The sequence below is a fragment of the Ovis canadensis genome, chromosome 13 (assembly GCF_042477335.2).
Source record: "Ovis canadensis isolate MfBH-ARS-UI-01 breed Bighorn chromosome 13, ARS-UI_OviCan_v2, whole genome shotgun sequence".
NCBI lineage: Eukaryota > Metazoa > Chordata > Mammalia > Artiodactyla > Bovidae > Ovis > Ovis canadensis.
The window spans coordinates 57053530-57123041 of record NC_091257.1 but is presented as its reverse complement, the minus strand read 5'-3'; the positions used below and the strand labels follow the sequence as shown (position 1 = coordinate 57123041).

Below are 69512 nucleotides of genomic sequence, written 5' to 3'. Positions count from 1 at the left end.
TTTAATTTTATAGGTGTGTGTTTATGTGTGGGTACGAATCATGCAAAAGCTCACAAGTGATACAGGTGTGTGCATTGGCAGGGCTCAGGCAGAGAAGCAGAGCCAGGAGATGGCCACAAGGTTTGAGGTGATACTCTGGCGGCTACAAGACCAGGGGAGAAAGGCCTATTGGGACGGCTGGGCTGGAGCTGTGGCCCCAGGACCCCCCACCCATCCCCAGGCAGTTCCTTTCGACTCAAGGAAGCTCAGTATTGCTCTCACGTCTTTGGACCTGTTGCAGGAAGCTCACCCAGGTCACCCAGAATACCTGCCCCTCCTTCAAGCAAACCTACCTGGACTGTTATCACATCCACAAGGAACCTTCACAACAGCTTCAAATTAGGACTTGATTAACTGGGGATGCACAGAAGGTCACACAGAAGACCCACCATCTATCTTTACAAACTTTCTCCTAATTCTGAAATCTTTCTAAATAAAAAGTCTCACGCACTGAGCTGTGAGTTCCTCACCCAGACCTAAGGGTCCAAGGGCCCAGCCTGCTGGCCTGGCTGCACAATTTCATTCCCACGTGTTCCCGAGTCCCTCGAGGACCCGACCTGCCAACCCCTGAGCAAATCAGTGTGCAGTCTCTCCGACGGGGCGCCAGGCCTCAGCCATGGAGCTTCTAACCACTGAAAAATGAATCACTCTTTCTTTGGGAAGAGGGAAAACAGTGCAGGCAGAAACTCAGGTCCACATAAAGAAGGGAAGCGAAGGAGTCATCGAGGGAAAAATTCTTTTCCCGTTTTTCTTTTTATTTTATTTCGCTCTCATCTTCCACACACTAGCCTAACCAGAGGAGCACGCTGGACAAATTATGATACAGTCTCCTCCCAAAGTAAAAGCCGGTGCTTTACTTTTAGACTGCTGTTTTGTCATGTTTGGGGCCTGTATCCCAAACTTCCCAAATAGCCCGGTTTTCTCTGCATTTCTTCTGCATCTTGCAAGCTGACCTGAGTCTTTCACACACAGGCACGAGGCCACAGTGGCCATTTTTCCGGTCTTTGTGGTCATGGTGAACGAGCTGGTGCCCCACTGTACTGGCCCAGGGTGCTTGGAACCCCTGCCTCCCCGCCTCCGCCCCATGACCCTCACAGGCAGGCAGAGTCTCGTCTGGCAGGCGGCTGGCTAACTCTTGTCCGTCTTTGCAAAGACTCCCTCTCCTTGGACAAGTTGGGTGTGCTCAATCAGCGCCCCTCACCTTGGAGGCCGTGTGGGGAGGCGGGGAGGGCACCCCCTGGCCCCGCTTCATGTCACTGTCTCTGCCAGCTTCCATCCGTTGGCAGCCTCCCAGCCTGCCTCTTGCACTGACCAAGAACAGCTCAGGGAGAAGCAGCTTTATTCTGTGAAGGTCCTCGGGTGCAGAAAGCGTGCTTCTGGAGGGCCAATAAGAAGCAGAGGGGGATGGGATTATGCTTTAACCAGCAGCTGTGTTCAGATGAGTGTGTCTAGACCTGACCTCCTTGGCAGCCTTCCTTATGCCTCAACCACAGAACCTGACCTCACTGTAGGTTTCATTTCCCCAAATTCCTGAGACATGAAAAACAAGTGATCCCAGGGACTGTTTTCAGTTTTACTTCTTTTTCCCAAGTCCCTGAAGGGTTTTCCTTTCACTGTCTTATTGAAAAGAATTAACTTCAATTCTATAAGACTTAAGCTATAGGGACTTCCCTGGTAGATCCAGTGATTAAGACTCCATGCTGATGGAGTTCACTCCTGGTCAGGGAACTAGATCTCACGTGCCACAGCTAAGAGTTGGCACGCCAAAGCAAAGACTGAAGATCCCGAATGGCACAACTAAGACCAGGCGCAGCCAAATAAATAAATAAAAATAAACACTGGAAAAAAAGACAAACTATAGTGGGAGGAAACGGTGACATCATTTTCACAAAAACAACAAAAATCAGGTTTTTTTTTTAAGACAACTAATGCAGTTCATTCATTATTTTAGGTAGCACTCATATTATTATGGTAATGGGCCAGGCAAGGGGAAAAGCAGTGAACAAAACAGGAAAACCAAGCTTGCCTTCTGTGGGTAGAGACAGAAAAGAAGGAGACTATATACCCACACATTCAGAAGGCACGATGGGAAAAATAAAGTAGGGAAGGAAGCTAGGAGGGTGGAGAAGGGGGAGGGGGCCACAATTTTAAACTGTGTGGTCGTGGAAGGTGCCCCCGAGGGGCTGATCCTGAAGTCACAGCCCTGCCACAGTGGGGAACTCTTTGAGGGCAGGAAGGAGAGAGGCAAAGCTGCTCACAGTCTGGTGATGGGCACTGTTGAGGGGCCTCGGGCCACCAAGAGGAAAGGCAATCAGATGGATTTGGAGGTAGGCTTCTGGTACCAGTGACTGATGCTGGTCACCAGCTCAGAGGTGCGAACCTTTCCCACAGTTATCAGCGTCCTGACACCAGCTGGGTGTCCTTTAATTCTACTCAGTCCTGACACTGTCTCCATGAAGTGTAAACTCCTACCAGCTGACTCCCCCACCCACTTCAGGAGCCAGTTCCAAGATTGATTCAGCCTCCAGCCCCTCTTCCTGCCCACCCCCAGGGTCGAGGGTGAGTGGTGGATCTGAAAGTTCCCACCCTCTAACCAGATGGTTGGATCCTCTGGAAAATAGCCCCCAGCCTTGGGTGGGGGGTCCAAACGTCCCCTCAGTTGCATAACAAAAGATACCTTTATGTTTCTTTCCTTAGGAAACTGTAAGAGTTTCAGAAGTTCTGTGCCAAGAACAGGATGGAGACCAAATATATGTTTCTTATTAGAGGTTCCCCCCAATATCCAAAAGTAGAGTGTCCTGGGAAAACTTTCATGGAAGAATCGGCCTAGGGGGAGGAAGCAGCTACCTGAAGACACATCTTGCTAACAGATGCACACAACACTTGGAGATCAGGCCCACATGCTCACAGACACAGCTCACGACTCTGATGGCTGAGGCTGAGACAATGATCGTAGTTCCAGGGAAGGAGCTGGTGGAGCCATTCCTGCTCCTGGGGTGCACTGACCCCATAAAGGCTTGATGGGAACAGAGGCTGAATGCAATTTTCACTTCTTGCCCCTTTATTTTGTAGAAATGAAAATCCTTTCAGATTCCCTTCCATTAGTGAAAGCAGGTCTTTCATAAAAGCGAGATGGCCTTAAGGAAACTTTGGAAGGTGGGGCTCGCCATGCAAATCACACCATCAGGGGGTGAGGTGGCAGGTCTGTGCAGGAGACACGGTGTGGGAGTCATGGGCATGGAGGATATTACAGCTGCGAACGACCAGGCCTCGAGGGAAGGTGCGCTCAAGGGGGCTGCAAGTGTAGGGCCCTGGCTGAGGCTGGCAAGGAGCCTGGACCAGGGAATTCTCCAGACTTAGACCAGGAAACATAGGCCACCCTCCAGCTTTCTTGGGGTTCACGAGCGAATCAAGACCACACTGCTCCTTCTGCAGACGTGGCCACGTGCCTGGCGAGAGGCCCAGGCAGAACCCAGAGCACAGCCTCTGGGCCTTCCCGAAACCGTGATGGTTCGCCTCATTCAGTGTTGAAACGCCTGTTTACAAGCCTTTCTCCTTAGGCCAGGACTTCTGCAGGGCCGGAGCCGAGCTTTTCCATCTTTAAGTCAGTCTCTGACATCTTGTGTTCTACAAAGTTTCTCTAAGTCGATGAAACAGCATAAATACGGAACTGGTCACATTTTTCTTGGAAGGTAACTTGTCCAAGATGGGACCACCACAATGTGATCCAGGTAGAATTGCCAGACAGGTGGCACCACCAAGAATCTCAACCCAGGGAAGTGGCATCAAGGCCACCTGGGCTTGTAAATAGCCCCAAACCAAGTAAAACACAGAATGCTGCTTCTGATCTGACTTGACTACCATTACTTTCTCTTTGCTCCTTAGACCCGACTGAGTCAGGCACAGCTTTCCGGAGAACTCCTTGGCAATCTGTAGCCACCCCTCCACCCCCACCCCGCCGCCGGAAAAAAAATCTTTGTAGCCTCTGACCTAATAATTCAAATTCCAGGAAGAAAACAATCCACACCAAGGAAGGGACTTCCCTGGCAGTCCAGTGGTTAAGACTTCGCCTTCCAATGCATCGGGTGCAGGTTCAATCCCTGATCAGGGAGCTAAGATTCCATGTGTCTCGTGGCCCCAAAAGCAAAACATGAAACAGAAGCAGTATTGTAAGAAAGTCATTAAAGACTTTAAACAAACAAGCAAAAAATCAAAATACACACTAAGACTTTTTCCTATCACAATCTGTATCACAGTATTTTTCATTACAGAAAAAAAAAGGGGGGAACCTAAACATCTCGCATTAGAGAAAAACAATTAAAGTATGGAATGGCAAGTTGAATACGGAGCATAGCAGAGCTTCTGAAGATGATTAACTTCAAGAAAAATAATCATGATGTAATGACAGGGAGAAACGTGCCAGGAATAAGTTATCACATGACCTCAGTGAGGCAAACAGCCACCACCTGTACACATGTCCACACAGGTACAACCACGGGTAACTTATCCCCTCTACACTTTTCTTTGTTTTTATAACAAACGTATTTTACTAATTTGATTTAAAAAAAAAAAAAGAACAAGAAATTTTATTTTCAGATACAGGGAAGCATTAGGAACATCAACTCTTGGTCTTTTAAAATCAGGTTTCCTCTAGTGATGGTGGCATCTTTTTTTTTTTTTTTCCAGAATTAAAGCCAGTTTTGGGGATAGGGCAAAGAAGGGAAGCAGGGAGTGAGCAGGGAGGAAAAGGGAAAGAGGTTGTCTCAGGTTGCAAAGAGAAGCTGTAGCAAACATTCTGGGTAACCAAAAGCTGGTGTCCTGGTCATTGTGGCTGTGCCTGCAATCGGGGGCCTGAGACCCTCCTGAGACTCTTCTGGAGGGTTCTGGTGGTAGTCAAGAGGTGACTTATAAATATACAACTTAAACAGCAAGTCATGATCTCAGAAACTGAGTGAAAAAAAGCCACATTGGTAAGTCCACATGTTGTAGAAGTCCAGTCAATAAACTGCCAGAATAGACAAAATTAATCTATAGTTAAGTGTTAGTTGCTCAGTCATGTCTGACTCTTTGCGATTTTATGGACTGTAGCCCACCAGGCTTCTCTGTCCATGGGATTCTCCAGTAGCAAGAATACTGGAGTGGGTAGCCATTCACTTCTCCAAGGGATCTTTCCGGCCCAGGGATTGAACCTGGACCTCTTGCATTGCAGGCAGATTCTTCACCATCTGAGCCACCAGGGAAGACTTAATTTTTATATACTTAGTTTCTATATAAAATTAATCTATATACTTAAAAAAAAATCAGTCAGTGAAGCATTGTCTCTGAGGGTGGGGGCCCAAAGTGCCTGGTAAGTGGGGTGAGGTGACTTTCTGGGGTGATGGTCATCTTTCTTAGCTGCTAGGGGTGAGGGTTACACACACCTTTCAAAATCAAGTGAATGTTCACTTTGGATTTGTACATTTCACAATCAGTAAATTTTACAACAAATGAAGAAGCTATGAGCAAACATCAAGGTCTAGTTAATGCTCTGCATGTGTAAGTATTTGGCTGTGGAATGCACTGATGTCGACAGCTCTTTCTGAAATACATTTAAAAGGATGGGCTGATGGGTGTAGAGAAAGAGGGACAGGTAGAGAGATGTGATAAAATAACTAAAGTACTGGACGAGCGGCACAGTCTAGGTGGTGAGAGTACAGGTGCTTCGATAAGATCCTTCTAACTTGGTTGCCTGTTTGAAAATTTCCACAATGAAATGTCAGGGGAAATGTATTCCCCTCCTCCTTCCTGCACCCACCCTTCTCTGCCTCTCTCTTTCATCATCTCCCTTCTCTGGTTCTCCCTCATCTCACAAGCCCCAACTTGGCAAGAGTATTTTCACCGTGTTCCAGGCAAAACCTGCGATTGGACCAAGCACCGGCCTGCCTGGCTTCTAGTGTGAAAGAAATTATTCTAACACTTGTCCTCTGGGGCAGGGAGTGCCAGGTCCAACATCCAGGGATCCAGCTTTAACAGGGCCACCCCACTGCAGATGGCTGAAGGAATGAGATTTCAAGGCAGCACAAACACCCAGAGGAAGTCAAGCAGTGATTACATTGTGGATCTGGAAAGGAAATGCTTACCCCCCAGAGGTGCCAAGGGGATTGCTCAATCAGGCTTGGAGCCATGCTGTTTTCCTCGGAGCTGGACTGAGGCCCAGAGAGATGAAAGAGTAGGAGGGAGGGGGGCAGACGATATGCACAAGCTGCCGCTCCCCCATCCTTGGACCTCCTCTCCCAGCCCCTAACACCCTAGCTGTGCTGCTTCACACACACACACACACACACACACACACACACACACATACACACACACACGCTCAGGAGCAGCCCTGGTAAATGTGCAGCTTGAAAGGATAAATGGTAACTGACAACACAAGGCAAGGAGGGCCATTTACACGTGGACCTGAGCACAAGTTTTGAAAGGACTCTCTTCTCCCACATTAAGGACAGGTCAGCCTCAGGCTGCTGGGCTTGCTCTGGCCTCTTCTATGGGGGCTGTTGGCAGCCTTCAACCTGAGCATCCTGGTGCCCTATTGCTGTGGCATCAATCCCTAGCAGAGCCCTAAATACTTTGCCCACGTTGGCACATGTTTAGAAGCATCCCTGAGTCTCCCAGAGCATGAGGGTGGAAGGGGGCACTGTGGGGAGGTGTGTAAGGGACGCCAGAGCTCCACCCCAGAGAACCCTGTGCCTCCCATAAGAGAGGTTCCCAATCTTTCCATGATAAGATGCCACAAAACCCAGGCCTTGCTCAGTCCAAGCTACCTCTGTGGTGGTGGTGGTGGTTTTAGTTGCTAAATCATGTCTGACTCTTTGTGACCCCATGAACTGTAGCCTGCCAGGCTTCTCTGTCCATGGAATTTTTCAGGCAATTTTTCAGGAGGTTGCCGTTTCCTCCTCCAGGGGATCTTACCAACCCAGGAATCTAACCCAGGTTTTCTACTTGGAAGGCAGATTCTTTACCACTGAGCCACCTGGCAAGCCCAGGCAAGCCCACTCTTTGGACACCAAGTTTTAATTATTCAAAGCCCCAGTACTGAGAATCTCAACTCTTAGCTACTTGATGTGGTCACTTCGCTTTGGGGGAAAGTTTTATGCACTTGGTCATTTATTTATTAAAGTATTACTTTGTATCCACTTATGATTTCTTACTGATTTCAGAGAATTTCTGCCACTCCCTTGCCTTAATTCCTCACTCTAACTCAGATCATGAGATCAGCTGTCACACACACAGCTTTGTGGAAACACGACTGGTTTGTTCTTCACCCAGCAGAAGGATACACACTCATCTCCTGTGCAGACGTGCGCCCCTCTACGCTGCACTTGATGGTTGGGTGCCAGAATTCCCTACCTCAACTTCAGTTTTCTCTTTCTCTCTGGGTTCCTGCTTTATCCTAGGAGCCACAGGTCACAGACCTCAAGCCATGGGTTGCTCATTTTTTAAAAATTTTTTTGGAGGATTATTGCTTTACAATGTTGTGTTAGTTTCTGCTGTACAACAAGATGAATCTTCTATATGCATACATATGTCCCCTCTCTCTTGGACTTCCCTCCACTCCTCCTATCCCACCCCTCTAGGTCATCCAGAGCACTGCTGTTTCCTCCTCCAGGGGATCTTACCAACCCAGGAATCTAACCCAGGTTTTCTACTTGGAAGGCAGATTCTTTACCACTGAGCCACCTGGCAAGCCCAGGTGGCTGCTATACAGCAGCTTCCCACTAGCTATCTAATCTACACTTGGTAGTGTATATATCTCAATGCTACTCTCTCAGTTCATCCCACCCTCCCCTTTGGCCTCTGTGCCCACAAGTCCGTTTTCTACATCTGGGTCTCTATTCCTGCCCTGGAACTAGGTTCATCTGTACCATTTTTCTAGATTCCGTAAGTATGTTGGTTGCTCAGTCATGTCTGACTCTTTGTGACCCTATGGACTGTAGCCTGCCAGGCTCTTCTGTCCATGGAATTCTCCAGGCAAGAATATTGGAGTAGGTAACCAGTCCCTTCTCGAGAGGATCTTCCTGACCCAGGGATCAAACCCAGGTCTCCTGCATTGCAGGCAGATTCTTTATCACTGAGCCACCAGGGAAGACCTAGGTTCTATATGCATGAGTTAGTATATTTGTTTTTCTCTTTCTGACTTACTTCATTCTATGTGACAGACCCTAGGTCCATCTAAGACTCTACAAATGACCCAATTTCCTTCCTTTTTATGGCTGAGTAGTATTCCACTGTATATATGTACCACATCTACTTTATCCACTGAGCTGTTGGATGCTTAGGTTGTTTCTGTGTCCCAGCTATGGTAAATAGTGCTGCAAGGAACACTGGGATTGGGATCCATGTGTCCTTTTAATTATAGTTTTCTCAGGATATATGCCCAGTAGTGGGATTGTTAGGTCATACTGCAGTTCTAATTTTAGTTTTTTATGGAAACTTCATCCTGTTTTCCACAGTCGTCATTTCAATTTACATTCCCACCAACACTGTAAGAGCGACGGGTGCTCTGTCATCTTTACCCATGCTTTCACATCCCACCCAAGCCTGCCCATGTCTGTGTTCCTGACCCCAGTCCCTACGGTTAACAAAGTGGCTGACAAAGTGGTTAACAAAGACTTCTGACATTTTCCAAGGTCACCCTTACAGGTAGAGGAGAAGCCCAGCCTTCTCTGCCTCATCAGACTGTCCTGCAGGCCACTCTGGCAGTTCTGTGGGCATCCATTCCTGGGATAAGAGATGTCTCTGTATCAAAATGCCTATCACCAGTGTAACTGACCTCCAGCCACACAGGTCAGCATTCATGCTGCCCCAACACATACACACCCACCACCGTGCTCCCATATTCTCTGCTGCCCTGTACCTCCTCCCTGACTACGACACAGATGGGAGGACCCTGCCCGTCTCTACCCAGCACACCTCCTGAGCTGCAGCCCCACTGCCTGCGAGGTGGGAAACCCTGGTGAGGACCAGTTCCTGCCCTTCAAAGACAGTCACGCCACTCAGAAGCGTGGGCCACAGCGGCCCACTCTTCCCTTGGTGGAGTTCCCCTCTCTTCTAGCTCACTGAGAAAGCACTTCCTCTGTCTTACTGTACTGCAGAGACAACCCTGCTTCACTTAGTGGGCGCCATAACTTTTCCAGAGCCTCCTGGGCTTCCCAGGTGGTGCAGGGATAAAGAATCTGCCTGCAATGCGGGAGACTGGGTTTGATCCCTGGGTCAGGAAGATCCCCTGGAGAAGGGAACGGCAAGCAGCTTTGGTATTCTTGCCTGGAAAATTCCATGGACAGAGGAGCCTGGCGGACTACAGTCCATGGAGTTGCAGAGTCAGACACAACTGAGCACACACACACACACACACCCCTGAGTCAGAGCAGGGAGAGATGGGGAGGGGGCAGAAGATGCCACCCCTAAACGTGCCACCATGTCAGGTGGGGGATTTTGAACTGAAGGAATCAAGATCCAGCAGCCTCAGGAAAAGCTTTTACCTCCTCTGAATTGCCAAAAGGAATTTAGATACCAGAGAGACACTACCAGAGAGACATATTTATCTGAAAGAGCAATCTGTGCCGTAGGGCTGTCATCTGATCCCCAAGCACCTGCTCATCTCATCTTCCCATGAGTCACCCCTGCTCTGCTTGAAGTCCCAGCCCCCTATTCCTTTCCTTAGGTCAGGGTGGCTTGTAAGCTTCAACTACCTGACTGCCTTTGTGTCTTTCCTTTATGGGGTTTCTAAATGTATACAGTTAAATACATTTTTCTCAGTTAAATATATTTTAATCTGTCTTTGGGCAATTTAATTATTAGACCAGCCAAAGAACCTAGAAAGGTATAAGGAAAAATTTCCCGCCCCCTACAGTTATAACTGGGCCTCAAGGCAACAGGGTCTCAAAAATACTGAACATTGTTAATATCATTCTAGATTTCATGCCAGACTCCTGCTGGTCCAGCCCTAAGGCCACAGTGGCTGTGGGCTGACGCTCACTGACCATTGCCTTGACCGCTCCCGGGAGAGTCCTCCTCTGGATGCGCACCACAGGCCCAGAGGCCACCTGGTATTTCTGCCAGCATCTCTTTGGGTCATTGGTCACTGGGTCACCTTTGGGCACATAGGGTAGAGGTTAGAGAACAGCCTTTCCCTCCACTCCCAGGGCCATTCTCCAGCCTGGATCTCCACAGTCCTGGACTAAAGGATCTGGCAGCTCAATCAATACCCAACTGACCACATCCTCTCAGTCTGGGAAGAAAAAGAACCAACAACCAGGTTAACACAGTAGAGGAGGCTCAAAAATTGCTTGTATATGTTGAGATAATATTTTAGACATATTGGGTTAAATAAAAAGTATTGTTTTATAAGTCTGTATGCTCAAAACCCAGAGGAACACACTGCATGAGGCCATTTGTGTAAAGTTCAAGAACAAGCAAGGCCTCAGTCTACAGAGACAGGGGTGTGCATCATCCAAGCCCAGGGATGAGCAAGAGATTGACCACAGAGAGGAAGGAGGAAACTTTCAGGCTAATGGAAGTGTTCTAGAGCTTGGAGGGGAGGTAATACCAATGTATGTATTTGCTAAAATTCCTGTCTGGACACATAAAATAAGGCATTTATTGTGTGTGCGTCATACCTCATTAAAGTTGATTTTTTAAGAATCAAGCAAGTTTTCTAAGCAGTGGACAGAGGACCAGAGCCAGTGATGTGCCTTTCTGAGGAGAGGAGCGAGATCAGTCCCAGGCTTCCATCCATTCCCTCAGGGACTATCCCTCCCACGCCCACAAGGTAGGGGTTCCCCCACCCACAGTTTAGGGTGCACCCAGCTGTCAGGGTGAAATTCCGGGTCATACCCCTTCCCTGCTTAAACACCAGCATTCTCTTGTCCCTAGAGCAGGGTGGCCCAGCCTCACCCCAGGGCCTTTGCACTGGCTCTTCCTTTGCCTGAAGTGCTCTTCCTCTGTGTCGGCAGGACTTCTTGCCCTTTAGGTAGGTTTCAGCCCAAATGTCTGTCCTCTCAGAGGCCTCCTGACCAGCATCCAGAGGCACCCATGTCTATTTCACCCTTCACTTCCAACACAAGCCCCCATCACCCCTTGATCTTAATCACTGATCACTGACCCCATCCCCACCCCACCCCTCTAAAGCTGGGCCCTACTGGCCTTGACATCTGCTCCAAGGGTAAAAGGTACACACACAGAAGAGTGTAAAAGTTGTCATTCACAATTGCTTGTATATGCTGAAATAACATTTTGGATATACTGACTTAAATAAAAAGCAATATTATACATTTTTTCTTTTTACATTTAAAAAATGTGTTCATTTATAATTGGAGGCTAATTACAATGTTGTAGTGATTTTTGCCATACATTGACATGAATCAGCCATGGAAGTACATGTGTCCCCCATCCTGAACCCCCCTCCCACCTCCCTCCCCATCCCATCCCTCACAGTTGTCCCAGTGCACCGGCTCTGAGCGCCCTGTTTCACGCATCAAACTTGGACTGGCGATCTATTTCACATATGGTAATATACCTGTTTCAATGCTATTCTCTCAAATCATCCCACCCTCTCCTTCTGCTACAGAGTCCAAAAGTCTGTTCTTCATATCTGTGTCTCTTTTGCTGTCTCGCATATAGGGTCGTCCGTTACCATCTTACACTTTTTAATGTGTCTCCTAGAAAATGTAGTTATGCACGGGTTCGCATTACCCCTCGGTCAAGCGGGGGCTCTACCGCCTCAAGAGTCCCCCGCCCCCAGCTACAGGCCCCAGACACCCTGGCCAGGGAGAAGCCCCAGAAAGGTGTGCGGTTGAATAAGTAAACGAGTTGTGAGAAAAAGAACCCGATGAGCTTCTATGGGGAAGAACTTCCCGGGACAGGGCGCAACCAAGGTCTTCCTCCCGCTGCCTCGGAAACCTCCGCCGTGCTCTCTGTGGACTCCCAGACGCGGAGCAGGCGCCCGGACGGCCAGGAGGCCGAGACGCCCTCTCAGGCCAGGAGACAGAGTTCGGGTGCATAAGCTTCGCCGGCCCGGAGCGGGGACACCCTCTGAAAGACCGCGGTGAGCCGGCTCGAGGAGCGCCGGGGAACAAGATCAGGACTCTGGGACAGACTAGGGGAGGACGGGGAGCCACGGGAGGAGGGCGGGGCTGGGGAGGAGCGGGCTCGGTCGGGCGGACCGAGAACCCGGGGCGGGGGTGGGGCGGGGGGGGGTAGGGCTAGGGTGGAGGCCGTGGGCGGGGCAACTGGGCGGAAGAGGTGGGCCAAGTGGGAGGGGGCAGCGCGGGTGGGGACCACGGGAGGAGGACGGGACTGGGGGAGTGGGCGGGGTCGGGCGGACCGAGCATCCCGGGGGGGGCAACGGGGCGGAAGAGGCGGGGCCAAGCGGGAGCTGGCGAGGCTGTCCCCCACAGCCCAGGCGTAAAGGCGCTGCGGCCGGCGGGGAGGCTGGGGACCAAGGGAGGAGAGTGGGACTGGGAGAGAGTGGGCGGGGTCAGGAGGACGGTGACTCCGGGAGGGGCGGGGCTAGGGCGAAGGACATGGGCCGGGCAACGGGGCGGAAGAGGCGAGGCCAAGTGGAAGGGGGCGGGGCGGTCCACCACGGCCGGGTCATAAAGGCGCCGGGGCCCGCCGGGCGATGCTAGCATCCACGGATCGCCCCTCGACTGCAGTCTGTTTGCATCTGAGAGACCATGGTGGGCTCCCCGCGCGCCCCGCTGCTCCTGCTGGCCGCCCTGATCGTCTCCCTGGCCCTGGCCTTGAGCCCTGTGGCCGCGCAGGGCCCTAGAAAGGGTCGCCTACTGGGCGGCCTGATGGAGGCGGACGTCAACGAGGAGGGCGTGCAGGAGGCGCTGTCCTTTGCGGTCAGCGAGTTCAACAAGCGAAGCAACGACGCTTACCAGAGCCGCGCGATGCGCGTGGTGCGCGCCCGCAAGCAGGTGCGTCCGACGGGGCAGGGTGCGGAGATCAGGGGCCCCAGGTCAGGCCTCAGGGTAGGGGCGCGGGGACTCTGCCCAAGCCCGGCCCCCGGAGGGCGAGGCCTGCGCGCAGTCCCCAGCCCCGCCCGAGGACCCCCCGAGCTCGCTCGGGAGGGCAGCCCCCAGCCCCTAGAGGCCCCGGGAATCGGCAAGGATGCAATTGCGCTTCTCACCCGGGCGTGGCCCCCGGTCTTTCCCGGCGCCTGCAGCCCTTCGCGGGACTGGCCAGCTTGCTAGGTAAGCTCTGGGGTCACTGGGTCCCGAGGCTCATCGTGAGCTGTCAATTAAATGACCACAGACGAAGGAAACTCACACCTGACTGCCCACTGAGTGATTCTTTAAGCACCTTTTCCTTTTAGCTGTTTATTTTGACGCAATTTCAGACTTACAGAGCAGTTTCAGAAACAGTACCTAGCATAGAATCACTGTAGATTCTTCACCCAGATGCCCTAACTGTTGAAAGTTGCCATATTTGCGTGATCCATCTCTTCCCTACGTACCTGTGTGTAGGGATGTACCTATATGCATTTATTTTATGAAGTTTTTGAAAGTGAACACTTCTGTGTATATTTCGTAAAAGCAAGCCTTTTCTTCCGTAACCACAATACAATTTTGAAAATCAGATATCAACCCTGACGCTTTGATACACAGGTCTTATTCAGATGTCACTGACACCCCACTATGTCCGTTACAGCCAGGGATATTCCTGGGCCCCCCACCTCAGCCTCTGTCCTGTGATCTCCTTTACTCTGGGGCAGCTGCCGGTCTGTCTCATGACCTTGGCGTTGCTTCTGGCCAGTCACGGCTCCTGGGTTTGGCTTGATGTTTCCTCGAACTGAGCCTTGAGTCACACAGAAGAGGCGAGTTCCTCTGAGCTTCCTCTCCGCAGGTGCCACTGAACACACCTGGCCTCCCGTGGTCCTCTCATCATCACGCAGTGACCTGGGGGTCAGACACACCAAACAGCCTCCTTGCAGGGGGCCTGGCTGCTCTCCAGAGAACCTGGAGGTTATCAGCAAACAGACAAGTTCATGAGTGGGCCCTGTGGTCTCAGGTGTGTCCCACGGCAGGGGGCCTGGCCTAAGGAAACAGGCTCGTGGACTGTGGTTCATCCACATGTCATGTCCATAGGAGCAGCCTCTGGGCTGTGACGTCACACCCCCACCCTGAGATGGGCACACCGTTGCTGACAGCCTGACCTCTGCCTGGCGTTCTGGCCAGAGAGGAGCCTGTTGTCAGAGTTGGGAAGAGGGCTGGAGGGAGAATCAGGAAGGGCTACAGGGCTTTGCACTGGTCCTTGAAAGAAGGCTAGAGTTGAGACCATCTGGCCTGTGTCCCCTTGGAGAGTGGGATGCAGCCACACAAGCAGCAGCAGTGTGGTCCTGCCTGCCAGCCTCAGGGCTTCCTGCTCCCTTCTCCCAAAACCACAGGAGATGAGTCAGGGCCACAGCCATCTCTCCTCCCGTGGCAGTGGGCTGGTGCCGTTCCCTTTGAATGGGACTGCTCTCCTCACTTGCCAGGTCCCTGCCCCCCAGCCTGCTCCTCTCCAGGGTGACACTAGCTCCTTGGCCATATGGGAAAGTGACAGCAGAAAGGGATTGTGGTTCCACCAGGTGGGACTTGGAGCCGGGTCCCTGCCCCTCATGCTTCTGCAAGTTCTAACCAGGCACGTCTCGAGTGCCCTTGTGAGGCTAGAGTTCACATCTCTCCTGTAACCTCAAGTGTAAAAGACCCAGAGGATGTGCCACACTGTCAGAAGTCACACTTAAGAGGAAGGCATGCCAGGCAGTCTTCTGTTGGCCTGAACATCTGTGAATGTGAAGCTCTTGGTTTCCCCTCTCCGAGAGGGAGTGAATAAACCTGGACTACATACAGGGAATGGGATGCCATGGGCTCCACGGTGGGGACTGAAGTTCCACTAAAGTGGAGTCACTGGCAGCAGCCTTCCTGTGGGTGCGGCGTGGGCTATGGCCGCGGCGTGGGCTATGGCCGCACCTTGTGCTCAGGCCCTGCCCTGGCCCGGGGCGCTGGTCGGTTGCTTGTCCGCACCCTGGCTGCCTCCTCAAAGCTGTGCCTTCTGTTCCTGGACCTGGTCAGCATATTGGCCTGTGGATTCCCCTTTCTGGGTCCCTGTGGGAGACGCCTGGTTGGAGCAGCTGGTAAAGAAGTTCCATGGAGGGCCTGGGATACAGGGGCTGTCAAGAAGCCACTGTGCTTCCAGGGTGCGGCCCTGGCAACTTGTGACCGTGGACTTGGGGTGTGGTGGGAGGAAGGTAACCGTGTGTGTGTGTGTACGCGTGCGTGCACATGTTCACGGTCACAGAGTGTGCTAACTGTGTCTGCTCTCTGCATGTCCAGGTTGTGTCGGGGATGAACTACTTCTTGGACGTGAAGCTTGGCCGGACTACATGTACCAAGTCCCAGACCAACTTAGACAGCTGTCCCTTCCATGACCAGCCGCACCTGAAGAGGGTATGTGCCTGCTGGTAGCAAGGATGGGGGTACCCTTGGGGACACGTCACAGCTGTGGCTGGGGATGTGATGGGGAAGGGTGCATGTGTGCACATGACTGCTATGTGTCTATAGGGGGTTTCCACCGGGGAATTGGGGCACCACATGCTTTAGGGGTTGTTGCCTGCCAGATGGAGGACACAGCTGGGGGTATTTGCTGGGGAGCAAGAAAGGGCCCTTTAATCCCATCCTTGTCCCCCACCCCCACCCCAGATTAGTAGGCTTTAGAGGATTGTAAGGGCCTCCCAGGTGGCACCAGTGGAAAAGAACCCACCTGCCAATGCAGGAGACATAAAAGATGGGGGTTCGGTCCATGGGTCAGGAAGATGCCCTGGAGGAGAACATGGCCACCAGTATTCTTGCCTGGAGAATCCCGGGACAGGAGAGCCTGACAGGCTATAATCCATAGGGTCACAAGGAGTTGGACACAACTGACGCAGCTTAACACGTATGCACACAGAGGCCTGAACCGTGCTGAAACCCTAAGATGCTGCCCACTCACCAAAGCCCAGGCTCTCCCGGGGGCTTGGCTGGTTCTCGGGGGTCTTGGCCTCAGGGAGGGCTGCACTCCTTGGTCACCCTTCCCAGGCCCCACCTCTGCGGGGGTTTCCTGGACCTGTATCCCGGCCCCTGGGTCCTCCCTCTGGACCTGTCTCAGTGCCAGTGCTCTGGGGAGGGGGGCTGGAGGGGCGTGCACCTCAGTCTTTAACTCTAACCCTGACCCACTGTTCCCCTCTTTCCTTTCACAGGAAAAGCTGTGCTCCTTCCAGGTTTACGTCGTCCCGTGGATGAACACCATCAACCTGGTGAAGTTTAGCTGCCAGGATTAATAGGGGACTGGGTGTCAGGCAGGCCACTGACCGCCTCTCACTCACGCCCCTGCAGAGCGCCCACACCTGCGGTGGGTGACTGCGTACTGGCCGTGCCCTCCCCATGCTGCCCCCGCAGACACAGGCTCCTTGGGCATTTTCTGATCTGCCAGGGGTCTCTAACTTGTGTCTTTCTTCTAATTGCTTTCCAAGTGCACGGTGCTCTGCTATTTTACTCAATAAAAAAGTTAACAGCAGCTACTCATTGAGTTGCTCACTGTCTCAGAAGGTTGAGAAGGAAGGGTCGATGCTGTTACTTTACTCCTCTCACTGGCTCTGAGGGCAGGCAGGGGGCGGGGAGCGGACGCGGCTGGGAGCTGGACCTTCAGCTTTGGTGACTTCTGATGGTCAGACGGGAGCGCAGAGGACCTGAGCTGCTGACCCCAGAAACTTGGCTGCTGTGTCTGCACAATGTCGGACCATCCGCCGGGGCTGGACAGGAGGGCAGGCAGTGTGATGGAGTCCGAGGCATGGGACGCCCTCTGAGGAGCTGCACGCGTGCTGAGCTGATCAGACGGCTGGGATGACTCACTGGGCATGTTCCCTGGAAGCGAAATTAGGAATGGCTTATGTCATCCTCTTTCCACAAACAACTCTGGGCACCTACCAAAAGACAAAAACTAAAAATATGTGTAACTGATGGAAACGGGGTAGGGGGAGTACCCATCAGAATCCAGGTCAGTCAAGGTCGGAATTGAGAGGGAACTAGGAGAGCTTCCAGGATACGTTTCAGGAGCTGTGGCATCTATAGGGGTTTTACTCATTCACACCCCTCCTGCCCTTCTCTGGGCTTCCAGGTGAAATGAGTCTTAGCACAGCTTGCCACGGAAGGCGTACAGAACTTACGACGCACAGTGGACTTTCTTTTCCTAAGGAGTGTTTAATCAGTAGGAGATGGCACCTGTCAGTGTCATCATCACTGGGCAGCAGAGTGGATATTTAGTGCCCCCAGCTGGGAATGGTCCAGTCCTGCTCCCCGCCCCCGGCACTGCCCTCATGTTGACCATTCACCCCAAGGGTGACGCTTCACAGGCTGCTCTCCCAGAGGCTGTTTCCAGACACTCGCCACACTCAGGGCAGCATTGACCAGCCCTCCTGTTGTGCCGTGGTATCCACAGAAGGCAAAGTGACAAACAGGACTCACACAGGTGGCTCTGAGGCCAGCACCCTAGATGCCATGGTGCACCTGCAGAACTTGAACTGGGATGCCAGGAAGAGGGTGGGAACTGTGCCCTCCCACCTGCTGCTCCCTGACTCACAGGGCCCCGAGGGCCTCCCCTGTCTCTGTCTTCATGTAGTGCATAGCAGAGCTTTCTCACCCCAGATGGGACTTAACAAAAGGGCTTTGGAATTCGAGGAGTGAAAGGTTGCCCACAGGCCTTGCACTGGCTGGATCTGGACCTGGGGCTGGCCCCTACAGGGAGCTGCGGGACTTGTGGACACAGAAGTGAAGGCTGGGGCAGCCTCCCTGCAGAGGCTCTCCTGGGTGGAAAATCTTGACTTTCCACAAGTCAGCCAGCATCCAGGCTGACTTTCCATAAAGTCATCCCTTTGTGATGCCTCCAGTGCCCTGTTCCTGTGGAAGTCAGGGCGGTCGGGTCGGGGTATGCTTCGCTTGGCTCACCTGTCTTCACCCAGCCCCCTGTTGCGCAGCCCACACCTCAGGGTTCAGGTTAGCACCACCCCAAGTCCCCAGGGAGTAGGTGGGACTGGGGGTGGGGTGGGGTGACCCAGAAGGCTCGCTGATCAGGAGGCCACCCAGACCAGTGTGTCTAGGGAGGAAACGTAGCTCCTGCCACATTCATCTTCATGGTAGTACTTTTAGGCTTATTTATTTTAAACAGAAATAAAAGTGTGGCTAAAAAGCAGGATTCAACTGAGTAAATTTGAAAGTCTTGATTCCACCCAAGGGCTCATGAATCTGGTAGCATTTCATAGCAGGACACGAGGGCACGCAGAGGAGTCCTAGAACATGGAAGCTTCTATAGAGAGGAGGATGGGTGAGGAAGTCAGCAAAAAATAGTGTGTGGGGGGGCATATTTTGGGCCCAGATGCCAGGAAAGGGAGCAGGGAGGACATACGTTTTACCATGTGGGTTGCCTCTTCTTCCTCTGGACCTCCCACACGACAGGTGACTTCATGGTGCTGAGCAGAAAACCCCATGTGGTTGATTAAGGTGACATTTCTGAGGAAGGTGAGACTACAATTATGCGAGGCGTTAAGTCTAAATTTTGTATCCTGGGGTTTAGCACACGTGACACCATCTGGGGACTGTGGGTTTTCTCTTTGTGTGTAATTTAAGTCATCATATAAATAGATTTAGCCCAGTGCCTGGCTCTGGACAAATGCTCATTGATCTGTCTATATTTTGCAGTCGTTTGACAGGCTGACACTCTTTGCATTGACAGGTGTGTCTAGAAGCCATCTCTTGACTCTGGGTGGGCTTGTGGGCTTCCTTCCACCAAAAACTGCAAAGGAAGTGGCCCCGTGACCTCTGGGCTGCAGAGAAAGCTTCCTTTCCTGAGTTCCCTTGGACACTTGCCCTGGGTGAAGCCATGAGGAGATGCTCAGAGGAGCTCACAGCCAAAGCTGACATCACCTGCTGCCAGGTGCCTGGGCCACCATGGATGTCCAGCCTGTTTGGACTCACCGGGGGCTGCAGCCCTGCTTGTCACCTGACTGCAGTCCCATGAGAGCCCCAAGCAAGAGAAAATGGCTGGACTGCACCTCCCAGTGTTTGAGGGATTTGTCACATGCGGTGGGTCTGGGGCTTGTGCCTGTGGGCACTGGCACAGAAGGGGTGATGCCCAGGGAAGCTGGGTGAATGTTCCACTGGCCATGTGACCTCCCAGCTCCCTGCTGTGCTGAGCTGCAGGTGCTCGGGGTGGTGGGGAGGGACCAGGGAGCTCCTTCCTTGTGGGGTCACGGGAATCCTGTGTGTTCATGTCTGTAAACACTTAGAATGGCACACAACATATGAAGCCACTGAAGTTTGTCACATAAATGCATCTCACGTCTCCAGTCAGAATGTCAACAGGTTTTAGTTTTAGATGGTGTCTTCGAAGAGTCTAACATAACTTTTTCAAATGAGATGATTAGGCTTTTTTTTCCACCCTGTGGATTTTGCAAGAACTTCTTCAAAAGACAAAGCTTATCATCATTCCTACAGCATCAGGGGTTGCTTTCTGCATGTCAGTGGTGACTCTAGCTGGGTTCATTTTTCTGTGCCAACTACTCCATTTGAAATATCATGTTTTCATACCTGTTAGGTAAGAGTCATCCTCTCTGTTCTTTCCTAAATTTTATTTTAAATATGTTATATTTATTCTTATGGATGAAATTCCTTTTCATGTGCGAACAGATATTCTCTCTCGTGGCTCCAGGTGGCAACTGACACTCCCCATCAGCACTCAACACAAGGGTGAACACTGACACACTCCAACTGTTCTGGACCCACACAACCACTCTGTTTCACTTTCGGTACAGTATTCAATAAATTACATGAGAAAGTCAACATCTTACTATAAAATGGGGTTTGCGTTAGATGGTTTTGCCCAACTGCAGGATAATGTAAGCGTTCTGAACACACTTGAGGTGGTTTCCCTGGTGGCTCAGATGGTAAAGAAACCGCCTGCAGTGCGGGAGACCGAGGTTCGATCCCTGGGTGGGGAAGATCCCCTGGAGAAGGGAATGGTAATCTGCTCCAGTATTCTTGCTTGGAGAATTCCACAAACAGAGTAGCCTGGTCGGCTGTAGTCCACGGGGTGACAAAGAGTCGGACGCAACTGAGCGACTTTCACTTTCTTTTCAGGCTGAGTTTCTATGTTTGGTAGGTTAGGTGTATTAGATGCATGTTTGACTTATGATATTTTCAGCTTATAATGGGTTTGCCAGGCTGTAAGCACATTGTAAGTTGAGAAGATCAGTATCTCCTTCTTGTGGATCATTTCTTGATTTATTTGACTTTAGCTGGTTCATGGGGATGCCCACTCAGGAGTGTTCAAACCATGGACATTGTCTCGTTGTTAAAAATTGTCTTCATAACACATGCATTCTCTCAAAAGCTTTAAATGCATGTGGGCAGCCGTTGCCTAGGCAATGGTTAGTCTCTCGTGGCCTAGGATGATGGAAGAGACCAGAGGACATAGTCAACTAGAATTTGAACTTGATGTGTTCTCCTGTGAACACCACACTGGGACCCAAAGATGTAATGATAACTGACTCATACTAAGGCCAATGGTTTTCATCAAACCGCTAGAGTGGCCAAGAGGCTGACCAAAAGGGTGGACTGTGGAAATAAATGTCTAGGCCCAAGACGGGGCTGCTCTGTTGAAGGTGCCGTGTCAGCAAACTGACCTTTCACATTCTCATAAATGCTTCCTTGGACCAGAAATGCAATATCCAATCAGTCCAGCTCTAAGCACCAAACCACCTCTGGCTCCATGCTTATTTCCTTGTTCCTTGATCTTTCTAAATAAAGTTAGATATGCAAGCCCAATCAGTTATGCCCTGTCTCTACATTGCTGCTTCTAATGCTCCAGAAACTCGCTCTTGACCAAAATCCCTTGAGAGGGTGTACCACTGTAACCCCCAACCCAAGGATAGCTTCCCCTTGAGTAAAGGGTATAAACTTGCTCCTAAATAGTTTTAATTTTGTCATTTGACAATCCTGTCAAGATAGAGGGAAGACAACCCACAGAATGGAAGAAAACATCTGGGAATCATCTATCTGATATGGAACATGTAGCCAGAATTTATAAAGAACTCTTACAACCAGTAAGAAGACAACTAATCCATTTAAATAAATAAATAGGCTCCAATTTTAAAAATTTTAAAATAACCCAATTAAATTTTTAAAAAGAAAAAATAATTCAATTTAAGGATATCAAAGAATATGAACAGACATGTCTCCAGGAATGACATGCAAATGACCAATAGGCACATGAAGAGAGCTCATCATTAGCCACTAGGGAAACACAAATCAAAATCAAACTGAGGTACCACTGCACACCCACCACATGATTATAATAAGAAAGACAGACAATAAATTAGAATCTTCTTACATTGCTTGTGGGGATATAAAAAGGTACACCTGCAAAAGGTTAAAGGTAGAGTTTCATCATCCAGCAACTCTACTCCTGTGTAAATGGTGATATAAATGAAAATGTGACCATAAAAAAAAATACATAAATTCTTATAGCAGTATTATTCATAGTATCAAAAAATAGGAAAAAAAAACCCACCCAATGTCTGTCAATTGATGAACAAGTAGACAAAATGTAGTATATCTATACAATGACATATAATCAGACAATAAAAAGAATGAAGTATTGATTTATGCTACCATGTGGGTGAACCCTGAAAACATTATGCTTTCAAAAAAGTCAGCAACAAAACCACCACATATTGTATAATTCTGTTTATGTTAAATGGCCAAAAGAGACAAATTCATGGAGACAGAATGGAGACTAGTGGTTGCCCAGGGCTGGGGGTGGCAGAGAGGCAGGAAGTGACTGTAATGGGTAGGGGATTGTCTTGGAGGATAATGAAAATGTTCTAAAAGTAGATAGCGGGAATAGTTGCGCAATTCTATGAATATACTAAGAACCAGTGAATTGTACGCATGAAATGGTTGAATCATGATGTTTGTGAATTATATCTGAATAAAGTGGTTTTTGTAAAAATTCACCCTAAAGTTACAATTTACCCAAACCAAATGTTTACTGTGTATTCTCTTTCCCATCCCAAATAACTTCCGGCCACATTTCCAAGCCTCAACAAAATTAAACAAGCACAGTCAAACAATTGTACTCTAATATGACAAGTCAGGCTAGAAATTTCCACCCTAACTGGGCCTCTATTATCTCATTCCCAGGAAAAAATCAAATTTAAGATTTCAAGGTTAACTCCTCTTACAAAATGAAGTCCTAAGAAATTGAAGTCCAAAGGAATTAAACCCCAAATAGAGTGCTCTTGTTCTCCTGTGAGTTAAAAATCCAAAGTCTTAAAGTTCACAATACTCCCTAAATTCTTATTCAGCTCAGGCTCAGTCAGAATCTCAGCACTGGATGCCTGGGTCTGACTGCTGCCTGGGTGAAGTCCAATCTCCTGCAGCAGCTGGAGGCTGTTTCCCACTGAGATTGGACGAACAGGTTTTATTTCCCACTGTGATTGGACGAAGGGGGTTTAAAAACAGCAACTCCCAAAATGTGGTCTTCGGACCAGCAGCAGCAACACCGGCCAGGAATTATTTAGGAGTGAACATTCTCTGGCTCCGGCCCTTGCCTGCTGAATGATAAAGTCTGGGTGGAGCTCCATAATCCATGCTAATTAACTGGCAGGCGGCACCCTGGCTGGTCTCCCTGACCTCCATCTCCTGAGATTCTTGCCTTCATGTAATTCCTTTCCTCTGAGTATGGGCTGGACTTGGTGACTAATTTTTGTTTCTTCGGTTTAAAAAATAATTTTCTTTCATCCAGTTAGTTTTAAAAAGACATAAAATCACATTACACAGGATAATGCATTCAGTGGAACCAGAGCCCGCCTTTATAAACAAATGGAGAAATAGACAAAGAAGGCCTAAGCTTCAGAAAACAGGAAGAGCAGTCTGCAAAGTTAGGGCAAATCACTGATTTCCATCAGAACACTTACAGCAATGTACTTCGGTGGCTCAGTGGTAAAGAATCCGCCTGCTAATGCAGGAGACTCAGGGTCTATCCCTGGGTCGGGAAGATCTGCTGGAGAGGAAATGGCAAGGCACTGCAGTATTCTGACCTGGGAAATACTGCAGCCCTCCAGGCTCCTCTGTCCATGGAGTTGCAAAAGTGTCAGGCACAACTTAGTACTAATCAACAATAACAACAATATACAGGATGGCAGTGTCAGATTTTAGAGAAAACAGATCATCATTACAATTGCATCTGATTTCTTGGAGAATAAAGATGTCTTTTTAAAAAGCCATTTGGTTTTTAGAACAGAAAGTGTTTTTCTCTTATGTTTAGGTCATCTGCTACTCCAGTGAAAACACCCCACATAACAACATTTTGAATTTTAAAACTTAAATCTTGATCCCAGTATTCCTGACCTGTCTCTTGTTTGTGTGAAAGAAATATTTTTTTTTGTAAGTCTCAATTCAGAATGTGTACAGTTGGTGACTAGTTTTGAATGAAAGGACGACAGCAGAAGTGATGACCATCACTGCCCAATCTACCCAAAATGTTTGTGGACTGCGGCTTCCAACCTCAGACACTAGCTGGCTCAGTGTGACCACAAGGACACTTAGGTAGCCTCTGGAGAGATGCACAGATGAGGAACCAAGGCGGGCCAGGAGGTACATGGGGCATTTGGAAGCAGTCAGTCTCCCACCAGCCAGCACCGTCAAGTTTGGCCAGCGCACTCAGTTTGGCTGTACCTGAATTCCTGGGGCACAGAAACTGTGAGATAATCAATGCTCACTGTTTGAAGTTGTTAGTTTATTTCGCGTGCCCGCAAGCTCAGTGAAGTCCAACTCTTTGCAACCCTATGGACTTCAGCCCACCAGGCTCCTCTGTCCATGGGATTCTCCAGGCAAGAATACTGGAGTGGGTTGCGATGCCCTCCTCCAGGGGATCTTCCCAACCCAGGGATAGAGCTTGTGTCTCCTGCATTGCAAGTGGATTCTTTACCACTGAGCCTCCTGGGAAGCCTAATTTGTTTCACAGCAATGGGTAACTGGGCTTCCCTGGTGGCTCAGTGATAGAAAATCTGCCTGCAGTACAGCAGATGAAGGTTCGATCCCTAGGTTGGGAAGGTTCTCTGGGGTAGGAAATGGCAACACACTCCAGTATTCCTGCCTGGAGAATTCCATGGACAGAGGAGTTTGGCGGACTACAGTCCATGGAGGGGCAAAAGGGTCGGCTATGACTGAGTTACTAAGTCCGGCACAATGGGAAAGGAATTCCCCTCCCCTTAGGGGCTTGTGCTGCACGTTAATGTTGAGAACCGTGGCTTCACTGCTGGAACGGTCAGTCTCCAACCGAATCAGGTTTCTCACTCCTCCTGTAGGGAACAAGATATAAGGAAGGTTGAGAAGTGCTTGCAAACAAGACTGTCAACCAGGGCTGAACATTCTTGCAAACGAGATGTTCAGCTAAGAATCCTCTGTTTGTTCCCGTGGGAAAAGAACATTTCTTGCACACAAGGATGTTTCTCTGATTCCGCAAAAGGAACAGACCCAGGGACAAAATGGATTCTAAGTTGATAAGGAAGTTCCCCAAAACAAAGTCTTAGCTGCAGTAAATAAGTTAAGGTAAAGCTTATCTCGCCCTGCGCCTGCGCACTGTATAGTCACTAAATCATAGTGCTTGGCAACTTGCCCTGTAGATTGTTGTGCAAAAGGATATAAAATAAAGCAGCTGTAAGAAGCAAAGAGTTAAAAGTAAAAAGATTCAAACCACTCTGCAGTGTTGGTGTTTCATTCCGTCGCCAGCACCTCCCGCTGCCCTGCATCAGGATCAGGTAAGGTTTTGATGGTCTCCTGCCCTTTCATTAAGGAGTCCTTTGGTGTCTTCTGGTTTTTTATTCAGTTGCTTGGGTTTGCTAGTGCCAGAATAAGTCAACGTTGCTGTGAATTCAGTTTTTTTCTGAAGCAAACCTTGCTATCTCTTGAAATGCAAGCTCAGAGGAGGGAGAAGCACAGAGACCCGGGGAGGTGGGGACCCTGAGGGCAGAGCAGCCTCCTTAGGATTTGAGCTCTGGGACAGGTGGTAGTGAGTAGAGCCCGGCCCCCTTGGGTATCTTAAACTTTTAGATAGAAAGTCTATAGAACAAGCGCTACAGACGACTCCTCGAGTGAGCCCTGGCTATCACCAGCACCATCCTTTCTTCCTGTCCCGCTTCTCACCTGGACACCCTGTGGAGGACACCCCCAAAGAGGAAGGCCTCCCCCATCCAGTCCTCCTGCCCATGCCCCTTCCCCCACATCACTCTGAGGGGGGCTCACAGCTTCTCTTCGCATTCACAGGGAAGCAAAAAGCTGGAAACCATTATTTCCTTTGTTCTCAAATTCGAATCAACACATGCCAAAAGTACAGAAGAGCAGCCCCTTCATGGCTCCAAGCTGCCGACCAGGCCCCAGGAGCAAGTCGGTACGTCCCAGGTCCCCCAGGGCCTCCCTGTGGCTGGTCTGGCCCTGAACTGGCTGGTGTCAGACTACCTGTGTGATCGCTGATATGGAAGGGGTGGTGGACCCACACAGGATGGCCCCCCTCCAGTGTCTGGTGGTCACGTATCAGTACTGCTAAGGGTCACCTTTGACTGGAGCCTCTGTGTGTGAGCACTGTGGAGGTAGATTCAAGTCTGACTGGCCTGAGTTCATGTGGGTGGTGGGAGGCTTCAGAAAGTTTTGCTTGGGGGAGAACAGCTGAGGTGCCTGAAAAAATAAAGAAGGGAGAACATGGATGGATCAGTCTTTGGATCCCTGAAAGGGAGTGTCATCTCCACACCAAGTCTGATGTGTGATGTTTCTAAAATAAGTACCCGTGTAGGGCCTGACTCCCAGACAATGTGAATTGAAGAAGTGGAAATTTGGCCGAATTGACGGAGACTGTAGCAGGAGACCCCAAACCAACTCTGAATGAAGTCGTTTCAAGGGAAAGCAGCCAGCATCTGCGTAGGAGTAGCCGTGAAGGCGACAGGGACAAGCTTGTCAGACTGGCAGGATCTAAAGAACCGTTTTGAAAAGAGCATTGGTAAACGCTGCCCAGAGTTGTCAGAATGAAACGTCTGGAGGGCTCCACATGGCGTGAGAAAGTGGCTCTGCCAGGACAGCCCCAAAGGCACCATGGGAGGAGCTCTGGCCAGGATGGGTGGAGGGAGGCACTTGACTGGGGGGAGGTCGTGCGATCCTTGGCCTGATTTCATCCCAGGAGAGAACAAGAGTCCTACACTGCTGATTTGGGGATGGTGTTGCAGTGAAAAGGAGGAAAAAGAGAGGAATGGGTTTTTATTTTTCCCTTTCCTGAGAATAAAGACGATAAAAAGAATAGTGAGCAGGCCTGAACATTCCTAGTTTTTTTTTCTTTAACTCTGCATGTCTGTAACTAAGTTTGGTTTTCTGCCACCTAACTCTGCAGGAGCTAGAGTTCACATTTTTCCCTTTGACTCCATGCTAAATACATCCCCTATCTGGTGTTCACCCTTACAACACCCTTCCCCTAGTAGTTACATATCAGAAAGAAGGCCGCAGCGCCACCCACCTACCAGACTCAATTACCGATTACTGACTCAAGTCAACGACTGTCTTCAAAACGATGCAAGAGGGAGAAATCAAGATCCTATCACCTCTGTTCCTCATCACCAATGACTGCGAGCCCCTCGTCTTATATAAACCCCCAGACTCCTCAAGGAAGGGGGCACAGTTCTTGAGGTCTGAGCCTACTCTGTCCCTCTCTCCCCCACCTTTCTATTTCCTCCAAACTCCGTCTCTGAAAATTCGGCTTCGGTGGGCAAAGAAGGCCAAGATTTTGGCCAGCAGCATTGGGGGCAGGGACGGCAGGGTTCAGCCAGACTGAGATCCCAGCGTAGCTGCCCACGCCCGTCGTGAACTTTGTCATGGCAATCCGAGCTCGGGTTGGAGAAGAATTTCCAGACAGAGCATTTCAGAAGGGAGTGAGTTTATTAAAAGCAAACAGTAGAGATGATAAAGGCACTGCAAATGCAGCGGGTCAACCTCCTGACAGGCCGGGGAGAGCTGGCAATTTTCCAGCCAATTTTTATAGTCTCAAGACAAAGAAGCTCATTTGGTAAAGAATCCGCCTGCGATGCAGGAGACCCCAGTTCAATTCCTGGGTTGGGAAGATCCCCTGGAGAAGGGATAGGCTCCCTGCTCCAGTTTTCTTGGGGTTCCCTGGTGGCTCAGCCACTAAAAAATCGGCCTGCCATGCTGGAGAGCTGGGTTTGATCCCCGGGTTGGGGAGATACCCTGGAGCAGGGAAAAGCTACCCACTTCAGTATTCTGGCCTGGAGAATTCCATGGACTGTATAGTCCATGGGGTCACAAAGAGTTGGACACGACTGAGCAACTTGTACTTGTACTTTCAACACAAAGAAAATTCCTGCCGGCAGCCTGGCATTAGGTGATGGGGTAGGGCGCTATAGCATGAGCAGAGGGTGGGCATTTTTGCCTAGTTTGGGGTCAGGCTGATGATGATGGGGGAGGGGAGGGGCTTTTGGCAATGGTCACCAAGGGTCTCAGTCAGTTCCCGACAAGACTTTGTTTCTGGACTCCATGTCTGTGCCCTGGTGCAAGGCCTTGGTAGGGCTCCACAAACTGGACCCCAGGCCATGTCCAGGAAGAAGAAAGAGGCTGGGAAGGCTGAGTACCTGCTGGGGTCACAGCTGCTGTGGGGTCAGAACACAGGGACTGACCCCCAGGCTCCCCAGCGTGTGGAATTGGAAGCTGGGCAGGCAGGTTTGGCTGTCAGAGCCTTTCACCCCACTTGATTCTCCAGGAAGAGCTTTCTGTAGCTCTGGTCCTTGCATGAATCAGACCAAGGCCAGGTAGCAAGGCCCACCCCATGTCTGCATCTGCCCCCACCTCTGGGACCTGCCAGGCACCAATGGAGCCCACGAGGCCCTCCTTTGCTGTCCCCACTCGCCATGCTACAGAACCTGAGTCTCACTGCTGGTGCCCAGGGTGTCCGGACCAGGCCTTGCTCCTCAGAGACTATGCCCCATGATGAGGGAGGGGCATGGACGGTGGAGAATCGCTTGTCAGTGCCCAGCTGGGCCGAGGTCTCCATGATGCTGTCCATACACTGCCTCGTTCGTCTTATCACCACCCTCCAGGCAGATGCCTGTGACTCTCTTCCTGTGGTTGTGGAGACAGAAGCTGACGGAAAGTAGAAATGCGTCCCTGGAACTGCAAGTAAGAAGAACTGGAAACCAGACCCCAGCTCAGAGGCGTCCGCCCTGAGGGCCTCCCCAGTGGCCCTGGGCGTGGCCCATCGGTGGACCCCTGGAGGATGAGAAGGTGCACCTGCGTCTTTAGATGGATTAAGGCCTCACCTATTTGGTGGTAACATTTATGTCACTTGCAGATTCTATTGTAGGGCTTCTTTTTCAGTTTAGATTTGCTGGAAACCTAAAGGGGCTTCCTGAAGTCACTGGAGACAGAAGCGAGGGGCCTCCGGTAGGAGGAGAGGTGGGGCGGCTACAGTGGAGGCCTGCAGGGGCGCAGACCCAGCTCTGCCCCAGCTGATTCCCCCGGCCAACAAAGGTCACACAGCTCCATCCTGAGGCGTTCTCTGCCTGTTCCTTTTTCTGCCAAGCACATCCTTGTTTCCCAGCTCCTGGGAAGTCTGGGAGATCGCTGGCTATTTGGATGGGGCCCCGAGGGGAGTGTCAAGCAGGAGGTGTTCTGGAAGCCCAGTGTGCGATCCCAGCAAGGAGACTCGAGATTGGGGAGGGAGCGGCCAGTCAGGCTAGGCCGCGAGGACAGGGCACCAGGCCTTCCTGGAAGGAAGGCGTGGAGTTGTGAGGTGGGTGGCAGGGAATAGGGGGGGAGGTGCTGGGGAGGAATGTCCTCCATCCTGTGTAGAGATGACCGACTGCTCACCCCAGCTCTCCAGGGAAGGGCTGGGGGTTGGTCCTGGCCCTTGCTCTCACTCTCTGACCATTAAAATCAATGCCTCTGAGGTAGGAGGGTAGGCTTCATGGGTTCAGTCTCACTGCAGGGAGCAGTGTGAGACCCCTGGGGGAGCTGGGTGCCAGCAGCATGAACATGGGCATGACAGAAGCCCTGTGTCTCCCGGGAAACGGGGCCACCTGGCACCTACGATCCCACCTGGGGAGACAGAGTTCTTCCACAGGGCATCAGGGCAGCTTTGCAAAAGAGGGGACATCTCGTCCAGACAAGAAGGATGCATAGGCGTCTTGAGAGAAAAGGCAGTCAGTCCAGTCCGGGTGCAGGCGGTGTTGGGCGCAGAGCTATGACCAGAGACCAAGGGACCCCTCCAGGATGGCACACCGTCTGGGTTTCCCAGGCCCCGGGCCTGTCTGCACCTACATCTCGGGTTCTTTCAGCCTAAGGTCCACATTCACCCTCTTTTTCTGGGTTCTGGTCTCGATGGTGCCTGTCACTCAGTCTATGAAGGGGGCCTCCCCCAGACCACTACGGGTCCAGGGGCTCTGCACCACTTGTCAGGTCCAGTTGTGTCCACATGCCATGACCTGGGCCAGCTGTGGCCAACTCAACCTGTTCTCCCCTGGACTGCATGGTGAGGACGCACGCTGGGCATGGGGTTCCAACCCGTGTGAAGGTAAGGGTGTCTGTGGACACCCACTCCAAACGCACGTGGCTGCTTGCCTTCAGGACATGACAAGACAGGCCCTTGTTTTTCAGGCTTCTCCGATGACAAACTCTGAGTGGCAGCTGTGGGCATTCCTGGACTCTTTACCTATCTAGGTATATCAGGACTCTATTCATACATGTCTCCACAGGCTCTTCCCCCTCAAACCCACTGAGATATCGCTAAAATTGCTGCCAAATCCATCCCAACTCCATTCCTGAACACTCATTCTTGGGCGAAAAAGCACACTGACGTTCCCTTCACAGTTTCAGTGAACTTACAGCCATCCGAGAAAAGGGACAGCCTGTTGTGGAGTTTTTGATTTCATGACTTTGTGAAAATTTGATTGAGAGACAGAAGCCACATGCATCCAATGTCTACACTTAAGAGTTTGGAGTTTGGGATCCGTGTGAGAAAGCTTGCACATTCCAGGCCACGAACAGAAGACCGGCTCCCAAAGAGCCCTCCTGTACCTCCATTTTTAAATGCTGTTCATTTCTGGTATGGAAAGCACTCCACCTCTACCCTCTCAGCCCAGATGCACATCTGTGGCAGTGTCTCCAGGCCCTGAGTTGGACAGCACATGTCCAGAAATGATCCATCTTGTAACTGAAATGTGTGTCCTCTGACAGCCTCCTCCGCTCCCCTCCTTCCAGCCCTGGGAGGCCCTGCTCCACTTTGCACCTCTGTGAGTCTGCCTACTTTGGTTTCCTCACGAAAGTAGAAGCATGCCTCATGTTGCCCTCTGTCTGCCTTCTGTCACCATAATTTCCTCTTGGTCCATCCATCTTGGTGCAACTTCCCTCTGTTTTGAGGTTGAAAGACGGCCCAGCGAGACGACCTCTTGGGAGTTTCCCCCGTAGATCTGGTTGCTTCTCATACTTGATCACATGGCCCTACTTAACTGTTGCAAATACTAAACGGCAAAAGGACATCTTCCGGGTAGGACTGAGTGCTGTGCTTGGAGATCAGGGAACAGTAACTATGGAATCTGCTTGAAAAGCGAAGTCAGAGGGAATTTCCTGCTGGCTCACTGGTTAGGACTCTGTGCTTTCATTGCCAAGGGCTCAGATTCTATCATTGGTCAGGGAGCTAGCATCCTGAAAGTCATGCAGCTGGCAAAAAGCAAAAAGAATGATCACAAGGACTCTCTTTCTTTGAAGAGGCTGAGGTGCTCAGCCTCTACAGAAACTAGGCAACGACATCTTGGGGTGAGGGGATGAGCTGTAAGCAGTCTTGTGAATGTGCACACCCTGAGGAGAGAGAGGCCCTGGGTGGAGTTCAGAGCTCCCACCCCCTGCAAAGACCCCACCTCTTCCTCTCTCCACTCAGGCGCCATCTGCTCACGGAGGCCAGGCTTCTGAAAACCCACTTTTTTCTCTGTCCCCAGGCATGTTATTCTGACTCTTCCTTGATCAGTGTGGCCCCCAGAAACCAGTCTCAAGCCCGCAGCTCCAGCCTACACAAGTGCCTGACTGCTCAATGTGACTTTGCCCCATCTACTCCCAGGGGACTCTGAACTGGGCCACCCAGAGTGTGGTCCAGAGACAAAGTCAGCACCTTCCGCTGGGAGCCGGCTAAGATGCACCTTCTCTGGGCCTGCCCAGACCTACAGGGTCAGGATCCCAGGGATGGGCAAGGCCCAGGGTCCAGGGCAACCACAGGCCTCCATGGGTGCTGGGCCCCTCTGAAGTTCTCAAGTAGCTGTGGATGGAGCCTAAATGTCTGTTGTGGGAGCACAGGGCCAAAGTCTTGTCTGGAAAGAGTGCGCTGTGTCATGGTCCCAGGGCTACTTTGTGCCCCAGCTGGAGTCAGTGAGGATCTCTTCTGTGAAACGGCCCCTCCCTGCTCACAGGGAGTTGTGCGCCACTGAGCTAAGGTCTGGCTTCCCTGGTGTCTCAGCTACTAAAGAATCCACCTGCAGAGATTCAAGGGATTAGATCTAACAGATAGCATGCCTGAAGAGCTATGGACAGAGGTTCGTAGCATTGTACAGGAGGCAGCGATCAAAACTATCTCCAAGAAGAAATGCAAAAAGGCAAAATGGTTGTCTGAGAAGGCCTTACAAATAGCTGAGAAAAGAAGAGAAGTGAAAGGCAAAGGAGAAAAGGAAAGATATGCCCATCTGAATGCAGAGTTCCAAAGAATAGCAAAGAGAGATAAGAAAGCCTTCTAAGAGATCAGTGCAAAGAAACAGAGGAAAACATCAGAATGGGAAAGACTAGAGAGTTCTTCAAGAAAATTAGAGACACCAAGGGAAAATTTCATGCAAAGATGGGCACAATAAAGGGCAGAAATGTTATGGACCTAACAGAAGCAGAAGATACTAAGAAGAGGTGGCAACAATACACAGAACTATACAAAAAAGATATTCATGGCCCAGAAAACCACGATGGTGTGATCACTCACCTAAAGCCAGACATCCTGGAATGAGAAGTCCAGTGGGCTTTAGGAAGCATCACTACGAACAAAGCTTGGAGATAATGAAATTCCAGTTGAGCTATTTCAAGTCCTAAGAGGTGATGCTGTTAAAGTGCTGCATTCAATATGCCAGCAAATTTGGAGAACTCAGCAGAGGCCACAGGACTGGAAAAGGTCAGTTTTTACTCTAATCTCAAAGAAATGCTATGCCAAAGAATGCTTAAACTACCACACAATTGCACTCATCTCACACACTAGCAAAGTAATGCTCAAAATTCTCCAAGCTAGGCTTCAACAGCACGTGAAATGAGAACTTCCAGATGTTCAAGCTGGTTTTAGAAAAGGCAGAGGAACCAGAGATCAAATTGCCAACATCCATTGGATCATAGAAAAAGCAAGAAAGTTCCAGGAAAACATCTACTTCTGCCTCACTGACTACGCCAAAGCCTTGGACTGTGTGGGTCACAACAAACTGTGGAAAATTCTTCAAGAGATGGGAATACCAGACCACCTTACCTGTCTCCTGAGAAATCTTATAGGCAGGTCAAGAAACAACAGTTAGACTGGATATGGAACAATGGACTAGTTCCAAATTGGGAAAGAAGTATGTCAAGGCTGTATATTGTCACCCTTCTTATTTAACTTCTATTCAGAGTATATCATTCGCTGGATGAAGCACAAACTGGAATCAAGATTGCCATGAGAAATATCATTAACCTCAGATATGCAGATGACACCACTCTTATGGCAGAAAGTGAAGAACTACAGAGCCTCTTGATGAAAGTGAGAGGAGAGTGAAAAAGATGACTTAAAACTCAACATTCAAAAAATGAAGATCATGGCATCTGGTCCCATCACTCCATGGCAAATAGATGGGGAAACAGTGGAAACAGTGACAGACCTTATTTTAGGAGCTCCAAAATCACTGCAGCCATGAAATTAAAAGATGCTTACTCCTTAGAAGAAAAGCTGTGACCAACCTAGACACCATATTAAAAAGCAGAGACATTACTTTGCCAAGAAAGGTCCATCTAGTCAAAGCTATGTTTTTCCAGTAGTCATGTATGGATGTGAGAGTTGGACTAAAAAGAAAGCTGAGCACCAAAGAATTGACGCTTTTGAACTGAGGAGTGGGAGAGGACTCTTGAGAGTCTCTTGGACTGCAAGGAGATCCAACCAGTCCATCCTAAAGGAAATCAGTCCTGAATATGTGTCGGAAGGACTGATGCTGAAGCTGATACCCCAATACTTTGGCTACCTGATGCAAAGAACTGCCTCATTGGAAAAAAATCCTGATGCTGGGAAAGATTGAAGGTAGAAGGAGAAGGGGAAGACAGAGGATGAGATGGTTGGATGGCATCATCGACTCGATGGACATGAATTTGAGTTCGCTCCCAGAGTTGGTGATGGACAGGGAGGCCTGGCATACTGCAGTCCATGGGGTTGCAAACAGTCAGTCGATAGGACTGAACTAAACTGAGCTGTGACCGCGAGGCCCCCAGAGGGCGCCAGCGTCCCCTGAGGACACAGCTCAGCTCCTGAGCACATGGGCTTCCCTGCTCTCTGCTTCCCCTTCACCCCTCCCCCTCCTCTGGGGACAGCCCCCAACAAAGGGGACAGTGACAAAGGGGACAGCGAGGGCCCACTGAGTGTCGTGGCCACCCCACCTGGGACACCTCTGACGGAGGGTGTCTCCATCAGCCGGCCAGGCGCCAGGCTGAGAACCCAGGAGCTGAGGGGTCCTGTCAAGGGAGACTCAGGGATTCTGAGGGAAGCTCCTGGGTCCAGGACCTGCAAACCCTGCCCCCACCCCACCCCAGCACCCACCCAGGGGCCTGGGAGCCTGTGTTCCAGAACCCGAGGGCGCTAGGGGCCACGGGGTTGGGGGCACATCTGCACCTGAAAGACCCCAGCCCTCTGCTGCTTTCACGGTGGGAAGACACTTCACCTCCAGGCAGGCCGCCTGCCGTCACCCACAGCCTGACTCCGGGCCACTCATCCTCTTTGGTTCCGTCCCTCCTTGTGTCTCCGACCCTCACCAACTGCTGCGTCCGGGACCTCCTTCCACTCACTCTCCTTGCAACTGTGCCCTTGATTCAGCATCCAAGTCTGGGGCACTCCATAAGTCTCTGATCCCCCTGAGATGCCGAGGGGGGCATGTGGCTGTGCTTCCTCCATGGTTGGTCCTTCCCAACCCACCCTGCCTGGGTCTCACTCTCTCTCCTGGACAGGAGGCAATGATATCAGCTCGGGATGGAGGAGGCAGGGTCATGAGAGGGAAGGGACAGGGTGTCAGACTAGAGGGGCGGACCAGGGGAGGAGTATGTCCTGGAGCAGATAGACAGGACCCGTGCCCAGGGAGGCCGGGTGGGAACTGGAGACGGGAAGGGTGAAGCCTGGGTGCCTGGGGGCAGCAGCCATGATGGGCCGACAGCAGAGATGCAGGTGGGCTCAGCCCTGGACCCTGCTCCTGCTTCTTCCCTGACAGAGGGGCCTGCTTAGTCCTGTTCTGGGAGACCCTTCCAGAGTCTCCACAGCATCAGCAGCCATTCTCAGCTCTGAGTGTCCCAGGGGCCCTGGGCATAGAGGAGACGCACCTGCTGCTCCAAAGGTCCAGAGACCCTGGGAAGCTGCATATTTTTAAGAGGCTCCAGGAGACGCTACAGCTTGTGGTTGGTGGGCCCATCTGAGTGGAGGCTGGAGCCCCTCCTACATTCCCCCCTCCTGTAGCTTCCCAGATCAGTGGATGTGTGTGAGCAAGCCCCTGGGATGTGCTGAGGGGCCCAAGACCCTGTCTGGTCCACCCTGCCCTGAGGGTTGCCTGTCTGGCCATGCCAACATCCCTCTAAGGATCATGCTCATCCCATGAGACCGAGACACAGCTCAGACGCACCTGTGCTCCTAGGTTGTGCCACCGGCAGCTGGCTCTAAGGGGGAAACACGCATCCCCAGGGCTCAGCCAGCTGCCCTGCTGGGAGGACGGCCCCAGTTGCCCAGCCCCCACCCTCTGGAACCAGGCTGCACAGGGCTGCTTGCAATGCTGACGTTTAATGGCCAGTTCTATGGGGTGACATGAACAGGGAGGCGTGTCCGTATGGCCCGGGTGCGACACCCACACAGGTGCTCATCCAGAGAACAGAACCAGAGCCGCTTGGACACTGAAGGGACACGACAGGGCGGCAGGGGTGCCCCCCAGGCTGGGGTGTGGTCTCACACAGCGGAGCCCTCCAAGCAGGTGTCGTTCAGGAGTTGGAACTCTGTCTTCCAGGGTTCAGCATCAACAGTGAAGAAGCAGGTGACGGTCTGTGGGAACAAGCACAGGGACAGAGTAGGGGGGAGGGACTTGTGATGCTAGCGTCTCCAGCCCTAAAGCTGGCATCCAGCAAACCCTACCTTCTCGGGTGGGCAGGTCACTCTGCCCTGCGAGACCTGTGATCTCCAGGGACTCCTCCCCATGACACCAGGATGTCCCACATGACCCATGCCCCCAGTGTCCCAGCAGGGCCTCTGACCTGTATCAGTCTTATCCAGGGGTGGGGCTCACCCCTTTGTCACCTGGGGCAGGAGCAGCAGGGTAGGGCCTGAGAGGGAGGGCAGGGGGGCTCAGCTTCTATCCATCCAGCTCTGGGCAGGAGGACCACTCGGCCACAGAGATGCTGCTCCTCCCTCACACACTCCTTCTCCCGAAGGCGGGGTGGGGCGGGGGTGACGACCAGGGAGGGGACATCTCGCCTTCCACCCAGGGGCCTGGACCACGTGGACCACGTGGTCAGGAACAGTCTAACCCCAGGGGGACCTGGGATGCAGCAGCAGAAATGGGACCAGTGAGCAGACAGGCCAGGGGCGTACGAGTGACCAGTGACCCCTGGGCTGGCCTGCCTGGCTGGCCTCCATCCTGCAGACGACCCCTCAGTGTCCTTTGGAATGTCGTCACCATCACTGCCCACGCTGCCTGCCCTGATGCAGTGTCCATGGCCCTGTAACCTGAGGGCGGCTGGTGTGTCTTACATTGTTCACGTCTGGAGTTGCTTGAAAAGGACAGTTGTCGATGTCTTCATCAAATTTTCCACACCTGGTTCGGGCAAACTGCAGCTCCATGGAGAACACCAGGCCTTTTCCTTCTCTCTGTTCAGAATGTGAAGTGGATGCTTTCTCCTCCCATACACACGTATCCACACACACAGGCACACACACATCCATACTCACACATCCACACACAGACACATGCATATCCATACACACAGCCACACACATCCACGCATACATACACACAGACACACACTCACACACACATCCACATCCACACACACAGACACACATCCACACACTCACACACGCAAACACACATCCACACACATGCACACATACAAACACACGCACATATCAACACACACAGACACAAGGACACAAGCATGCAGGCACATTCACAGGACTGGGACAATGACTTCAAGAAGCATCCTCCCTCTCACAAAGTGATCTGTCTTCTCCACTGCCTGGACTTTAGGCCTCGCAGTGCCCCCCGACTCTAGCCTGGCCTTTATTCTCAACACTGAGTCAGTCTTGCGTTCCAGGCCAGAGACTGCAGGCAGAGACCCAGCTGGGGGCAGCAGGGCAGCAGGGCCAGGCGGGACCCGCTCCTGTCCCTGGAGGGAAGCTGGGGCCGTGTAGAGAGCCCTCTGCCTTCCTTCTGTCACTCAGTCCAGAGGTGCAGAGGGGGTGTTGCCCCAGCATGTTCCCCCGACCCAGGCACTCACACAAAGCACAGGTACACATCCGCACGTGGCCACACACAGGACCCGAAGTGTTCCTTCTGCAGAATGCTCTTGGCCTTTCTGTCTGCAGTGCATGTGAAAATCGCACCCCTGGTCGTGTTCTGCAGATTCCATTGCCATGAGAACATTTTAGGATTCAGAACTTGGTCTGGGAAGAGTGTAAATCATGCTCGATCCACGGAGGAGCCCGGAGCACATGGGGTCAAGAGGAGAGGCTGAACGCCCAGAGGCTCCTCAGGACGAGGGGCCTCCAGCTGCTTTCCCTTCTCTCTCTCTCTCTCTCTCTCTGATTTTCCTAAATGAGCCTAGTTTAATGTTATTTCCATGAAGTCGATTCTAAATCTCTAATCCAGGGTTTTCTGTCTGGCTCTTTTTTTAAAAAAAAATAAATAGTTTCATCCCCTCATACTTCATATTTTGCTTATTCTTCATAAAACAAGGTGAAAAATGACAAAACTGAAAACACACCTCCCAGAGTTTGAAAAATTCCCATTATTATTATCTTTTTTCAATAAAAACTGAAACTAACCCAATAGGCTGTATTTCCCTCTATTTTATGGTTGTCAAATGATGATTGAAATCCTCTGATGACACCCTCTCCCGACCCGAGTAACAGCGGACGAGGCCAGCAGTGGGGAAAATATGGTACCTACCCACTCCCGCCACGACCGCAGTACACGCAGCACTTTGTAGGCATTCCTATCCTGGCTCTTCAGGTTGTACATATGTGAGGCGTACTCCACGACGGCAGGAAAGTAAAGCTTCAAGGTATCTCTGTTTTCACTATTCTCGTTCCCTTGGGGACGCCAGCCATGAGTCACCAGGAGCTGTGGACCTAAGAGAAGCAGGAGCAGGGTCCAGGGCTGAGCCCACCTGCACCTCCGCTGTCGGCCCATCATGACTGCTGCGCCCAGGCTTCACCCTTCCCGTCTCCGGCTCCCACCCAGCCTCCCTGGGCACGGGTCCCATCTATCTGCTCCAGGACATACTCCTCCCCTGGTCCGCCCCTCTGGTCTGACACCCTGTCCTTTCCCTCTCATGACCCTGCCTCCTCCATCCCGAGCTGATATCATTGCCTCCTGTCCAGGAGAGAGAGTGAGACCCAGGCAGGGTGGGTTGGGAAGGACCAACCATGGAGGAAGCCCACGCCCCCCTCGGCATCTCAGGGGGATCAGAGACTTATGGAGTGCCCCAGACTTGGATGCTGAATCAAGGGCACAGTTGCAAGGAGAGTGAGTGGAAGGAGGTCCCGGACGCAGCAGTTGGTGAGGGTCGGAGATACAAGGAGGGACGGAACCAAAGAGGATGAGTGGCCCGGAGTCAGGCTGTGGGTGACGGCAGGCGGCCTGCCCGGAGGTGAAGTGTCTTCCCACCGTGAAAGCAGCAGAGGGCTGGGGTCTTTCAGGTGCAGATGTGCCCCCAACCCCGTGGCCCCTAGCGCCCTCGGGTTCTGGAACACAGGCTCCCAGGCCCCTGGGCGGGTGCTGGGGTGGGGTGGGGGCAGGGTTTGCAGGTCCTGGACCCAGGAGCTTCCCTCAGAATCCCTGAGTCTCCCTTGACAGGACCCCTCAGCTCCTGGGTTCTCAGCCTGGCGCCTGGCCGGCTGATGGAGACACCCTCCGTCAGAGGTGTCCCAGGTGGGGTGGCCACGACACTCAGCGGGCCCTCGCTGTCCCCTTTGTCACTGTCCCCTTTGTTGGGGGCTGTCCCCAGAGGAGGGGGAGGGGTGAAGGGGAAGCAGAGAGCAGGGAAGCCCATGTGCTCAGGAGCTGAGCTGTGTCCTCAGGGGACGCTGGCGCCCTCTGGGGGCCTCGCGGTCACAGCTCAGGGACACACAACTCCCTGTGAGCAGGGAGGGGCCATTTCACAGAAGAGACCCTCACTGCCTCCAGCTGGGGCACAAAGCAGCCCTGGGACCACAACACAGCGCACTCTTTCCAGACAAGACGTCGGCCCTGCGCCTCTGCAACAGACATTTAGGCTCCGTCCACAGCTACTTGAGAATTCCAGAGGGGCCCAGCACCCGTGGAGGCCTGTGGACGCCCCAGACCCTGGGCCTTGTCCATCCCTGGGATCCTGACCCTTGAGGATCTTAGCTGGCTCCCAGGGGATGGTGCTCACCTGACTAGGTAGCCCCGTTCAAAGTCCCCCAGGAGTGGTTGGGGCAGAGTCACATTGAGCAGTCAGGCACTTGTGTGGGCTGGGGGCTGCAGGCTTGAGACTGGCTTCTGGGGGCCACGCTGATCAGGGAAGGGTCAAACTACCTTGCCTAGGGACAGAGAAAAAAGTGGGTTTCCACAAGCCCAGCCTCCATGAGTAGGTGGTACCTGTGTGAGGAGAGGAGGGGCTTTGATCCTGCCAGCCTGTCCGCTTCCTGCCCCTGGCACAGACAGTCTCAGAGCTGGTGTCTTCCTAACACTCAAAACTCATTCTCTTATTTAGTCAATGCCTAAGAATTGAAAAGTTTCTAATTACAGCTATTACAAGGAATTTTAGGGTGACAATTTTTCTATACATTTTTTATTGAATTATAGTTGATTTAATATTAGCAGTGGGACAGGACTGAGCAACTAACACACACACAGAGGTGTATATACATTGTTGCTATTGTTGTTGTTCAGTCACTAAGTCATGTCCAGCTCTTTGCAACCCTATGGAGTCCAACCAGCCAGGCTTACCTGTTCTTCACATTTGTTCAAACTCATGTCCAATGAGTTGGTGATGCCATCCAATCATCTCATCCTCTGTCTCCCCTTTCTCGTCCTGCCCTCAGTCTTTCCTAGCATCAGGGTCTTTTCCAATGGTGGCCAAAGTATTGGAGCTTCAGCTTCAGCATCAGTCCTTCCAATGAATATTCAGGGTTGATTTCCCTTAGGTTGGACTGGTTTGATCTCCTTACTGTCCAAGGGACTCTCAAGATTCTTCTCCAGCACTACAGTTTGAAAGCATCAGTTCTCTGGTGCTCAGCCTTCTTTATGATCCAACTCTCACATCTGTACATGACTACTGAAAAAACCATAGCTTTGTTCATATGGAACATTTGTCAGCAAAGCGAGGTCTCTGCTTTTTAGTATGCTGTCTGGATTTGTCAAAGCTCTCCTTCCAAGAAGCAAGCATCTTTTAATTTCATGGTTGTAGTTATTGTCTGCAATGATTTTGGAGCTCACGAAAATAAAATTGGACACTATTTCCACTTTTTACCCGTCTATTTGCCAGAAAGTGATGGGACTAGATGCCATGATCTTAGTTTTTTTGAATGTTGAATTTTAAGCCAGCTTTTTCACTCTCCTCTTTCACCCTCATCAAGAGTACTCCACTCAAAGTTATTACAAGAGAACGAATGTATTTCCCTGTGTTATTCCATACGTCTTTGTAGCTTATCTGTTGTATACTGTGTGTGCTTCGTCTGTCTTAATCCCTTACCTCTAATTTGCCCCTCCTCCTTCTTCTCTGCACTGGTAACCACTAGTTTCTTCCCGTAGCAGTGAATCTGCTTCTGTTTTTCATACAGATTTGTTTGAATTAATATTGGGGGTTCCACATGTAGGTTGGCACACAGCATGTTTCTTTTTCTCTCACTTATGTCTCTCAGCATAATATTCTCTATGTCCGTTGACATTGCTGCGTTAGAAGAACTGGGTCCTTTTTCACGGCTGAGTAGTATTCCATGTGTATTCATACCACATTATCTTTATCCTTTGGAGCATTAGAGCTTGTGATGGACAAGGTCTCTTTTGCCCATCCCAAGGCTCAGTTGCTATGGCGGCCACAGCACTCCATCCTGTCGTGAGCTGGACCAGTGCTGTGGATTTCTTCAAGATGCCATTTGACTAGTGATGGAAGTGGGGAAATTGGTCCGCAGGAAGAGGCTTCTGTGGATTTCTACACTTAGTGGGGACAGGTCTGCATGCGTGTCCTAACGTGAGCAGGAACCTGGCTTGGCTACCCCCATGGTTCTGAGGTCCAGAAGAGACAGTGGCAGCAGCTCCCGCATAGGGGGAGCCCACTCCGTGTGGGGTGGGGAGGGGGATCCATCTGGTCCCCAGGGAGTGAGGGGAGGGCGTTGGGGTGACCCAGGTGGACAGGCTGGAGGAGGGGGGATCTGTCCTTCATTTCCATCCGGGGCTCCCAGCAACCCCCTGTGCGAGTCTTGTGCCCCACCCTCTCTTGCTGGCCTTCTCCCCGGACGACACTCGGGGATCCTTGATAATTATGGGGCTGAAATCACTGCTGGGGTCTGCACGTGGCTGTCCTGATGAGCCCATGGGGGTGTCACGGACCTGGACGTGGCTTCTTCACACCCCTCCTCACCCCTTTGTCAGAGCTCCGTCACTGGTAGCACTCGTACCTGGCTGTGTTCATGATAAAATGACCAGGCACTGATGATGTGATGTCTTTCGGATCCCCTAGCTCCCTCCTCTGTCACTGACTCCCCTGGCATTTGATTCCCAGTCCAATGCCCAGTTTTGCCAACCCCCACTCCTCTTCGAGGCTGCTACCACGGGCGCCCTTCCCTGGCCTGTGGCCGACGGCCGCTGTCATCACCTCCTTTCTTCCTCGTGTCTCTGTCACGAGGCCAGTCTGCCTGCAGCGGGGAGAAGCACCAAGAAAGTAGAAGCCCAGGGAAGCCTGTTCCCACAGAGCCAAAGCCCCCACGTTCCAGGCCAGTGATTCTCAGGCAGGCCTTTTAGAGTCCTTCCCAGCCATTGCAGACCATCTTCTGTCACCCACAGAGCTGACTCCGGGCCACTCATCCTCTGGCTCTGTCCGTCCTGGTCTCTCCGACCCTCACCTGCTGCTGCGTCCCAGGACCGCCTTCTACTCACACCCCTTGCAACTGTGCCCTTGATTCAGCATCCAAGTCTGGGGTACCCCATAAGCCTCTGACCCTCATGAGATGCCAAGATGGGCGTGCGGCTGGAGTTCAGCAGCAGCAGACCTTTCTCCACGGTTGGTCCTTCCCAATCCACCCTGCCTGGGTCTCGCTCTCTCTCCTGGACAGGAGGCAATGTTATCAGCTCGGGATGGAGGAGGCAGGGTCACGAGAGGGAAGGGACAGGGTGTCAGACCAGAGGGGCGGACCAGGGGAGGAGTATGTCCTGGAGCAGGTAGACGGGACCCGTGCCCAGGGAGGCCGGGTGGGAGCCGGAGACGGGAAGGGTGAAGCCTGGGTGCCTGGGGGCAGCAGCCATGATGGGCCGGCAGTGGAGGTGCAGGTGGGCTCAGCCCTGGACCCTGCTCCTGCTTCTCTTAGGTCCCCAGCCCCTGGGGAGTCACATCTGGGGTCCCGCAGAGAAAGAGGGAGATGATGAAGAGAGACTCTTGAACTACCTCCCTGCCACCGTGGAGTACGCCTTGCACATGTACAACCTGACGAACCAGGGCAGGAACGCCTACAAAGTGGTGCGTGTACTGCGATCGTGGAAGGATCCTGTAGGTACCCTCCCCTGCTGCTGGTGCACACCTGCTGTTAATGAGGGTCTGGCAGGGGTGGGCGGGTGCTTAACAAGGGGTCTCGATCATCATCTGAAGCCCATAAAATAGAGGGAAATACAACCTGTTGGGTTAGTTTCAGTTTTTAGAAAAGAAATAACGGGAGTGTTTTAAATCTCCATCAGTCTATCCACATGTAAAATGTATTTTCAGTTTTCATTATATTTGAGCTTGTTTAAAGAAGAATGACCAAAATATAGACTGTAAGGGGATAAAGCTACTTACATTTTTGTGTGTTTTTTTTTTTTAAAGAGGCAGACAGAAAATACTAAAGAGATTCAGAAAAGATTTCAAGGAAATAACATTAAAAAAGGTTAATTTACAAAACACACAGAGAGAGACAGAGACGTAGGAATAGCAGGAGGGGGAAAGCGCCTGGAGCGTCAGGAGCCATGGCCCCCTGGTTCTGAGGGGCCTCTGGGAGCTCACAGCCTCTCCTCGGAGTCCATGTGCTGTGGGTTCCTTCTGGGCCTCCATCTATATGGATCCAGTGTGATTTTTTAAAGTTAATGTATTTATTTTAATTGAAGGATAGTTGCTTTATAATATCGCGATGGTCTTTATCATACATCAACATGAATCAGCCACAGGTATACATGTATCCCCGTCATCGTGACCTCCCCACCTCGCTCCCCACCCCCTCCCTCTGGGTTGTCCCAGAGCCCCAGCTATGGGCGCCCTGCTGCATACAGCGAACATGCCCTGGTCATCTAATTTACATAGGGTGACGTCCATGTTTCAGTGATCCAGTGTGATTTATACTCATCCCAGATGGCATTCTTCATCCTAAAACGTTCTCCTAGCAATGGAATCTGTACAGAATGTAACCAGGGGTGTGTGGTTTTCACGCGGGCTGCAGACGAAAACGCCAAGAACATTCTTCAGAAGGAGCAATCCCGGTCCTGTGTGTGTTTGTGTGTGCCTGAGTGTGCATGTGTGTGTGAGAGCATACTGCAGCTCCATGGGGCTCCTTCCTTGCTGTAGGACAGGTGAAAGTAGTGACAACAGGGTGCAAAAGGGAATATCCATTTCTCAGCCCAGATTTATCCAGTAAACTGGCAGTCAAGCCCCTCCTGCAAAGACCCCTGTCCTGCCTCCACTGTGTGGATCTACCTGCCAGGTATGTAAGGGGGGCAGGAGGGCTATGTCCACTTCAGTGTCTGTCCAAACGCAGGTGGACGTTGGCCTGGTGTTCTCCATGGAGCTGGAGTTCACCTGAACCAGGTGCGGGAAATTTGACGAAGACATCAACAACTGTCCTTTTCAAGCAACTCCAGACGTGAACAATGTAAGACATATCAGCCACCCTCAGGTTACAGGGCCACGGACACTGCATCAGGGCAGGCGGTGTGGGGAGTGATGACGACGGCATTCCAAAGGACACTGTGGGGTTGTCTGAAGGATGGAGGCCAGCCAGGCAGGCCAGCCCAGGGGTCACTGGTCACTCGTACGCCCCTGGCCTGTCTGCTCACTGGTCCCATTTCTGCTGCTGCATCCCAGGTCCCCCTGGGGTTAGACTGTTCCTGACCACGTGGTCCACGTGGTCCGGGCCCCTGGGTGGAAGGCGAGATGTCCCCTCCCTGGTCGTCACCCCCGCCCCGCCCCACCTTCAGGAGAAGGAGTGTGTGAGGGAGCGGCAGCATCTCCGTGGCCGAGTGGTCCTCCTGCCCAGAGCTGGACGGATGGAGGCTGAGTCCCCTGCTCTCCCTCCTAGGCCTTACCCTGCTGCTCCTGCTCCAGGTGACAAGGTGGGTGAGCCTCGCCCCTGAACAAGCCTGGGTCGGGTCAGAGGACCCGGTGGGACACTGGGGGCATGGGTCGTGTGAGACATCCTGGTGTTGGGGGGAGGAGTCCCTGGAGATCACAGGCCTGGCAGGGCAGAGTGGCCCAGGTGCCTCTGGGGTCAGCAGAGGGTCCCAGGTCGGGAACATCCAGGATGAGCTTGGGGCTGCTCCCAGGGGCCACCTGGGGCAGGCAGGTAGGGTGGATGCAGCTTTAGAGCTGGAGATACCAGCTTCCCGAGGCCGCCTCCCCACACTCTGTCCCTGTGCTTGTTCCCACAGACGGACACTGTATGATCGCCGCTGACCCATGGAGAACAAAGTTTAAAGTCCTGAATGACACCTGCTTGGAGGGCTCCGCTGAGTGAGACCACACCCCCAACTGGGGGTCATCCCTGCCACCGTGTTGTGTCCCTTCGGTGTCCGAGCAGCTCTGGTTCTGTTCTCTGGTTGAGCACCTGTCTGGGTGTCACACCCAGGCCATGTGAACACGCCTCTTGTCCATGTCACCCCATAGAACTGGCCATTAAACATCAGCATTGCAAGCATCCTTGTGCAGCCTGGTTCCAGAGGATGAGGGCTGGGCAGCTGGGGCTGTCCTTCCAGCAGAGCAGCCGGCTGGGCCTGAGGATGGGTCTCTCCCCTTCACACACCCGAGCCACCACAGGTGGAACAGCCTGCACAGGTGCATCTGGGCTGTGCCTCTGGCTTCAGCATCCCGGCCCCAGGCAGCCCTTCAGAGGTAGGTTTGCTGGAGAAGCCTGTGGTTGCCTTGGGACTCTAGGTAGCAGTCGTGTGGTCCTTCTCCCTCCCTCCCTTCCTCCCTATGTGGCCTGAGTGAACATGCGTGCTCAGTCACTTCAATTGTGTCTAACTGTGTGTGACCCCATGGACTGTAGCCCACCAGGCTCTTCTGTCCTTGGGATTCACCAGGTAAGAATCCTGGAGTGGGTTGCCATGCCCTCCTTCAGGGAATCTTCCTGACCCAGGGATCAAACCCGTGTCACCCGTGGCTCCTGGCATGGCAGACAGAATCTTTCCCGCTGAGCCCCAGGGAAAGCCCCGTGTTACCTGCTCCCGTGTGTGTGGCAGACTTTCCTGGGGAAGGGGCCAGTCTTGCTGTGTGAGAACTCTTCAGCATGTAAGGGTCCTCCACCCAGGGCTGGCTGGCTTTCCAGCCCGGGACTCAGGCAGGGCCGAGGGGAGCCCGGCTGCAGGCATCCTCACTGTTGGCGGGCACTGCTCAGCGTGGGCACAGCTGTGTGCTTGTCCCCCTGCTACCTGGTCACAGACCCCGCTGGTTCTTCTCCACGACCTGCCCTGACCGCTCCTTCTGCTCCTTCCAAGGCCTTTCCTGACTCCTGGCTCTTCCATCAAAGGAAGCTTTCAGGGTCCTTTAGGCACTGTGATCCCCATCATGTTTCCAAGGAATCGACCTCACTGTTCCCCTCAAGCAGCTCCTGGGAAGGGTCTCCCTGGGGTTGCTCCAAAGTGGGGAAGCTGCCGGCCCTGCATGAGCTCACCCCCTGGGGCAGTGGCAGGGGGTACCTGTTGCCCTAAAGGTCTGGGAGCGAGCAACGAGATGGGAACCAGAGCATAAAATCTGTCGCAGTGTCAGGGGACCTGCTGCCTCTATGGGACTGAGGTACAGAGTCCACTCGGAGTCCAGCTTTTATTCCCAATTGCTGACTACAGACTTTCTTTGATCTCTCTTTCCTAAGACACTACATTGACATAGTCCATATCTCCTTGTTTTTACCCTGGGCCGTTCCCTTCTGGGAAATTTTTGGAAACAATTAGCAAGTGCATAGGCAGTGTTCATGCCTGACGCTGATCCAGTGTTCCAAGGTCCATGCTTTCATGATCCCAGTCATACTCCCTTCTGCATCTGCCCTTGGGGCCTGTAACAAGGCTATTATTTTAAGAAAAACATGGAAAATAATCATCAACACAGTTTCTTGATATATGCTGTTTTTCCAGGTGCTATTTCTATGAAATTTCTCAAGGCTGTGAAAGTACATTATTAGAAATTCCCACTATAAGTACTGAGGGCTTCGGTGTTTCCGCCTGGATGACACTGCTGCTGTCAGCCCATGGGAGTGGGGCTGTGTCAGTGGTCCTGCCTCCACAGGTGGCTGCAAGGCCTGGCTTTGCCTGGCCCCACTGGGCCCACTTGTCCAGAAGGGAGGACCTCTGCGGGTGCTTAGCTTCGTGAGCCTAGGTGTGGGTGGAGGGACCCGTCGTGGTGGGAGGAGCTCCCTCCCTGGCCCTGTGCACCTCGCCTGGGATGGCACGACCTGGCCCCTTCCTCTCTCTGGAATCTGTGTGCTGAGGAATCATGGGAGTGGGGCCCAGCTGTCCCTCCCTGGGCAACAACCCCATCCCCCCAGTAGAGGCGAGGTCGCTGGGCCCCAAGCCTCACCCACAGCTCAGATACAAGACTATAGCGTGGTCTCTGCCTTCCCAGCTGCTAACCTGCTGGCCCGAGGCGCCATCACCAAGGCTGACGGCTGGGCCCTGAGAGGGCCATGGAGGGAAATACAGCATCAGTGGCCAACGCGCTACCTCCGGATCCTGTGCTTTGCTCTGTGGCCACTTTCTCATCTGCCAGGAAACATTTCGACACTTTCCTCAGCTTTCCCAGGTGTCAGGGTCCAGCCAGAGCCCTTGCTGTAGTTCAGTTGCTCAGTGTCGTGTCCGAATCTTTGTCACCCCATGGACTGCAGCATGCCACGCTTCCCTGACCTGTCTCCTGGAGTTTGCTCAAACTCATCTCCACTGAATCGGTGATGCCATCCAACCATCTCATCGTCTGTTGCCTCCCTTCTCTTCCTGCCCTCAATCTTCCCCAGCATCAGGGTCTTTTCCAATGAGTCAGCTCTCTGCATCAGGTGGCCAAAATATTGGAGCATCAGGCTCAGCACCAGTCCTTCCAATGAATATTCAGGGTAGAATAAATAAGGATTGAACACAAAGGAACAAGCAAGTGGAGACCTTACCTCTGCAGATTCTCTGGACCTCACCCACGGAAACAGAGGTGGGGGCGGGGCTGTCAAGTGATGGGCAGGACCAGCTGTGGGGCCTCCTTGGCCTCAGTCTGCTCCCCAGGCTGCATCTCCCCTTCTGGTCCCCAGACCCCCAGGGGCCTAGAGTCACCCTGGGATTTGGACTCTGGGTTCCTCTTGCTGTAGTCAGCCCTGGAAAGCAACATGTTCTGCTGGGAAATGCATTTGTGAGTCTTTCTCCCCCCTCCGCCCCCAAATCCTAATGACATATGCTGACGAGCAGTGAAATGGGTATGACAGATGAAGAGGGACAACCTTCTAGGTATGAATGAGTCACGAAGCTGAACCGTCCAGCATGGAAACACAGTCAATAATGTTGTTAACACCTTTGGAGGACAACAGATGGTAACTAGAGTTATGGTGGCTATCACTTTGCAACATAGAGAAATATTATATCACTATAAGTTCTACACTTGGAACTAACAGTGTTGTATGTCAGTTACACTGTACTTTACTAAAAAAAGAACTAAGGTGTTTCTCTCCCAAGCCCTGCAATGGCTGCAGGCTCCTCTCAGGAGCTTCAGATCCCCCACTGGCCAGCCTGCCCCACACAAGTGCCCACCGCGGGTTCTGCAGGAGAAGTCCCAGGAGATTCATCCAGCAGTCAGGTAGGTACCCGCTTGCTCCTGTGTGCTTGCTCACACTTACCTGGCTGGCCCTGACCTGCCCTCCAGGGCTGTCGTGTCCACCACTATGTTCTGGAAAGTGCTTCTTTTTCATTTGTTAATTCACTTCACCACCTCAGCCCAGCCCTATGCACAGATACACAGACAGAGAGACAGACAAACCAACATACATACACACACACACACACACACACACACGGCGGGAGCCTCCCCTGATTGGCGTCTCCCGGTCGCCACACCTTGCAGCCCTCTCTCCCACACTGAACTGAAGTTAATCAAGGTGGCCAACAACCCAGAGAGGTGATGGTGTATTGCCTCCGACGCTGGGCCACCGAGAGTGCCATGGCTTCCAACCCGGACTTTCGGACACTCTGTCTGGGGGAAGATGTCCACCTCACCCAGCACACAGCGGCTGTGCAGACAGACCCCCACAGAGGACAGCAGAGACCACGTGCCCAAAGCCAACACCAGCCAGTAGCCACAAGGGCAAGCCGTCTGGGGAGCGGGCTCCCCGGAGGTAGGCTCACCTTTAGACCAGGGCAGTGCCGTGAGAGCCTGAGAGTGACCTCAGGAGCGGTGACACCAACCAAACCACCCCAGACCCCTGACCCACAGACGCCACAGCGAAACAGATAAGCTGCTTGAAGCACCGAGGGTAGGTGATCAGTCATAAGGCATTAGATCATAGCCCCACTCTGAGAGCCCACGCACGAGCACGCACGCACATGCGCAGGCACATGCCCAAACGCAGCTTTCTCTTCCTGCACCATCACTCGCATTTCCCTGCCTCGATTCAGAACCGAAAGCAAAACACAAGTCTCCCAATCACCCAACTACCTCCCAGGCTGGATCGGGAGGGGTTAAAACTGCATCTGAAGCCAAGACGCTGTGCCTTCTGCAGCCCTGGGAGGGGGCTTTCCGTGGAAATCCGTGGACAGACATTCTCAATGCATCCTCAGGGCCTTGCAGAAAGTCCCCACTTGAAGCAATGGAGGAGTGGGGCTTCCTGTTAGTTCCACACAAAGAGCTGTCAGTGGAAAGTAATTTGTGCCCAGAGCTCGGTGAAATATGGTAACAGGTTCACATTCTCTTCCATTCACTGGGAGCAGACTGTCCCTGCAGGTAAATGCACTGACTAAGCGGAAGATACTACCCTACCAGAACCGCATCCATAGCCTCCGTGCCTGGAGAATGCACAAAAAGAAAGCAGACTACAAAAGGGAAGTCGAGAGGTCAGATGTCTTATTAAAGTGTTTTACAAGTATCTTCACTTCTTGAAATGCACACGAGAGCAGCAGAGCGGCTAGCTGACCATTAGATAGGACTGCATTCTTTCTTTAGCATCTTGAGTTCAAATTTCCAGGGTTTGGATGCCACAATAAAGGTGCAATAAAATGCCTGGAAGAGATAAAAAGAATAATAACTCATAAGCAAGAAAAAAAAAAAAAAAAAGAAAACCAGAAGCTCCTATTTCCGGGTGTCAAGATTTGGCTTAAGGAGGGGCCAGTCATGCCCCAACAGTTCCCTGAACAGTTGACCTGATGGCTGAGGAGACAGGTTTGCAACTGAGATGAGTGCCACTTCGGTTCATATCCCTGTGATATGAGGGCATCATAGTCAGGGCTCCATTTGCTCCAAGAGAGCAAGTGTTGGAGCCCAGGATGAATTAGCCTGGAGAAATCCTCCTGTCCAGCTCTAGACTCCCCCCCACCACCACCCACACAGACTTCCTGCAGCCCCTGGAGACCCAGCAGGTCCTTCCCATGGGAGGCAGAACCAATACTCGGGGTCCTACAGGCTTTGGAAAGGGGATCAGAATCTGGCCAGGTCCCACCAGGAAAAGCTTGCAGCTGGGGAGCTGGGAGGAGACACAGGGCCTGCAGAAGGAGCGGTGCTCCCAGCTTCTGACCTGGGTGAGATCACTCTGTCCCTCTTCTTGCCTAAAATCTTTATTCAATCAGAATAAAAATATGAAGTGAGAAAACCTCCATTACATCAACGTGGCACTCAGTAGAACTGAAGTTGTGTAAGATACAAAGACTAAGGGGCCAGGTTGAGGGGGACAAAGGACCAAGCAACCAGGAACCCAAACTGGCCATGGAGGAACTGAGTCCAGACTGGTGGGGCATCCAGGTTGCGGGGGATCAGGATGAACTGAGCTGGTTTCTGGCAGTGTTGGGGAACATGTTAGTTGTTCCAGTTGTTTAGTCTCTAATTTGTGCCCAACTCTTTGTGACCCCATAGACTGCAGCGTCCTAGGCTTCTCTGTCCTTCACTATCTCCCAGAGCTTGCTCAGACTCATGTCCTTTGAGTCGGTGATGCCATCCAACCATCTTATCCTCTGTCATCCCCTTCTCCTCCCCCCTTCAATCTTTCCCAGTGTCAAGGTCTTTTCCAATAAGTCAGCTCTTCACTTCAGGCAGTCAAAGTATTGGATCTTCAGCTTCAGCATCAGTCCTTCCAATGAATAGTCAGAATTGATTTCCTTGCAGTTCAAGGGACTCTCAAGAGTCTTCTGCAGTACCACAGTTAGAAAGCATCATTTTTTTCAGCCTTCTTTATGGTCCAGCTCTCAAATCTGTACATGACTACTGGGAAAACCATAGCTCTGACTAGACGGACCTTTGTCAGCAGAGTGATCTGCTTTTTAATACGCTAAGTTTGTCATCGCTTTTCTCCCAAGAAGAAAGCATCTTTTAATTTCATGGCTGCAGTCTCTGTCTGCGGTGATACTGCCCTCAAATAACTATACAGTTTCAGAAATTCTTAGACTTTATTATTAAGTAAAAATCTAAATTATGGAACAGTATGCAGTGCAATTCCCTACTACACAAAAACACAAATATAAAATATAGAAAAAACTAGGAAATATAACAATAAGTTGACAGCAGTTAATTTTCCATAAGGGTAGTTGTAGCTGATTTTCTTTTTTTCTTCTGTAGTTGATTTTCAGCTACTTAATACTTTGGAAAATTTTTAAATTTCCTACCTCCCGTGAACCAGGCCTATAACTATTTAAGATAATATCAGGTTTTAAAACTTTTCCCCGAGGAGATCAGATAGTTACCCTTTCTTCCTTTCTAAGACTCAATAAAGAAAACAGATAAGTTCAAAACCTATAGGAGATCTGAAATGGGGAATCTCTAAGAGCTGCATGAGCCCTGTAAGGGCAGAGATAAGAAGAAGATAAGAGATAAGAAGAATCTGGAGGCTAATGAGTGATTTCAAGCAAGATAATTCAAGATTGCTGAAGGCTGTCTCAGCACCTACCTTCTGCATTTGGGGATCCTCTTGTGCTAAACAGTTTTCAGTTGTCCCTGAAGTTTTCTTGCACTTTGTCCGTTCAATTTCGACTTCAAGAAGGTAATCCAAACTATCTGTGATCTGTCCGTGAATCATTTCAAGTTAGAGATCATCAAAGAATATGTGGTATCAGTTGTCATTTCTGACAAACAAACATGTCATTGACTGCTTGGGGCAAAGGATGTCTCCCCACATCCCTCCCTCCTATAGTTTCTTTTGACAGAGTTTTGGGGTAACACAGAAGTGGTCCTTACTCTGTCTCTCTGTTTCTCAATTTTTTTCATTATGATTTTTAATCTTAAAGCAATGACAGCTCTCATTGAGATAAATCAAGGAATCTATTTCCTAAAGACCATTTTCCTGGGAAAACTAATGGTTTGTTCACTGGAGCTTGGGAAAGAATCAACATTTTCAGTGAAATCCACTTAGAATATATTGCTTCCCTTTGGCAGTTTTAGTTATCTACACATTATTCCATGTCATACACCCTCCCAAATCCCTGACTTTCCAGGCATCTCCCCTCACTGCCCCCACCCTGTCCAGAGCCCACCATAGCCCTGTACTCAAGGAGGCCTAACAAAGAAACCCAGATGAGCAACGGTAAATGTCCACTCCCATGATTGAAGAATGAAAATATGCTCGACCTTACTATTCATTAGAGAAATGCAAATCAAAACTACAATGAAGTATCATCTCACACAGGTCAGAACAGCCATCATCAAAAAATCTACAAACAAAAGTCCTAGAAAGGGTGTGGAGAAAAGGGAACCCCTCTACACTATTGGTGAGAATGTAAGTTGATACAACCACTATGGAGATTAGTATGGAGATGCCTTTAAAAACTAAGCATAGAGTTCCCATATGATCCAGAAATCCTACTCCTGGGCATATACCCTGAGAAAACCATCATTCAGAAAGACACATGTACCCCAATGTTCCATTGCAGCACTATGTAAGATAGCCAGAACATAGAAACAATCTGAAAAGGAAAACAAAGTTTATAAGACGTTAAGGAAAGAATATTTAAAGAGAATGACCAGATTAGTTAGATTCTGTACCTGAGTGCACAAGAATAAGAGATAATTCAGAAAACAGAGAAAACATTTTGGAAATTCTGGAAAAGTCACCTGGGCATTGAACAAAATGGGTGTAGGCAGAAATCTAAGTACGGTTTCACGAGTATAAAACATACTTTAAAATTTTCAGCTATGCACTAAGTGTCTGAAAGGACACCTGCAGGGGTGCCCACCAGGACTGATGTCTGTGGGGGATGTAAAGAAATCAGTGGTCACTTTCAAAACTACTTCCAAATGTACCCCAAGCACATTTTCCAGGACTGGATATCAAGTTTTCCAGTACTGTTGGCATCTGGGGCTGTTGGCATTTGAATTTCTTGGCTGTGGGGGCCCTGCTATGCCTGAGGCATGATGACCCACATTACTGGACTCCATTCCTCAAATCTCAGTAGCAGCCCCTTCAGTTGTGATGATCAGAAACATCTCAGGCTATGGCCAAAATGCTCAGTTGAGAATGAGTGCTTTGTATTTGAGTAAATTTCCAAGTGAAAATTACCAAAAAAACAGACTTCCCTAAGTCATCCTCAACAACCACTGACAGACCCCTGGCCCCACCTTTGCCCCTGATTGCCCAGGAAGGGGAGGCAAGTGAGGGTCCAGCTGTGGATTCAGCCCCTCACTCCCGCCATGGCCAGGCCTCTCGGACTCCACTGGCCTCCTGTGACACCGTGCCCTCCTGGCTGGCTGCACTGTCGTATCTTTGCCCAGCTGGCATCATTCAGAGGCAGTAGCATCAGTGGATTAAGAGAAGACAGCCTGGGTTTAAATCTTGGCTCTTCTCTTAGTAGCTGTGTGACCCTGGGCAGGTTTCTAAATTTCTCTCTGCCTGTTGCCTCCTCTGTGAACCGGAGCATATAGCTACACGCTTTTTCTTTAAGGGCCAGAGAGGAAATATTCCAGGCTTTGCAGCACAGACACAGCCCAGACGGCATTCAAAGAGTGTGCCTGGCAGTGTCCTAATAAAATTGTATTTATGGACATAAGTTTCAGTATAATTTTCATATGTCACAAAATAGTCTCCTTTTGTTTCTTATATTCATTCATATCTCATGGGATGTACTAAGAAGGGCCATGGGCCAGATTTGGCTGCAGGCTGTGAGTGACAACTGCTGATAAATATCTTCATAGTTTTAACTTAAGTCACTCAGTGGAAAAGAGCAATTTTCCACCTACAGGGCCTGTGGGTATTTTGTTAAGTTTCATCTGAATTGTCACCCAGTATTTTTCTGTTCGCTTTTGTTTGGGGATAGTATATTCTTCCTTACTCCTTTCTTCAATATGTTTTCAAGTGAATTTAAAACACCTCTCTCCTAGCCTCTTTTTTAACCTGTTTCCACTTGATATTTTTGTATCCTTACCTGAATTCTAGAGCTGACTGAACTAAGAAATAAAATGGACATTCATGAAAAGAACCAGTGAACAGTATGAAATGATATGTAAGTCTTGAGATATGTGGGTCTTTGGTTTATTTTATTATTAAATGGTGATTTAGTCACTAAGTTGTGTCTGACTCTTTGCGACCCTATGGACTGTAGCCCACCAGGCTCCACTGTTCATGGGGATTCTCCAGACGAGAATACTGGAGTGGGTTGCCATGCCCTCCTCCAGGGAACCCCAACCTAGGGATCTAACCCTGGCCTCTTGCATTGCAGGAGGATTCTTACTGACTGAGCTACCAGAGAAGCCCAGGAGATTAAATATCAGCCTATAAAGCAGAGCCATCTATTTCTATTTATATAAACAGAGAGCACAGATTAAGAAAAATGGACTAGTCTCAGGAAAGGCAGGAACTTCGTTAAGAGCAGCTATTAAATCTGAGCCCCCAGGGATGTGGGGTTTTAATTCAGCCACCCATTGGTGAATGCACATCCTGGCCCAGGTGTTGCTTCCTAAAAACACAAAGCACACAACTGGGGCCACAGAGAGAACCAGAGGGAGCCCAGGACCCACAGCCTGTGCAGATGGACAAGGTGCCAGATATTCCAACCTCTTAGGGGGTCAGGACACTGAGTGAAACTTCTGCCCATGTAAGGAAGCTGGAAAAGGAGGCAGGTTGGCGGTGGCTGGAAGGTGGGTAGTACAGGTTGGAGGGAAGATGGGGTGAGTGGAGGAGAGGTGTGGGTCAGGCCAGCGTCATCCATGGCACATCACCTTCTGTGCCCGTGACTACTGCTTCCTGCACCCCAACAACCCCATCTTGGGCTCCTGCATAGACAGCAGGACAACACTCTTTCTCAGGAAACACAGTGCTGGTTCCTCCAAGACACAGTCCATATTCCAACCTCCAGCTGCCCTAAGAGCATCCTTTATGGCCTTATTTTACTGTTTGTTTGTTTATTTAGCTGTACCAGGTCTTGGTTGTGGCATGTGAAATCTAGTACCCCGACCAGGATATGAACCCAGGTTCCCTGCAGTGGGAGTATGGAGTCTTAGCCACTGAACCACCAGGGAAGTCCCTGGTATTATTTTAAATCCAAGAGACAACACAGAAACACATCTTGCCTTTATCATCATGCTTCCTAAATTTCCTTTCATGAGAACCATTTCCTGCTCTACCCCATTTTTCACAGCACTGATATTTAAATTTTTATCAATTTTTAAATTGGAATATAATTGCTTTGCAATGTTGTGTTAGGTTCTGCTGTACAACAAGATGCACAGCAGCGTAAACTGGCTATATGTGTACATATATCCCCTCCCTCTTGAACCTCCCTCTGACCCCATCCCACCCCTCTGTTGTCACAGAGCTCCAAGCTGAGCTCCCTGTGCCATATAGCGCCTTCCCACTAGTGACCTACGTTTCACATGGCAGTGTGTATACATCAGCGCCACTCTCTCAATCTGTCCCACCCTCTCCTTCCCTCTCTTTGTCCACAAGTGCATTCTTGACGTCTGTGTCTTTATTCCTGCCCTGCAAATAGGTTCCTCAGTATTATTTTCCTTGAAATCTACAGCACTGATATTTTGAAGTGGTCTTAGAGAATGCCCCGTAATATGCTTGTGTGTGTGCTCAGCCAGTTCAGTTGTGTCCGACTCTTTGTGACCCCATGGACTGTAGCCCGCCAGGCTCCTCTGTCCATGCGGGTTCTCCAGGCAAGAATACTGGAATGGGTTGCCATGCCCTCCTCCAGGGGATCTTCCTGACTCAGGGATTGAACTCTCGTCTTTTACGTCTCCTGCATTGGCAGAGGGGTTCTTTACCACGAACATCACTGGGAAGCAGCACCCCGTAACATGGACTTGTCTAACTGTCCCTCACGAACACTTCACACATTTGGGGCGGGAACACGGTGTACAAGGGGTACCGTGTCCTTGCAGTGAGGTCGCATCAGAGGCACGTGGTGTCAGTTTGTCCCGTGTGTTCTGGTTGTAATTAATTAACAAGCAATCCCTGTAGCTATGGCCCCTTCCCCTTACTTCTCTCCATCTTGGGTGGCAGATTCATCGCTGATCTTTGCCTGAGTTTGTTATCACTATGGTGGTTGCAAAAGGCGACTTTCTAGTTTCCTATTCTTTCGCATTTCTAAGTAGCCATTTTTTTGTAAAGAGGAATCTTCCCTTCTGCCTTGGTTCCTACTTACAATGAAACTGGGTGTGGAGTTTGTTTGCTTGTTCACTGTGTTATAACGCATCCTCATCAACACTCGGGCGGATGATATCTGCTCACACTGTCCCAAACATGGCTCTTTTAAGAGCCCCTCTGTGCTCTTACCTATGTTTTCTGATGCAACTATAACTACTTTTAAGTTATTTGAATGGATATATTATGTTTTACCCCCAGAATTATAAAAGAGAAAACTTAATTAACTTTCTTCCCCAAAACCCTAAATTAAAGTTTATAAATTTTGGCTCCAGGTATCTCTCAGCTGCTCTCAGCTGACAACGGCCCTCCCACAAAGGTGGGCATGGGGACAAAGGATGGGGAGCGAGAGCCACTAACCTGCTCCTGGGACCTCAGAATGTTCATCACCTTGTAGACACATGTGTCCTTGCTGGCCTTGTTGTACTCCTTCATGGCAAACCACAGTGCCTGCTGCACATACACGTAGGATGCTGAGATGTCTTGGAATTCCCTCGTCACCTTCTTCGAACCCCAGGCTTGGATACCTCTGGACGCGAGGGCCGCCATGGTCATCCAAAGCAGCAGGCCAGGGCAGATCCTGGCCATGGCTCCTCAACCGGGGGTTCAGGCCGAGTCCCTCCTGTCCTGCCGAGGCTTAGTGGGCCCTGCTGCCTCCACACCGGCCCCTCCCAGCGCTGCTGCAGGTGGAAAGTGAACAACTGTTAACATCGTCTGCCCAAAAAGAAGCCACCCGCAAGAGGTCTAATTCGGTCCATTTGCCCACCACGGATGCTTCCTTTTTGGAAGGACACACACCTCTGTGTATATACACACACACACACACACACACACCCCTGATCTTCCTGATAGCTGCCTAGGACCTGTCTGTGCATGGACCTGGCTGCTGAGTGGGGGTGAGTCTCTCCAGCCCGTGGAAGGCCCTGCACATGCTGTGTCCCCATCTCTCCGAGCCCCGCGGAGATGCCCTTTACACTCAGGAGGCAAGAGTCCCAGGACTGAGAGTCTGCTTTAGCCCAGGGCTGTCCGGCTCAGTCTCGCCCACATGTACAAGGGATGGCATGCCACTTGTGAAGCGCCTTTGCTTTGGAGGAAGCCCTCCAGCTGACAAGGACCCACAGGACGTAGCTCACAAGGCTAATGCAGCAGTTCAGGTGTAGAGGGCAGACCAGGAGCTAGCAGCCTGAGCCAAAGCTGGATCCATGGGGGTGCGCTTGCCCAGAGAGGTAAGGACAGAGTGTCCGGGCTGAACAGAGGATGTGGTGTCTAAACCAAGAGACTCCTGGGGTTTAGATATAGACACCCAGTACCAAATACTCCCAGGGTCTTAGTTCAGCTGCCCATCTGGGATTGCCACGTGCCCTCTGCCAGGAATCACCAGCCAAACCTGTGCCTCCCAGAGGCTGACCTGTGGGGAGGCTGACACATACGGACACTGGGTTCTCCTGCCCACCCTCCCGGCTGGCAGCAGCCTATCCCTTCCCGCCTTGCCTCTGCTCCACGGCAGCTTCGACATGACACACGATGGGGAGGAGTGACTCTCTCCTGCTCCATGTGTCTGGGCACACGGGCCAGCCACCCAGGGCCATCTCCTGCCCACCAGGGCTACCCCCAGACCCACCTGAGCACCAAGGCCCTTTCCACAATGGTGTGGCCAAGCCCTGAGCTGGCCACTGGCCGCAGGCAGCCTCTCTCCCTCCCCAAGACCTGAGCACGGTGGTTCTCGCCTGTGGCCAGCTCGTTTCTGGCCCACTCAGTTCCCAGCCATGTGCCCGCTCGGGGTGTCTGTCAGGGCCAAGGTCAGGTGCTTCTGCCCCCAGCTGCCCTCCCTGCCAGTGGTCACCTCTGTGGCCCCTTTATGACCTAAGCCCTGCCCCACAGCTGCGGCCCAAGTGACCAGCCCCTCTGATGAGGGACCCTCTGCCTTCAAGCCCATAGACTCACTGGGGAGCCCACAGCATCTGCTGCCAGCACTGAGTTCCCATCCTGTCCCATGCCTCTGGACTTTCTAAATCTCTGTGCTTTGGATGGGCAGCTGGAAGTGAAGCCACCTCCAGCGAGTCTCTGTCGGAGTCCCATTGTGGGACCCCTTGGTCTTAGAGGCAGGAGGAGGCGCCAAACAGCTGGGCTCAGGGGCCCTGGGCCTCCTTGCTCAGGAGGGGAGCCCAGGGCTAGTGCTGAGGACACGAAGCCGAAGGCTGGCGATGGCCACGGGTGTGTGACCCTCTGTGGGAGGGACAGATGGCAGCCTTCTCTCCGCATCTCCAGGCCTGTCCCAGATGGGCTCCCTTGGTCCAGGTTCCTCCCCTGTGCGTGCTTTTCCTCCCGAGTCAGGCTCCCCTGACGGTCACAACTCCGTCTCGCTCAGCACAGGGGCCTGGTTCTGCCGTGGTGAGGGACTTCCACGAACTCAGACACTGGGAAATCACTGTTTCTCTTTCCAGGATAACATACAGCCCAACGAGGATCACACCTGAGACCTGTAAGATGAGATCCAGACAGGGCCTGTGAGACCTGAAAGTTACCTGCTGAAGGGTCAGATGTCTGAGATGGAATCCTGGGCTGGAATTCAGGAGCCCTTACTAAGCTCATCTCACGTATTAGCAAAGTAATGCCCCAAATTCTCCAAGCCAGGCTTCAACAGCAAGTGAACAGTGCACTTCTGGATGTTCAAGCTGGATTTAAAAACGGCAGAGGAACCAGAGATCAAATTGCCAGCATCCACTGGATCATCGAAAAAGCAAGAGAGTTCCAGAAAAACACCTACTTCTGTTTTATTGATTATGCCAAAGCCTTTGACTGTCTGGATCACAACTGTAGAAAATTCTGAAAGAGATGGGAATACCAGATCACCTGACCTGCCTCCTGAGAAATCTGTATGCAGGTCAAGAAGCAAAAGTTAGAACTGGACATGGAACAACAGACTGGTTCCAAATCGGGAAAGAGTACATCAAGGCTGTATATTGTCACCTTGCTTATTTAATTTATATGCAGAGTACATATAACTTATATGCAGAAACAGTGACAGACTTAATTTGGGGGGCTCCCAAATCACTGCAGATAGTGACTGCAGCCATGAAATTAAAAGATGCTTGCTCCTTGGAAGAAAAGCTATGACCAACCTAGACAGCATATTAAAAAGCAGAGACGTTGCTTTGCCAAAAAAGGTCGGTCTAGTCAAAGCTATGGTTTTTCCAGTAGTCATGTGAGAGTTGGACTAAAAAGAAAGCTGAGCACCGAAGAACAGATGCTTTTGAACGGTGGAGTTGGAGAAGACTCTTGAGAATCCCTTGGACTGCAAGGAGATCCAACCAGTCCATCCTAAAGGAAATCAGTGCTGAATATTCACTGGAAGGACTGATGCTGAAGCTGAAACTCCAATACTTTGGCCACCTGATCTGAAGAACTGACTCATTTGAAAAGACCTTGATGCTGGGAAAGATTGAGGGCAGGAAGAGAAGGGGACAACAGAGGATGAGATGGTTGGATGACATTACCGACTCAATGGACATGAATTTGAGTAAGCTCTGGAAGTTGGTGAAGGACAGGGAAGCCTGGGATGCTGCAATCCATGGGGCCACAAACAGTCAGACACGACTGAACGGCTGAACTGAGCTGAACTTCTAAGGTTGTAGGAAACACAGAAGCCGGATGGAGAACAATCAATTGACCCACACATTTTGTACAATACACACTCACACATGCAGGCTCACACATCACGTGCTCACACAGATTCCTTGGCACAAAGTCACCAGGTGAATGGGAACACAATAAATTATTTGGAAGATAATTGGCAAAGGGCTAAGTTCTCTTTTATGGGAAAAGCTCTTTCAAAATGCAAAGCACAAAGACAATTTCCTCAGTTGTCTTAGTTCGGTGGGGCTAAGATGATTTGAGCAGATGGTATGGTCCAAAAGGAGTCCATTTCCCCAACTTGACCACACGAATTGTTTGAAAACAGTGATCTAGGCTGAAGTCTATCTCCAGATGCCCTGGTTGATCCATCTTCCCCTGGCACCTTGCTCAGCAAGGAGCAGGGGGAGCCCATAATCCTTGGGAACCTGCTGGAGCCTACCCAGGTGGCCTTGTGAAAGTCAAAGAGCAAGGGTTTGAGGTGTTGACACTGTGATGGATGTGGACCCGCAGGACTGAGTTCTTGGCTGGTCCTTGGGCTTCCAGTGACAGAGAGGGGAGGGGTTTGTATCCTCTCAGCATGGCCCCACTCCCCCTCCCCCACACCCCTGCACAGGACTCACTCATTTGCTTTGGGGTCATAGGCCATGGCAGATACTGATTGTTCCAGAAGCTATTGCCAAGTATGAAGCATCTCATTCTGCCCTGACTATGGGAATCAGGATTCTTGGACCACCCACTGGTGCTCCTCACCCTGCTTGCCTCAGGGGGTGCAGCCAGTGGGCAGCTAAGAGGCAGGCTCGCCGCTCGGGGGCAATGTGGTTTTTTAAGCGCCTTTTGTTGTTGCTGTTCTGTTGCTTGGTCATGAATGACTCTTTGTGACCCCATGGACTGTAGCCACCATAGGATTCTCCAGGCAAGAATACTAGAGTGGGTAGCATTTCCCTTCTCCAAGTGATCATCCCAACCCAAGGATGGAACCCAAGTCTCTTGCATTACCAGGCAGATTCTTTACCACTGAACCATCAGGGACGACCTTAAACAACTTTACTAAAATATAATTCTCACAGCATACAATCCAACCATTTAAGTGCGTGATTCAATGGCTTTTTGTGTCTTCAAGAGTTTTATATCCAAAACCATAATCAGCTTTCCCAGAAAGCCTAAACCAGTACCAGCCAGGTTCCCCGCCTCCTTCAACCGTAGGCAGTCTCTCATCTACTTTACAGATTTGTCTCTTCTGGCATTTCCTATAAATGGATTCATACTCTGTATAGTCTTGTAGTGCATGGCTTTGTCTTAGCATATTTTCAAGTTTCATCCTTGTTACAGCAAGAATTGCTACTTCATTCCTTTTTATCACTGAATAACATTTCCCTGCATATGTGCGTACTGTGTTATATCTATCCACTCCCCAATGAGTGGACATGACGGTTGTGTCTGCTTCTTGGCTATTATGACTAGTATTGCTCCAAACATCCTTATTCAGGCTTTTGTGTGGACATATGCTTTCATTGACTCATTGGAAAAGACTCTGATGCTGGGAGGGATTGGGGGCAGGAGGAAAAGGAGACGACAGAGGATGAGGTGGCTGGATGGCATCACCGACTCGATGGACGTGAGTCTGAGTGAATTCTGGGAGTTGGTGATAGACAGGGAGGCCTGGCGTGCTGCGGTTCATGGGGTCACAAAGAGTCGGACACGACTGAGCAACTGAAGTGAACTGAACTGATGCTTTTATTTCTCTTGGGTATACACTGAGTTACTGAGTTACCTGAATGCTATATTTAACTTTCTGAGAACCTACTAGATGATTTCACAAAATGGCTACAGCATTTTGCACTCCCATGGGCAGTGTCTAGGGGTTCCAATTTTACTGCATATATGCCAGCACTGGTTATGACCTCTGTTTTTGATGATCACCATTTTAGAGTCCCTTGGACTGCAAGGAGATCCAACCAGTCCATCCTAAAGGAGATCAGTCCTGGCTGTTCATTGGAAGGACTAATGTTGAAGCTGAAACTCCAATACTTTGGCCACATGATGTGAAGAGCTGACTCATTGGAAAAGACTCTGATGCTGGGAAAGATTGAGGGCAGGTGGAGAAGGGGACGACAGAGGATGAAATGGTTGGATGGCATCACCGGCTCAATGGACATGGGTTTGAGTAGACTCCGGGAGTTGGTGATGGACAGGGAGGCCTGGTGTGCTGCAGTTCACGGGGTCTCAAAGAGTTGGACACGACTGAGTGACTGAACTGAACTGAAATTTTAGTGGGCATGAAGGGAAACAAGTGGTAAGAACTTGACAAGTATGATGCAGAACATCTCAATTTTCATCATATCAAGGAGTTTTGGGAAGTAATCTTTAAAAAGACAAGAATCTAATAGGAAACTTGGAGAAAACACAGAAAAAGAAATATAAATATCTCTAAAACACACTTGAAAACATGCTTAGCATCTTTAACAGAAATTCGGATTAATCCAGATCAATGAAGTATCACCATTCCCTTACTCTTTGGAAAAAGGTTGAATGCAATGACAGTGTCTAGTTGATAATAAGCCACCTTCATCAGCATTGGTACATGGGGATCCAACAGTCTTTGTTCACAGTGATTTAGCAATCTCTGTCAAACATTTAAAAGTTACACAGTCCCCAACACATCTGAATCCAGGAATTTGTCCTACAGACATTTTTGTCTATGTGCACAATAGAGCATGGGCACCCTTGTTTTTCTTGTCTGGAATAGAACAGTTATTACCTAATTCTTCTGCTTTGATAGACTGCCCCTATCCTGGACTTTTGGCTCCAAAGAGCAGGCTTGCGTTGAAATGAGAAAAAACACAACTGTTTACAAAACAGCATCTTCACCAGCATTGTCAGCACAGACCATTTTCAAGGTCCTAGGCTGGGCTTAGGGCTTCCCAGGTGGTGCTAGTGGTAAAGAGCTCACCTGCCAAAGCAGGAGACATGAGGCGCAGGTTCAGTCCCTGGGTTGGGAATATTCCCTGGAGGAGGACATGGCAACCGCTTCTAGTATTCTTGCCTGTGTGGAGAATCCCATGGGCTATAGTCCATAGGATCGAAACGAGTTGGACACGACTGAAGCGACTTAGCACAGCACAGCACAGGCTGGGCTTGGGTGGAGGGGAGGGATGCCCAGTGGGTCCTTGGTGAGGAGGGAGCTTCACAACCTGCATCAGAGGCTGTGTTTCTGGGGCTCACACTGACACTGGTCCCAGTCTGAGGCCTGCGGGCCGGGGGGGGCTGGAGGGTTTCGCTGAGGGCCTCAGCCCATCTCACTCCATGTTTCCAAACATCACGACCTTCTCCACTTCTTCCTATGGATGATTGAGTCTTTCCAGCTCTTGTATAAACCTGGGAGATTCTCTCCCACCTGGATCAATGTGGGTGAGCCCTCCTAAGCAGGATCTCTGGACTCACTTGGGCTATAGGGCCAGAGAACGTTACTGAAATAAGTTGTTTGGAGATTTAGTCTTTCTTTCTCTAGGCCTCTGTCCCTCCACTCTGAACCACTCCCCAAAAAGTTCTCCACCACCCACCTAAAGCCATTGGCCGCCTGCAGGACTGAGGGTCTGCTTGGAGGTGGGGAGGGTGAGCTCTCAGCCAGACAGAGGCCACCATGAAAGGCTGTGCTGCTGAGGCCCAAACTCCAAACTCAGCCTCAAAAGCAAAGAGCCTGGGAGGAAAAAGGCCAAATCACCTTCCTCCCTAGTCACATTTGCTGGCTGCTTGCCAAGGCAGAGGCTGAGCAAGACACACAGGAGACACTGCCCAGGGCTGGACAGTTCAGTTCAGTTCAGTTGCTCAGTCGTGTCCAACTCTCTGCGACCCCATGAACTGAAGCACACCAGGCCTCCCTATCCATCACCAGCTCCTGGAGTTCACCCAAACTCATGTCCATTGAGCCGGTGATGCCATCCAACCATCTCATCCTCTGTCTTCCCCTTCTCCTTCTGCCCTCAATCTTTCCCAGCTGACTCTTTTCCAATGAGTCAGCTCTTCACATCAGGTGGCCAAAGTATTGGAGTTTCAGCTTCAACATCAGTCCTTCCAATGAACACCCAGGACTGATCTTTAGGATGGACTGGTTGGATCTCCTTTCAGTCCAAGAGACTCTCAAGAGTCTTCTCCAACACCACAGTTCAAAAGCATCAATTCTTTGGCACTCAGCTTTCTTTTAGTCCAACTCTCACATCCATACATGACTACTGGAAAAACCATAGCCTTGACTAGATGGACCTTTGCTGAAAAAGTAATGTCTCTGCTTTTTAATATCTAGATATTAAATATTTAATATCTAGATATTTAATATCTAGATAGATATTTTTAATATCTATCTAGGTTGGTCATAGCTTTCCTTCCAAGAAGTAAGTGTCTTTTAATTTCATGGCTGCAATCACCATCTGCAGTGATTTTGGAGCCCCCCAAAAATAAAGTCAGCCACTGTTTCCACTGTTTCCCCATTTATTTGCCATGAAGTGATGGGACCGGATGCCATGATTTAGTTTTCTGAATGTTGAGCTTTAAGCCAACTTTTTCACTCTTCTCTTTCACTTTCATCAAGAGGCTCTTTAGTTCTTTACTTTCTGCCATAACGGTGGTGTCATCTGCATAGCCGAAGTTATTGATATTTCTCCCAGTAATCTTGATTCTAGCTTGTGGTTCATCCAGCCCAGTGTTTCTCTTGATGTACTCTGTATATAAGATAAATAAGCAGGGTGACAATATACAGCCTTGACGTACTCCTTTTCCTATTTGGAACCGGTCTGTTGTTTCATGTCCAGTTTTAACTGTTGCTTCCTGACCTGCATATAGGTTTCTCAAGAGGCAGGTTAGGTGGTCTGGTATTCCCATCTCTTTCAGAATTTTTCACAGTTTATTGTGATCCACACGGTCAAAGGCTTTGGCATAGTCAATAAAGCAGAAATAGATGTTTTTCTGGAAATCTCTTACTTTTTCGATGATCCGACGGATGTTGGCAATTTGATCTCTGGGTCCTCTGCCTTTTCTAAATCCAGCTTGAAGATCTGGAAGCTCATGGTTCATGTATTGCTGAAGCCTGGCTTGGAGAATTTTGAGCATTACTTTACTAGCGTGTGAGATGAGTGCAATTGTGCAGTAGTTTGAGCATTCTTTGGCATTGCCTTTCTTAGGGACTGGAATGAAAACTGACCTTTTCCAGTCCTGTGGCCACTGCTGAGATTCCCAAATTTACTGACATATTGAGTGCAGCACTTTCACAGCATCATCTTTTAGGATTTCAAATAGCTCAACTGGCATCCCATCACCCCCACTAGCTTTGTTCATAGTGATGCTTCCTAAGGCCCACTTGACTTCACATTCCAAGATGTCTGACTCTAGGTGAGTGATCACACCATCGTGATCTGGGTCGTGAAGATCTTTTTTATGCAGTTCTTCTGTGTATTCTTGCCACCTCTTCTTGACATCTGCTAGGTCGGACATCGGGCTCCAGTCCTAGTTTGGGAAGGTTGCCCATTGCCCTTCACCAGGCTGTCATACATAATTCCAGCTTGGTTCGTCTCATCTGGTGACTCTTCTTTTCAGCAATGCCTTTTGTTTAGTCTTGCCCCAAGGGTGGCCTAATTGGGCGAGATCCTACAGAAATCACCCTCACTTTATGACAAATCTCCTTTTGTCTGAAGGGAGGATGGGGTCCAGCCCCCGGCACTTTGGAGCAATCCTCTGCTCTGTAGCCTTGCCCTGGCCCTGGGCCTCTCTCGTGGGTGAAGTTTGCTGTGACACTGAGAGGGTGAGGCTAAGTCCTTCCCGCAGCAAGCTCTCCATCTTGGCAATGGGCACAGTCCCACCTTCCTGCTTTTTGCACAGACAAGCTGAAGGGGAGACAGTGATTGCAGAAGGGCTTTCTCTGTGGGGGGGCTGGGTGCTGTTCTGAGACAGAGTTCTGGAAGCAGGGCCCTGGGCATGTGTACACCTCGGGCTGAGCCCACCAAGTCAGACAGCTCAGGGGCCCGTCCCTGCAGTATCCATGGTGGGGCACCACGTGGGGCCGGAGAGCAGGTCATTGCCACTGATAATTCTTTTCCTAGGTCGGTCCCCAGAGTCACATTCCTGTTTGCGGGGGTGGAAGGCTGTACCCTGCAGGCGCCTGGTGTTCAGATAAGAGCTGGGGGCTCCTCAACCCAAGCCCTCCCACCCTCTATTCCCAGGGCTCTCTGTTCTCTGGGGAAGTGCCTTGCAGTCTGTCTTATCCCTGACCTACTTAGAAGTGGAAACAGTCAATCTGTGTCAGCTCAAGAACAAAGGTGACCTTCGAAATAATGCTTTTCAACTGTGGATGGGATGCGATTGACAGTAAGAAGTGGGAGGAACCTGCAGAGATAAGGCTCAGGCCTCTACTGCCCACTGTCCCCAAGGCCACCGTCCAACCCAGCCTCTGCAGAGACCCGCAGATCCAAGTGTCCCAGCCTGATAGCTGAGCCGGAACGGTCAGGCTCCCCGGCCGGGATGTGCAGAGCAGCTGACCCAGCCCATCCCTTGTCTCTATGGACCTGCTCACAGAGGTGGGCATGCGGTCCTCCAAGGTGAAGGCAAGCAGCCCCAGGACCCAGTTATACAGGAAGGACTGATCTAGACGGCAACAGTGTTGAGATAAGAACTTCATCTTCCGAGCTGGCCTGTGACTACACCCCAGCCCCCACAGAGGCCCTAGCTCAGGAGTGCTGGTGTCTGGGAGGTGGTCACACAGCCGACCCTGCTCCTGGCTTCACTCCCCTGACTGGGGGGCTCTGTGGGCCAGCCAGGACTTGGGACTCATTTACTTGTGCTCAGACACATTTATGTCTGAGAATGGAGGCCATTAGCTGGGACTGGTCCCCAGGTAGCCAGGTTCTGCTCGTAGGGTTAGTAAAACACTGTGATGAGAGGGCCTCCCCTGGCCTCGCCTGATCGTGAGCTCCAGGTGCCCACTTGCCCTGGGTACCCCCACCTCTGTTTGCCGTGGCTTCCTGAGCTTCCATCCTTTCCCGTCAAAGGCTGAACCTGTGTGCAGCCAGGAGTGGGGAGGCTGTCCATCATAGGGGTCGGTCCCACCGAGGGTGGGGACATGGTGTGTGAGTGCTGAAAGCTGGGGGTGGGGAGCAGCCCAGCGTGGGCATGCCACCTGTGCGGCCAAACCATGGGTGGGGAATAGCAGGAAGGAAGTTTTAAAAATGCCCTGGGCACTGTAGACAAAGTGGGCACACAAGGGCATGTCTGGTGCCCACTGGCATCATCACTGGGCTATAGAGTGGCCATCCAGGCCCTTCAAGTCACCTGTCCTTCCACTCTGGTCAGTCCACAGAAGATGGCTCCTCGGGGAGGAGTTGAGGAGCCTCTGGCCGGCCCTGGGTGACATCGATGGCTGCATTGACCTGGTGCCACACGTCCAGGAGAAACCTGGTGATGGGGACAGAGACTGCGGGAGGAAGTGAGTGTCCCGTCCGGTCTATTTCGTGATGACTTTCTTGGGGTGGCCCTGGCTGAGACTGCGGATGCCTGAAGGCAGATGGTGGCCTGCTTCTGTCCAAGGTCGCCAGGGAATCTGGGCACCCCCATGGTGGACCTGAGGGGGGTGGGCTTCACCAAGGAAAGCAGCCAGGCTGGCCAGGGACCCTCAGCCACAGAAGGGCCATCTCACTCTCTGGGCCTCCCCTCTGGCTGCAGCACCCTCCTCCTGCTTGCCCCTCCTCTGCCCTGGCCATGTCCATCCATCTCGATAGAGGACCCAAATCTTTATCCCGTAAAACAAAATGGCCTTGTATTTTGATCCCGGGGTTGGAGTGAGGCGCCCTTGTATTTGCCAGCCTGGGTCCATCCCAGAGCTTGCATGTGGCCCTCCCACCCAGCCCCCTGCACAGGGTGGACAGTGGTGGCTGTTCCACACGCTTCCAGTGTCTGGGTCTTCACCCTTTGTCTCTGACTCCATTGGAGACCCTAGAAATGCACCCACCAAGTCTACACGTACCAACCAAGTAGAAAGGGGGACTCTCCCAAGAGGCATATGGAAGCTGAGTCTGTGTACCCACATGGCTTCCCAGTCAAGCAGGACCCCGGAGCCAGGCAGTCCCCAGGCAGTCCTGCTCAAGGCAAACAGACCTGCAGTGCCTCAGGGATAAAGGTGCCACAGGGGACTCGGCAGAGCTGGTGCAGCGCTCGTGTCCCTGAGACCAACACTGGGCCGCATTCTCCCCACAGCCCCCCCGGGCCATTTCCCAGGCTGCAAGCCCAGCATCCCCTGCCACTGCACCCCAAGTGGTCCCTGGGGTGCCTACATGTCCTGAGAGCTCTGGCTCCTTCCCAGCTCCACACAGGCCTGGGCCGAATGGATTCCTTGTTCGCAGTTAGAATGGCCATGACTGGTCACTGGGTGGAAAGACCTCAACCCCCGTTGAGCTCTGGACAGGTCTTGAGAATGGGCAGCCTCCGAGTCTACCTGGGCTGCCTGGTTGGGCCCTCGTCTCCATGACTTCCTGGGACCCCATGCTCCGGGGTCCCAGAACAAAGTTCAGGATGCAGGGGGGCTTCAGCAGGATGAAGTAGAGGCTGCAGATCAGATCTTGGGGGCTCTTTCCCTCCTCTCCCCCTCAGTGGAAGTAAGTACATGTGTGTGTGTGTGTGTGTGTGAGAGAGAGAGAGAGAGAGAGAGAGAGAGAAAGAAACTCCAGGAACATCTTACAGAAATGACATGAAACCCAGCAAGGAAAAGCGAGGCCTGCTTGGCATCATTTTTCGTGTGAAGAGAGAGAAAACAAAGAGCCTTGGAGGGGCAGGTTGGAAAGAGATGAGGTTAGATTAAATTTTCTTGTTAGTTAACACACACTTAGAAATAGGCCTGTATGAGGCATCTCTCAGCAAGGCACACCTGTAGCACCCCCGTGGTGGTTGCCCTACCCTGGAATGTCTGGCTGGCCCCACACTGTCCCCAGGCCTGCGGTGAACACTGGATTCCCGTGGTTCCCACCCAACAGGCCTGAAGGCAGGGCCATCCCAAGGGGCTGGTCCCAAAAGGCCCTTCCTAGGGCACCCACGTGTTCCTCTGGATCCGGGGGAACAGGCAGGTGGCTGTGGGCTGACCTGGGCACCCGGGCTGGGTGGGGGCTCTGCTGCTCCTCTGGGGGACGTCCCACTGGGGTGTCAGGGGGCACTTTTAGATGGAGCCCCCTGGCTGGTGAGAAAGAGTAGTTTTCAATCAGGGTATGAGAATTAGGTTGATGTAGAGCCTGTTTCAGGTCTAAATCCTGGGCCCTTGGTTGGGGGAGGCTCCTGGTGGGGAGGGGGGCAGAGCAGGGGCTGTCTGAGGAAAGGGGGGGCACAAGGCTGGGCCTGGAAGAGAGACCGTGGGGACTGATGGGGGTCGGGGGAAGGGACAGCGGAAGGACAGGCAAGGGCTCTGCCTGGTAAGTGCCTGGTGTCACCTCGGGTAGCGTGATGGTCCCAACCGAGACCTCCATGTTCCCGCTTGAGGCCTCAGTTCAGAGGAACCAGAGAGGAAAGCAATGGCCTGGGGGTCTCGTGGCCTCCTTCTATCGGGGCAGCAACGCTGCTCCCCCATCACCCACCAAACCCTGAGGAGAAACCCTGACCTTTGGGAACACAGTTGTCATCCCGATTTGTACCCAACGCCACCTTTAAAACAGGCTAGTTACTTAAAAACATTTTAATTGTGGTAAATATATCTATATACAATCTCCCGTCTTAACCATTTTCAAACGGACATTCGGTAGCACTGAGTATATCCACGCTGTTGTGCCCCTGATCTCCACAAGGTTTTCACCCTGCGAAACTAAAAACTGTATCCCTCAGAGAATCCTCCCACTGCTGCTGCTGCTAAAACTGTATCCATCAGAGAATCCTCCCGCAGACACACCGAGTTATTTATCACTGGGCTGGGTCTTCATTGGGTGCTAGTTCTAAAAGGTCTTGTAGGTCTTCATAAAACCGTTCAATTTCAGCTTCTTCAGAGTTACTGG

The 69512-nt window shown here is 51.2% G+C and overlaps 3 protein-coding genes and 1 long non-coding RNA gene across 8 annotated transcripts in view; 3 read left to right on the top strand and 1 right to left on the bottom strand.

Annotated features, from left to right (window-relative positions):
* LOC138417862 (uncharacterized) overlaps positions 1 to 489 on the top strand; it is a 4788-nt gene extending 4299 nt beyond the window's left edge. Inside the window, exon 3 of the long non-coding RNA XR_011248323.1 lies at positions 82 to 489. This is a non-coding gene — a long non-coding RNA (uncharacterized lncRNA). The remainder of the gene's footprint in view (positions 1 to 81) is intronic.
* Positions 490 to 12342: 11853 nt separating this feature from the next.
* Positions 12343 to 16621, top strand: LOC138416972 (cystatin-C). The gene is made up of 3 exons (XM_069546517.1): positions 12343 to 13001; positions 15399 to 15512; positions 16301 to 16621. Exons 1-3 carry the CDS (start codon positions 12756 to 12758, stop codon positions 16379 to 16381), a joined length of 441 nt encoding a protein of 146 aa, XP_069402618.1. The 5' UTR covers positions 12343 to 12755; the 3' UTR covers positions 16382 to 16621.
* Positions 16622 to 24789: 8168 nt separating this feature from the next.
* On the top strand, positions 24790 to 44760 carry LOC138416971 (cystatin-9-like). Of its 5 annotated transcripts, XM_069546516.1 has the most exons (7): positions 28316 to 28475; positions 40690 to 40842; positions 41675 to 41891; positions 42196 to 42344; positions 43609 to 43722; positions 44048 to 44182; positions 44498 to 44760. In XM_069546516.1, the coding sequence occupies exons 3-5, from the start codon at positions 41834 to 41836 to the stop codon at positions 43651 to 43653; spliced, it is 252 nt and encodes an 83-aa protein (XP_069402617.1). In that variant the 5' UTR covers positions 28316 to 28475; positions 40690 to 40842; positions 41675 to 41833; the 3' UTR covers positions 43654 to 43722; positions 44048 to 44182; positions 44498 to 44760. The 5 variants fall into 5 exon arrangements, with proteins under 5 accessions (XP_069402615.1, XP_069402616.1, XP_069402617.1 ...); XM_069546514.1 differs by lacking the exons at positions 28316 to 28475; positions 40690 to 40842 and adding an exon at positions 24790 to 24916 and having other exon boundaries at positions 42196 to 42374; positions 43935 to 44182; XM_069546515.1 differs by lacking the exons at positions 28316 to 28475; positions 40690 to 40842 and adding an exon at positions 24797 to 24916 and having other exon boundaries at positions 43935 to 44182.
* Positions 35199 to 37900, bottom strand: LOC138416970 (cystatin-9-like). The gene is made up of 3 exons (XM_069546513.1): positions 37595 to 37900; positions 36178 to 36294; positions 35199 to 35472 (listed from the first exon to the last, which is right to left on the bottom strand). Exons 1-3 carry the CDS (start codon positions 37838 to 37840, stop codon positions 35380 to 35382), a joined length of 456 nt encoding a protein of 151 aa, XP_069402614.1. The 5' UTR covers positions 37841 to 37900; the 3' UTR covers positions 35199 to 35379.
* Positions 44761 to 69512: the final 24752 nt, after the last annotated feature.

Coding starts and splice junctions, on each gene's coding strand:
- LOC138416972 (XM_069546517.1), top strand. CDS start 12,756: ATGGTGGGCTCCCCGCGCGCCCCGCTGCTCCTGCTGGCCGCCCTGATC. Junction 13,002..15,398: donor TGGTGCGCGCCCGCAAGCAG/GTGCGTCCGACG, acceptor CTGCATGTCCAG/GTTGTGTCGGGGATGAACTA. Junction 15,513..16,300: donor ACCAGCCGCACCTGAAGAGG/GTATGTGCCTGC, acceptor TTCCTTTCACAG/GAAAAGCTGTGCTCCTTCCA.
- LOC138416970 (XM_069546513.1), bottom strand. CDS start 37,840: ATGATGGGCCGACAGCGGAGGTGCAGGTGGGCTCAGCCCTGGACCCTG. Junction 36,295..37,594: donor TGCGGTCGTGGCGGGAGTGG/GTAGGTACCATA, acceptor CATTCTGAACAG/AGAGAAGGAAAAGGCCTGGT. Junction 35,473..36,177: donor CAACTCCAGACGTGAACAAT/GTAAGACACACC, acceptor TTGTTCCCACAG/ACCGTCACCTGCTTCTTCAC.
- LOC138416971 (XM_070289252.1), top strand. CDS start 42,132: ATGATGGGCCGGCAGTGGAGGTGCAGGTGGGCTCAGCCCTGGACCCTG. Junction 42,375..43,608: donor TGCGATCGTGGAAGGATCCT/GTAGGTACCCTC, acceptor GTCCAAACGCAG/GTGGACGTTGGCCTGGTGTT.